Genomic DNA, 59,694 nt, shown 5'->3' on the forward strand with positions numbered 1-59,694 from the left:
GATTCTTCTTCGTTTTGCATTAGATACAACGAGTAAAGAACGTAGATTAATACTCTCCAATGGCTGGGTACCAGCAAATTACAACAACATTGTTAAAATCACATTTATGTGCAACGGTTGACACTCTATCTCGTCATGCGTACCCCGAGTTAGTTCACTTTGGACAGCTCGACACCGTTATACGGACAGCTTTCGTTTAGCTGAAGCACTCAATTTGTAGCTGGAAGTACGTAGATTAATCCACTGTTGTTGATAATAACAATAAACGACCAAAACACTGTTGAAATCGCATTTAATCGCGGAATACCACTATTCTTTCGACTGGTGGCGCCATCCGTGGCGAATCGCTGAAACTGCTAGCCATATAATTGGCTAACAGTTTCAGCGATTCGCCACGGATGGCGCCACCGAGAATGCTTGATCAAGACGTATCTTGTCTATAGAACGTGGGAAGAGCTATTTAAAGTGAACCCAAACGGGGTACGCATCGCGAGACAGACTGTCAACCGTTGCAAACAATTGAGATTTTAACAATGTTCTTGTAATTACTGGTTCCCACCCGCCAGAGAGTACTAATCTGCGTTCTTTAAACTTCGAATGTAATCCATCACAAGGAAAACTGATGCTGGTTTAGCAGTGTAAATCCGATCGAAACCTGTTGCAATCACATAACCACTAAACAGGCAACAGTTTTCTTCGTCATGCATTACATTCGAAGTTCAAAGAATGTAGATTAGTACCTTATAACGGCTGATTCGTCTTGCCAAGCACTCGACTTGTAGCTGAAAAAACGTAGAATAATCTCCTGTGAGTGGCAATAACAATAAACGACCAGAACACTGTTAAAATCACAATTTATTTGCAACGGTTGACACTGTATCTTGTCATGTGTACCCCGGTTAGTCCACTTTGGATAGCTCGTACACCGTTATACGGACAGCTTTCGTTTAGCTGAAGCACTCAATTTGTAGCTAAAAGTACGTAGATTAATCCACTGTTATTGATAATAACAATAAGCGACCAGAATACTGTTAAAATCGAATTTAATCGTGGAGTACCACTATTTTTTTTTACTGGTGGCGCCATCCGCGGTGAATCGCTGAAACTGCTAGCCATATATTGGCTAGCAGTTTCAGCGATTCGGCAGGGATGGCGCCATCGTTCAAAAAAATAGTGGTACTCCGCTATTAAATGCGATTTTAACAGTGTTCTGTTCGTTTATTGTCATTTTCAATGTCAGGAGATCAATCTACGTTCTTTCAGCTTCAAACTGAATGCTTGGACAAGACGAGAGCTGTCAGCATAACGTTGGAAGAGTAGTTCGAATTGTGCTAACCGGGGTACGCATGACGCGATAGAGCGTCAATCGTTGCAAACAAATGTGATTTTAACAAAGTTCTTTTAATTACTGGTTTCCAGCCGTTAGAGAGTATTAATCTACGTTCTTTAAACGTCGTATCTAATGCAATACGAAAAAGAATGATGCCCGTTTAGCTGTGTTAATGCGATAGACAATTGTACAATTAGGGTTGCCGCCCTATAAGGGGCTACGGTAAAACAGACGGAACTAATTTTACTAATTCAGGGGTTCTGCACTATTGGGTCCATGCATTAAGTCCTGAGGAACAATTTGAGACTAACGACATTCATTTTGAACGCTTAATTACTGAGATATTCGCATTTTTCCATCACTAGGAATTTTCACTCACCTATCGGTATGATTTGGCTAGCAGTTTCAGCGAATTGCCACTTGTGGCGCCACCGGTCAAAAAAATAGTGGTACTCCGCGATTAAAAGCGATTTTAACAATGTTCTGGTTGTTTATTATTATTATCAATGACAGGGGATTAATCTATGTTCTTTAAGCTTCAATCTGAATGCTTGATCAAGGCGGATGCTGTCAGAATAACGTTGGAAGAGTTGTCCAAAGTGAATTAAGCGGGGTACGCATGACGAAATCGTTACAAACAATTGTGTTTTTAACAATGTTCTTCTAATTACTGGTTCCCAGCCGCTAGAAAGTATTAATGTACGTTCTTTAAACTTCAAATCTAATGTGTGACGAAGGAAAATGATGACCGTTCAGCGGCGTAAATGCAATCGAAACCAGTTGCAATTTGGATTGCCGCTCCATAAGGGTCAGCGTTAATACAGGTATAAATAATTTTACCCGTTAACTAGTCAAAGAGTCTAAGGATCAGTCATCTCGAACAAGTTGAAGTGTAATATAGAATTAAAAATATTTTCCAACCAGTTATTCCATTAAAGGAAGACACTGATCAACATTTAAAGCCATAAAGCGTCTACCACTACGCCTTCGACTTGCGACATTTTTCTTGCAGAGGTGCGATATGTCAGTATTAACATACCTAAGTTTCGTTTGATGGAATTGTCTTAAATATAACCGCATAAATATTGTACAATCCTATACTAATTATAGTCGTCTGGTTCAATAGGTTACTACAGAAACTGACTACTGCCTACGTCTTTTAAACTTGGGCTGTAGTAGTATCTGCAGAAACTGCCATAGTTGCTGGGGTTACTATATAATTTGCTCACGGAAGCACGCACAAGTGTCAGTCAGATTTCGACAGTTGCACGAGCAACATTAGACCGAGCTCGAGAGTTGTACGAGCAACAGCGATAAAAGATCACGTTTCAAATGTGTACTGACGCAAGCCATTTCACTACCGTTCATTGTCCCGTAATCCACATGTAATAATAACAGATTGAATCCGGCAGAGGACTACTGCAAATTATTACACACGTCTATCGTATGCCACCGGTAATCAAAATTTCGGCGACAAACTTATGAAACCTTTATGAAGCTTTAAAGATCCTACGGAAGATTTGCAAGTTACAGAAGAGGGAATTATTTGCGGCATATAAGTTACAATATTTTATAAGCCTGAATAATATATAAGCCTACTTTTTCTGAATTTATATAAATATCATTACAAGTATATTGTAAAATCATATAGATAAGTAGGATTTAAGTAAAATAAGTATCTAAGGGTACTTTTATTGAATCTATACAAATATTATTATAAATATATTGTAAAATCATCTATGTAAGGGGTACTTAAGGCAATGGTTGTTAAATTTATAGAAATACTACACAAACGACTACAAAAACGAGTAGATTCCTACTATTATGACAGAATTGATCGCTTGGTGCAGCACTTGCCCGGGAACAAGGATTTTCCGGGTGCGAGCACTCTCATTTCCTCTCTGATAATTTAAACATACGTTATGCGTCTAGTTATTCAGGGGTTACAAGTCCTTTTCTAGGGGAAGGGTGTATTTTTGTCTCTATATTTTTGCAATGATTGACGAGCGGCAACTATTTGTTTATAGATTTACGTGTTGCAAATAAAATCATGAGAAATAAAGAATCTTTGAAAAAATAAGTGATGAGAACAGTATGCGGAATATTGCCGGTGGAAACTTTATTGATCACGGTTTACTTTGTTGATAAAAACATACACCATATAATTCGAGATTCAAACCCGTTATCATTTTTATTAGTTTTTGACGAAGTATTAGCAATGTTAATGTTCCATTCATGCGTTAAATAGTTAGTAAAACAGCGTACTTCTAATGATTTTTGTCACTCGACACGTTTCTTATGGTCGAGTCATTCAAAACTTTTGAATGTAACCAACGTGTAATTCCTAAAAGATGAAACGATTAAAGAGTGAATTAATTAATGCGACAATTGAATCATATTTGAAACGACGTCATTATCAGGCAGGCTACGTTCTTATTTTTATTTCAAGAATTTTCTTTAATATTGAAATACAATTGGTAAACATAATATAACCTCGTGTCATTTTCAAACATTGCAGACTAGCGAGGTTTTTTGTAAAACTAATCAAATACATTGTCGCACCAGTGATGAAATGACTCTGAATGCAGCTGCTGCATCTGCTACCTCTCAAGACAACTCCATCATTTTCAGTGCTATTAGCATTGATGTAGCTGCTGCAGATCAAGCGTATCAACGGTACATCCATTTTTCATTTAAGTTTCCTTTGGTGTTATTTTAATATGTAATTTCGCAAGTCAAACTGTCCAGAAAGAGATTTGCTTGTTCCTTCTTTTAATATTATATTTATATTATTCTTTTTTAGATTAAAGATGTGGGTAAACATAGCACTCGTTGATAAATTGAAAATGGAATTAAAAGGGCTTCTATACCCTGTATTTTGTCACTTGTATTTAGAGATGTTACATGCTGGTAACAGACAAGCAGCAATTCACTTTTTAAAAGCACACCAAAACGATTTTAATAGTGAAACTGAGAAAGATTTTTTGGAAGAGCTATCCAGTGTATTTTCAGTGCAGGATATCGAACTGAGACCATTAGTAAATTCGTTTAGAACTAGAAAATATAAAGTGGATATGTCTGATATTGCTCACCTGTGTCTTCAGCAATTTCTTTCAAAGCAAGGACACATTACACTAATGCAGGTAATATGATGGGAATAAAACATTAGGTAATATGTAACTTGAATAACACAGAGTGATATAATTTTAATGTTATTGTTCAGATAATAAATACACACCTGACAATAATTAAAAAAATGGATGTGCCTGAAACAGATATCGAAGGATGTGAAGAGTCAGGTTCAAGATCTGAAGTAGGAATAAATGGATATGTAGAACAGCCATCAGGTACTGGAGCTGATCGTGAAATGAGAGAATTACAAGAAGCAATAAGATTAATCCGAAATAATGCACATCAACCTTTACGAATATTCGCAGTGAATAATGCCATTGAAAAGTAATTCCATATGAATATAATTATAGATTATGTTTATGCAGGCATTAACTTTCCCTTACTACACAATTGTTAAATGACAAGAATTATATATGTATAATTTATTTTTTCAGTGCGAGTAGTGGTGTAATTCCGCCAAATATGGACAAATTAGCAGTAGGATTTAGCACTACAGAGATTAGGCTATGGGGTATAAATGAAACAGTATTAATTAAACCAAAGCACGAGGAACCCTCCTTTTCGTTCGCCTCTGATAACCCATTTTTAGACAAATTTTATGAAACTACCGACAGAACGTAAGTACCTTGAATTATTTACTTCATCGAAAGGATTTTAGTAAATCAACAGAAAGCTACAGGGTGATTCTCTCGCTGTGTAAATCAAAAAGTATGTACCACTCTAAAGAATCGTCAATCAACAGTGAAGACCGATCGACAGATTACACGTGCCGACGCAGCGGTTCTTTAGAGCGGTATTGTCTTTGATTTGTTCAGCGGGAGAATCACCCTGTATAAACTTGTGTACTTCATGTTAAGGACTGAAGGAGGGGCAGTGATACTTAGAGGACATACGGATATTGTACATGATCTAAGGTTTATTCCAGAATCAGAAATTTTACTTTCTGTATCTAGTGATAAAGACATGAGGGCATGGAGACTTAATGATTATACGTGCGCCGCAATTTATAGGTACGTACCTACGTACGTGCATGTCTACATATACAAAGTGCGGCCGAATAACATGTAAAAGCGGGTATGAGGTGCTTCCGTATGGAAAAATAAGAACAAAATATGGAATAAAATTTTGTCATGTAAGGCTTCTTTTTCGAGAAAATTGACTTCGAAAATGAATCTAAAACACGTGTATTCAGCATTAGTAAGTAGTAGCGGAATGCAATGGACAATCGCGCTATAGCCTAGTCCTATTCACTTGCCCCCGTATCTAGCAGATTTTCAAAGTCGAGTTTCTCGAAAACTAATCCTTAAATGAAAAAATTTTATTTCATATTTTGTTCTTATTTTTTTCATAAGAAGTCACCTCGTACCCGCTTGTACACGTTCTTCGGCCGCACCCTGTATATGTACTTTTAATACACAATTTATTCTATGATATTTTTAATACAGTAAGGTATTATGATTTTATATTTGTTGCAGTGGTCATAGTTACCCTATATGGTGTATGGACCTTAGTGTATTCAATTTATATGTAGCGACTGGTTCTCACGACAGAACCGCTAAATTGTGGTCGTTAGATAGAATATTTCCATTGCGCATATTCGCTGGTCACTTCTTAGATATAAATGTATGTACACCCTGAACAGAAATAAACAAACTTCTTTTTATGTGCACAAATTAAATCATATCGTGTGCTTCGTTTTTTATAGTGTGTAAAATTTCACCCAAACGCTCGATACTTAGCAACTGGGTCCGCTGATAAGACTGTAAGGTTATGGGATAAAGATGATGGAAATTTATTGAGGGTATATATTGGAGCGCAGTCAACGATTTATAGTTTAGCTTTTAGTCCAGATGGAAAGTATTTGGCAGCTGCTGGTAAAATATTTTAATATTTTATTAAGTAATGCGACTGGTATAATTTTATTACGCTATCTAATAATGATTTAATTAAAACGTTCCTTTAGGTGATGACAAGTCCATCTCCGTTTGGGACTTAGCGACTAACGCGTTGTTAACTGAACTGAAAGGTCACGAAGACACAGTTATGAATTTAGATTGGAGTTTCGATGGTCAGTACATTGCCAGTGGAAGTTTGGATGGCACTATTCGTTTGTGGCCTACTCACGATCACATTAAAACTCTCAATAGGTAACTTGTAATTTTGCGGTGAGAAAAATATATATACAGTTATCATACCGTGACATTATATTCAAACGTTTATACATTTTTTCAGTAATTCGTCAAATGTAGTACCTGAAATGGAACCACCACAAATATACTCAACATATTGCTCGAGTATACTTTCCTTGCGTTATTACAATAAAAACAATTCGCTCGTGTGTATCGGAACGGTGGACAATTTGTAATATATTAAATTAAAACAGAAAAAAAAACACCATTAAATGCGATATATTTGTACGTTAGGTCTTTTATTATTTCCCCTTGTGAGTCAATCTGTACAGTCACCGTACGTTCCTAATACTGTAACGTCGTAACAAGATGAATTAATTTCTCGATGATAGATTAATTATGATAGATTTGCTACGCTTGTATCAACAGACGAAGTTACATAATGAGCATAAAATCCAAGTAAAAAGATTAATATGTACCACAATATCGGCCGTAATGTTTGAAAATTTCTAGGTATTCGTAAGGGTTCGACTGTTCGTATACTGCAAAAAAAAAACAAAACGTAACAAACGTTAAGTACTTCGTAACCCTTGTGTAGCCAACCAAAATATTCACAGTTATTGAGCAATCGGAATACTTCTATTCTGACAGATTAGATAAACATACATAATTTTACTTTCATACTTTTCCGAAACTGTTAATTTTTCCTTCCAATAATATACCAAGTGTTGTTTTAGACAACATAAAAAATTGTGACAGGAAATTTAGATATGGGTACCTGGGTACCCGGTTGCCTACACAAGGGTTAAACGTTTCACGTTCTATATGGTATTTTTATTATAATTCAGGCGAATAATTACCATGGTAGTAATTGTTTCTCGGCGGTTCTAGGTTCTAAAAAAGATGACAACGACGATGATGACCGATCATTATCCTTTACATTATCGGCATCGTCACGATTCGCATCAATATCACTGGCTTGACCGTGCCTCGGGAGATTATTATTCTCTTCATGAGAGTCCCTCCTCCATTCAGTCTGTTCTGAAATATCGCGTAATTCACCGACGCTTTCAGAACTGCTGAAATATAAAGATCAGTGTATACAAATATTTAACAAATGTTTTACTCCTCTTTTTTTTCCTATGCAATCCAAATCATATGAGAAATTCATACGCACTCTGTTCGGTTTAGTTTTTCACTTTCCCATCTCACCTCGGTGCACAAAGATGGCCTCCTTATAGTAACTCTACCAGAAACAGAATTACGTTGCCTGGGACTTTCCTAAACACATGGAATACGACGTGTTTTGTATTCTCTTCAATAAAGAATATGATACTTTCAAAATTGTTAGAATTTCTGTTACAAATTGTTTACTATAACATACAATTAATTATTTAATATCTGATTTTACTGTTTTAGAAAACTAATACAGCTTCCTATCGATTATTGTCTCGAACCCGGGTCCGCTCCGGGACAATAATCTTATAGGGAGAAATGCTTCAGACCCTCGTAAATTTGTTTCTTGCCCGAATCCTGAACCTCGGCAACAAAAGCAGAGGGACAACAAAGTATATGCTTGACAAGTTCCACGTCCCAGTGATGGGGATAACGCCTGGACAATAATCGTGTAGAACAAGCCAGACGATAATCGAAAGGAGTCTGTATAATGGATCTTACCTTCAGTATATCTTGCGATGTCAAGGGCCGTGAGATTGTCGCTATGCTCGCTCTTCTTCTAGCCATCTATAGAGAAAATCAATCATTAATTAATCAATTGTATAAGATCAATCGTGCTGCTCAGAATACGATTCCAAAAAATTGAAAATAATTTTTCTCTAAATCGGTGTTCTTGACCAAAAGAAACATTAACATTTTCTTTAAATATACAACACTTTCAAGCATTTCATGAAAAAGATTCTCCAACACCAAAAATTATTATCTTTGTTTTCGAACGAACCAGCGTTCGATTATTCGAGGGCAATCCGTTTCTGTATCGCGACGGCTGAAGAGGTACGTCGTAAATCTCTTCTGTGCCTTCTTCGATCACTATGTTGTGCTTTAATAATATACGCCTGGAAATAAAAAATCCTACATTCTTATCAAGACAATCTTCATCGAATCTAGAAATAACGGATCGTGATTTCTTAACACATTTCGTGCTGTCTTAAATAATTCCAATTTTTCGACAGCATTATAATATCTCTTCAAAAATTGAAGTACCAAAAGTTAAATCTATGAAGCTAGCAATTTGTTCAGTTCTTCATACCTTTTAGCGATAAGTTAAAAACTGGGGTTTCACAAAAAGGTATTTCAAAAGTTCTTTTTATATGTGAGAAGGTAACAAATTCATTTGTTGTACAATAAACGCTTACTTGATTTCAGCAATGTCCCTAGACAAATTTTCACACTTGGAACGCAATTTCTGAACGTATGTGTCGGCTACGTGGACTCCTGCCACGACTCACCGTCCGTACACCACGAACAACGCGGTAGTTTCTGTTATTATAACGAAATAATGTTACCCACTTAGTGGGGGGACAAAAACGACAATACGTACGGAATTCAAAATGTCTTTCAAATATCTTTGCTTCGTAAAGATGGCGTCTCGTGCCAGAGAAGAATGGTAAATATCAAGCTAATATAATTTTCTTGAAAAAAAAATACTATTCAGAAAAATTTGGTAATTTATATAAAACGAGAATATAAAAATTTTTTTTAATTATATTTCAATTTGCTAAGTTTGGTTTACGATCTTTATTCAAAAGTTTGAAAACGTTTTTCTTATGAAATAAACGGACCTTTATCTCTTCTTCTAAATCCTCAATTTCATGTTTAAAATTTTTCTCAGCTAGATCTCGTTGTCTCAGCGACCACATCATTCGTCGCTGCAAAGTGATCCTGTCGGTACCGAGTCCTATGGAGAACGCGATATATTTACGCTGTAATGAAACGGAAGTGTGTCAAAAAAAAAAACATGGAAATTTTCATTCAACTGATACATTTATGATCGTTTTCATACCTCAAGATCGTTTTCCGGCGAAACAAAGTTTTCACTGAAACACAAATGAAATCGTTTAATCAACTTTCAATGAAGTCGTCCAAATACAAAAATTGATTTACTTTTTACAAACGCAGCTTATCTAATTAAATTCAAAATACTTGTCATTGGCAATTCTTACAGCTTCATAATTTATTTATAAATTATTAACATTCGGAAATGTTCAAACACACGTTTCAAATAGTTCAAACTACGGAATAAATGAAAATCTGTTAAATGAAACTTTGTTGATTGAATTATGTATATTTTTGTCACGAACGAAGGAAATACTACGCTGCCAATCGATCCAATAGATCCATTTCCGGAAGCAGGTGTTCAAGTTTCCAAAAGTCGATCATTTCTCGCGTACCTGTACAAATTACTCGTTTCCTCCGAATGCGACAATCCTATACTCTTTAGTCGACTGTCCGTGAAGCTTGGAAAAGCCTGAAATTGTTCTGGTTCATCCGTCGACTGCTCCTGTTTGCTGCAACCACAATGGCGTCTTGCACGGTGGTACCGTTTCGAGTCGCCATCGGACAGGGATCGCTTTGTGGCGAAGTACCTCTGCGTTCGTATAAAATTTGAAGCACGTTTTAACCCTTGTATTCCCCAATTATTTAGAAAATTACAAAAAATATTTCTTTTTGAATCTATGTCAACATTACATGAATATAAATGATTCACAAAAACATTTTAACATTTTGAAAGCGTTTAGTGCCATTATTCATTCGTTGCCATTTGACAACTGTTTTACCTTTATCACAGTTATATACAGGGTGATAATTAGACTGCGGATTTTTATGCAAAAGCACATTGTAGAAGGTTGTTCGTAAAGACAAAAACAATAGCAGGAATTTCTTTCTCCCTTTCCGTATCTTATTGGGGTCAAAAGAAAACCTGTACAAGCATTACGAAGTGATTCCTTATGAAAAAATAAGAACAAAATATACAATAAAATTTGTTCATTTAAGGCTTAGTTCTCGTGAAAATCCACTTCGAAAACTAATCTGAAGCACGTGTATTCACCATAGTAATAAGTAGAAACAGAATGCAATGGACAGACGCGCTGGCCCAGTCCTATTCAATTGCCTCCGTATCTAGTAAATTTTCAAAGTCGATGTTCTCAAAAATTAAGCCTTACATGAAAAAATGTTATTGCATATTTTGTTATTATTTTTTCATAAGGAATCAAAATAAATGATATTAATATTTTATTTCGTTTATTTAGAATACGTAGCCGTATGGCAACCGTGGGAATAAAAGGGTTAAGAACGGTCCGACTTAATTCTTAAAGTTATGCAAGTTTTCAACGATTCCGCCTATAAATATCGTATTACGCGATCGGGCTCGGAAGAGAGTTCAGTCAGCCCGTGGGTTGATTTCGAGTTTTCCGGTGATATATCCTGCACCGTATGCAGAGCAAATATTATTTTTCCTACCGAACGGAGGAATAGATCGCCGGATGCAGTGTGTCCATGTGGCACCGGTAATGATTCAGTATAATATTTAGAGTGTCTGGCGCGAAGGTCTGCGTCGCAAAATATATTGGGCTGCTGGGTATATTATTATAAATTGGCCGATTTTGTTTTTAGCAGTGGATAATATTGCGATGAATAATAAACAATTTTTGATGGAGGAAAGGAGGTTCGAATAGATTATGGATATACAATATCGGCCAAAAGTATGTGACCTGAGTTCATAATTGATGGAACAGTGGCTGATTATTCTGTTACGATATAATAAAAGTTAGACTCAATAAATATACCAATCATTTTCAATTAGTTTTAGCACATTATCAAATATTTGTAGAATAATATTTTTTTCATTGTTTTATTGTCAGACTAGGTCCTATACTTTGGACCGATTGTGTATTTTATAGTAGGCATAGACGTACTTTGTATGATTAAAACGAGTGCCTTGAGGGATTTCATGTATTTACTGTAAATGTATGAACACTTCTAGACCCTTAAAATCAAATAAAATCTTGCAAAAATTGACTAATTATAGTTCAATCTTCCAGTGTAATTAAATTTAATGATTTATACTCAGTTTAAGCTTCGAATATGATCCTTTTTGTTGGAGATTTCAATGCCTCGAAATGGAATGCAGTTTGAAATTGATTCTGGTAATATCGAATATTTAGCTCAAGAATTCTAGTATCAAGTATGATTCCTTTAAATTAAAAATGTTTTCGAGAATATTGTTATTTTTTTCAGATAACATAACACTGTTGCTCCCTTTACTATTATATATTATAGTGTAAAAATTCGGAAGGATTTTGATCTTAGAATAATTTAAAATGAAGAAAATGGTAAATGTCTCTGTATTTGTAACGCAGACCTAACCCAAGCCTGATCCTGACCTTCAACATCACCAGACATTCTAAACGTCGTATCACACTCGGACGATAAAAGTGACTCAAATAAAAATTGTTGGAGTTTCGTATTAGTGGACAGTATTAACTAAGGACGAGTCTATCTTTACAAAAATAAAGAACGTAACTTAATTGATATTACACGCTAAAGAAAAAAAAAACACATTTCACACACAAAGATATTTTTGACTTGAAAATAACAAAATACAACATTTAGTATATGTATCAGTCTCATAATTTTGAAATAAGGTTTTAATGATCTGGGCGTTAAAGTGTGAAAAAACGAGAACCGGAAGTTAATTACGACCAGACTGCAAACATGCCATGTTTGAAATTCAACACAGTAAAAAGTTAACTGTAACACGGTTTCTACTTCCCTTGAAGCTCGACAGGAGTCGGTAACAGGTGAAATAAATGTTTGTTTCGGTTCCGGTTTCCTCAAAACTCACCCATAAACTTCGATCTCTCGCGCGTAAACATCCGCGGTCTGTTCACAAACCCGCAAACACTTCCGCGGCGGCCATATTGGTTTTGTCACCGTTCGACAACGAACAAACAACAGCGTATAACGATTACCAACTTGTCGCTTCTCTGGCGTCGACTGGACACAGTCTTCCGTTTTCTCGCCGTCGATCTTCCCACTCGGATCCGGTTCTCCCGGGGCATCCCCGTTCGTGAGAGGCGACGGGGCTCGCGGTGAATCCCCCTTTTTCGTTCCTTCGATCGTTGCCTCGCCGTTTCCCGCGCGACTTCTCGCCACGATCGGTTCCTCCTCGCAGTCAGACTCGATCGAGCTGTCCTCGTGACTCGACATTTCGGCGCCGACTGCTGCTAGCCTCTCACCACCGACACTGGACGACGACGCGTTCACGAACGCTCCGCGATACGCTGGATCTTTGATCTTAACCAGATCTGCGAAACGAGAGTGAGAGAGCACGGGGCCAACCGACAAATATACAATAATCATATTTTTAGTTTTGTCGAATTCTCGAAAATTTACCGCCGTTCGACGCCACGTCTCGCCGATCCTGGCTAGATCCACGATCCACCGTTGTCCCATGATCCTCCTCTGATCTGGAAGTCAGCTCAAGCCCGTCCCGTTCGGAATGGCCGCCCTCCAAGGACGACCTTGACGTAGCGTCGTCGACGATATTTTCATCGACGCCCTGATCGAAAATAAGAATCGTTTATGGGCGTGAACATTATTTTTAACTGTCGTTCGAGACTTATTTTAGACCGTCCCTTCGCGGGCAAGATCGATTGTAGTTTTTCGGGGGATCTAGAAGTATACAGATCGCTAGATTCGAATGTTTGTATAAGATATTAATGTCCAATGTGAACGTTTTTAGTAATAAGTATCATTGTATTTGGTAAATCGTCGCCCGTATACTAAATTAAATTGTTGTACCAATAAGTAATCTACCGTTTTGTATTAATAATAATAAAGTGGTAAAAAAGATTATATTCGAAACCTTTTCTCAATCTTTCCCATTTTAAAATTGCTTGAACATGTTGGAGAACAAGGGTGGGTATTATTGCAGCAACAAAGCCTTTTAATTTTATGAAAATAAATGTATAGGTTGCAAAATATAGTGAATTATTTATTGGTACATCTAATATAACAAAATCTAGCGTAATATAAAATGCATAGTAAATGCAAATTCAACATAAATCGCGCCAAGAGTACTATTACACTTTCAGTAAAGAATAAATCTGCAATCTGCCATTATGACGGGTTTTCATAGTTTCAGTGTTAAAAGAACGATGTTTATTTGTCAATCGATAATTTATTGTTTGTGAAAAATTTACTTTACTCTCCAGCACAGCTGTTGCTCGAATGTCTGATCTAAATTTTCAACCATTACAATTTTCGATTACCGTTTCCAGTTCATCACGTCAAAGGCTATCCAAACCACAAATTAACTGTATCGAAAGGATTCTTCTAGTAGTTGTTTTTCATGTTTTTCCAGAAAACCAGGACCATTCGAAGATCGCGCAGATTTTAATAACTTGCGCACCCCCGTAAAATTTCATCGCGCTCACAGCGGTATTCCCAGTGAAAATATTATCGCAGCGAATCGACAGCGACGTTTCAAGGCTGGTGATTTGATTTACCGCCGCGAGAATTTCGTTTACCGTGAAAATAAAGTCCGAACCTAAATACTCTTCCGAGAGGACAGCAACGGTCGTTAAAGGGTATTCCGACTTGGAAGCGTCATTTCTGAGCAATTTTTAGAACAAAGAATTAATGGATCGAGAAAATTTTTCGTGTATGTTTGTCTAAAATTTTTGTGCATTTAGGTATCTCTTATATTAACAAAGTTATTAATATCAAGTGGCTATCTTGTGAAGTACTACGAAGCAGAACAAATTTCTTTTAACAAAATAGCAGCCATTAATACCCCCTTATTAAGGGGGGGAATACCCCCTTAACCCTTGTGTAGGCAACCGGGTACCCATTTCTAAATTTCCTTTCACAATTTTTTATGTTCTTGTTTAAAACAGCACTTGGTATATTATTGGAAGGGAAAGCCAATAGTTCCGGAAAACTATGAAAGTAAAATTATCTATGTTTATCTAATCTGTCAGAATAGAAGTATTCCGATTGCTCAATAACCGTGACTATTTTAGTTACCTATAGAAGGGTTAAGAGTTCATTATTTTCCACGTGGACGTTACTGGGCTTTACTGGACTTTTCTGGGGCTTACTTTGGATACGTCGATTCCGTTACTGTTCAATTTACACTGTTTCTCGATCGTGGCGCAATTGTCAACGATCTTGTCATCCCTGACCAGCGGCAGCTTCCCTGTCATCGGAGAGGAGCTTCGCGTTTGCGAACATCGAAGACCGCTCGATCTTTGGTCTTGTTGATCGGTCGTGGAGCCGCCGAGGAATTTGCCACTCTCGATCAACGATCTACAATTGTTCACGAAACCTTTTCTGCACGAACTTGTCTCACAATAGACTTCTTTGCCTCTTGTTTCCTCGTCTTGTGGTTCGTTCAAACGGACCGAGGGACTACTGGAGGTGCGCCGAAACTCGAGCGTGTCTTCTTGACTTTTCGCCTCGATCACGTCGAACGATCGATAAAACACTGACAGTTTTCGTTTGGGAACTTTCAGGAAATTGGAGTCGTTGTGATCCAAACAGTCCAGCTGCAGGTGTTCTTGGTGCTCGTTGGACAGGTGTTTCGACGATTGAAGCACTTGACGATCTGTCTTTGGGACAGCGGACTCGGCCATTTGATGACCCGCGATCGTTATCGATTACCTCTCACCACGATATTTCTTTCGATTTGTATCTAATCGAATTGAGAAAAAAAGAAACATTCATACGGATCTTGGGTCTTTGGTGAAGATAGAATAAAAATATAGGGGATGATTAGACTCGAAATTCTTACGGGTCAAGTAAGTATGTAGTCTTTCATAGTCAACGACCATTGCCGGTGACTTATTAACAATAAATATAGAATAATGCTTCCCAGTACTTATGTAGAAAACTTTTAAGTATTCAAATTGCAACATATATTAAGTTGATGCATTTGGAGTGTTCGTTCATCAATATTTACAATTTGGTTGCATTTACATGACTGATAGCTGTTATCACTAGCAAAATTATGACTAAAGATAAAGTTAAAAAATGCCACCGACATGATCGAAGAATCTACGAACTTTCTTGTGCGCAAATATTTCGGTCATCCATCGTGGAACATGTAAAATTAACGCGAATTCTATAGAAGACCCGATGTCGATTGAAAAACCGGGTCAACGGCGAATCGAGAACAGAGAGTGCAAGTTCACGAACCACCCACGAATGTTTAACGCGGTCGGTTTAGCGTTAAAGAGATTATTACGTAATAATAGAACAGTCGACGGTACCACTGGTCGCGGGAACGACACTGTTTCGCTAAACGAACCTCGGGAACCCTTTGACCCTTTCGTTCCTGAATTATTTAACAGTTACAAAAAAATATTTCCTTTTGCATTTTTCTTGAAAAGGAACTATTATATACTGACAGATATGAAAAAATAAATGATACTAATATTTCGTTTACGTAATTTAAAATATCTGGCCACATGGCTACAGTGGGGACAAAAGGGCTAATCGATCAATCGCACCGAATTTTTAACCCTGCGTTTTTTCACGGTAAACAATCCTGCATACATTACACCGGTCGATTAATTAGAGCCAACGATGTACTCGATTTAGCGCTGTGATCATATCATTGAAGCTGATAAATTGGCTTGTCCTTGTCCACGGGACCGTAAACGTTCTGCAGGGCATTAAAAGCCTGTCCGCATCTGTTCTTAAGCGTCGCGTTAATTCATTAAGACGGAAACGTGGACGGTCGTCCGCGGATCGGTATGTCTTAATTGATTATTACTTCGAATTGTGCATTCCTTCCCGCGGATTGAGAGATATTGCCACTGTGAAGCCCTGAAAAATTGTTATTATTTGGTAATTTTTTTTCAGTGAACTAAATGTCCAATATAAATGAAGTATTGTCTATTTATTAATACACTTATTGAGAGTATAAACAATGGAACTTCATTTTGTTTTACTTTATTTATTTTATGGAATTCAATTTTTTGAACATTGAATATTTTTTTGTTTATGTATATCGCATTGAAGTGAGTGCTTTTTAAAAAGTTATGTTGAAAGAAGCATCGGAATAAAAAAATTCGAACTGATTTTTAATCAATATGAGTGTCGTTATCGTTCATACCAAAATTATTTGACCGCTAAAAAATAAACAAAGTGGCGGACGTTTAAAATTCATTTCAGTGCGATATATGGACATATAAGAGAAACTATTAAAAGTTTCAAGAAAAATTTTTGATACTCCCAATAAGTGTATTAATAAATACACAACGCTTCATTTATGTTGAACATTTCGTTCACTGAAAAGAAAATTCCTAAAAAATGACAATTGTTCACACGGCATTCCCATAAGGTGTTACCCCCCACGGTTAAAGAATTGGGAAAACCCCTAAATAACACGGTATTCCCATAACAAGCTTTCACTCTACCACGGTTAAAGAATTGTGTAGAATCGTGTGGTTTTGTTAGTTTTAGCCTGTAAACTAATTCATTCCCTCGTATTAGTACGAATTTGCATAACACGGCAATTTTCTCAGAACCCAATCACCGTGTTACACAGGGGTTAACTGAAAAGTTTACCTGTGAATATTTTTTCCAGAATTTCTTTTAATAAACAAGTCGATGGCAGAGTGGCGCATAAATTTGAGATAAAACAGAACGAACCGATGAATTATGCATTCTGTACAATACACATAAAGACAAGAAGTCCGTATTTCATAACTGATATAATTACTTGTTTATAATATTTATCGGAAGTGTGACACGTGGTATCCAAGAGATATCTTTCAACAATGTTTCAGTTTTTACATCAATGGAAGCCTACTAGACTACGTGTAGCATGTCTTTTCATTAGATATAACATCACACCAATCAGAACACGTGATCCCATTGAAAAAAACGACGATGACCTTGAAATATCGGAAAATCTGACCTTGAGAAAAAAAAACTTCTGCATAACAATAAATGTCCCACTAAAGCAAACATTTATCATTAAAAACAACGGAGATATTTCAGGTGAAAATCTTAGGTGACTCACCCTGTATACTGCAAGAATTTACCTTTTCATCAAACTACACGCCAACACACACGATTCCTAACTTCGTAGTAACGTTACAAGTAATTATCAATTCCAAGCAAAAGACATCTGTATCAGATATCACATTCTTCTCTGTACTATCCAAATGATCCTCGTCACAAACTCGTCTCCGCCGTCGTGTTTACATTTTTCACGATAAATCCAGGCCACCTTCGACGGACTCGAACGACCCGAGCGAAATCGATCGCAGATGCGCGCATGCACGCACACCTCTAAGCGCGGGAAAGAAAGAAATCCAGTTAACCGAAACAATATTAAATTTTTCTAAGATTTCACGGCCCCTACGAAGTCTTCGATGAAGCTGTCAATGCACCAGTTTCTACGGCCAAGATCGTGTTCCATAACGGAGCGTCCGAAAACGGCAAAAATCGTATCGATCAACTTTCACTCGCGCTGCGCGCGGAATACCGCGGGAATTCCGCGTTTCGAACGGAATCTGACTCACGTTCGGCGGCCCCGTTGGAAGTTTCTTTCACGAGTGTCATTGAAAAATATGGATTCCCCTTACCTATCGACATCGATCATTCACGAAGGACGTCTGTCGTGTAATAATAAGAGCGAAGCACATATCGTTTACATCGGAGAATCGTTTTGTGTGTGAAGAACGCTTGTGTTTTCTTGTGTCGATCGGTTTAAAAGATCGTTCGAATAGGTTTAAATGATCATTCGAATCGGTTTCAAAGATCGTTCGAATCGGTTTAAAAGATCGTTTGAATCGGTTTCAAAGATCGTTCGAATCGGAAAAGAATACGATAAAAAGTTCAAAGGAGAGACGGAACACTACTGGCACGACCGCTACGGTCAGACTGAATGCGAACGCGTATAAAATGGCTCTCTCTCTCTCTCTGCCTCTCCCTCTCTCTGTATCTCTTCTGTATTGCTCTGTCACTGTTATATTTTTTCAACGTTTCTTTTTCTGGTTAACATCCCTCCCACCCACGCGCTACCTGTTCCTCTGCTTCTTTCGCGATTCCCGCTCGTTTGATCTGAACTGAAAATGTTTTGCGGTGTATGCAAAGTGCTACCGACAGGCGAATGTGTATACAGGGTGTTCCCAGGAAAATGGAGCAAGCCATAGCGTTAATACGATAAAAGATTAAAAAGGAAAAATTAAATAGTTTCGAGTGATGCATCGGCTGGTGCAGTGGCTTCCCTGAAGCTGAAGGAGTTTCAGAGATTTCAAGGTCACCTCTACTTTAATGGATTACCGTTTAATGGATTTTTTAATTTTCTACAGAAAAGTGTTAGGTACTTGGGCGGAGAAATAATTAATTTAAAAGATATATTAACCTCAATTTCTCAACATTGTATAATATTTTGACATAAGCTTGGACGTTTCTTCCCCGGAAGTGGAGACCTTTCAATAATCTCAGGGCTTGTTCCCCTTTTTCAAATTATTTTCTTATTTTCTCGCGAGAAATCACCTCGTGACCGCTTGTGTATGTTATTCGGTCCTATCCTGTATGTGGTGTATTTTATAATTACATACCTCGAAAATTTTACCTCTGATAATTCTGTCTTTCTTTCGCACTAAACTTATACATAATAAGAAACCTACTTTAATATTTATCAATGTGAGATACTCGAAACCACAGTAAATATAGCAACGCACAAAAGAAATATAATATTCAACTTATGTAGAGACACTCAAGCACGTCCGTTTCCCTCGAGGTTTCGTACAAAACTGAACCAAAAATTAACGCTTTCGGCAACTACCTATGTCACTAAATTCTTGTTTTCAGTTCAAAGAATACAACATGCAGTTGGCTCAAATAGACAAAGAAAGTGAAAATCGGTTAGAGGGTTGTAAATAGTGGTCATTAGTGAGCTGGTACCTGGGTACCCCAGATCATAAAACAGTGTGGAACTTTTCGGTTATGGACACTAGGGTTAATCATCAGACCTGGTCCCGTAATTTTTGGCGGATAATTTTTCTATGTGGATCCAACTGTTGTAAGAAAATAGACTGGCCGAAATTTCTATAAAGTCACCATGTTTTTTTATGAATTCTTGTAATTATTCCATGTCAATGAAAAATTTATGTTTGGTAGCATTTTGGGATTAATTAAAGAAAGCGTAGACATTGGTTTCGAAAAATAATTACAACATTGAAGAGTTATTGAAGCGCTAGATCTTTTTCTTCCTTAATTAGAATTTAAGGTCAGAAGAATATAATATTGCCAAGAGATATTATACGACAAGGGGTTAAGGTTAAGATGCTTTCCAGATGTTTTTTTAAGATGCTTTCCAGTGTATCTTGACGAACTTATTTATATTCGGGTGCATTTTGAAGAAAGTATTCAGGCCAATGTCGCGCAGGGACGAACGTCGATATTCTATTTTTATGGGGGGGGCCCTGAGACTTTAGAATTCCAACGTTACATCGTCCAAAATACTCATTGAGGATTTACTATATGTATAAAATTCCATGAAAAACAACAGTTGAGCACCGCTGACCGGTTAGAATCCATTTTTCTGTTACCACTGAAGGAGATTCAGCGGGAAGAACACGGCAGAATCAACTTCAACGGGGGACTTTTGTTACAGAAATAAATACTTATCGTTCATGGTCATCCAGCAGTGACCCGACTTGCCATTGTGCACGGTGGTTTCACAATTTTCTTTTTACTGCTAGAAATTTTTGGTACATGACGAGAGACACTCCGTCGAACTTTATCGAATCGACAGATCTGAGAGCTTGGAGAACGTGTCTTTCGATGATCGATGGAAGAGTAGTCGCGTGGGGTCCTCGAACAGGAAGTCTGGGGCCAAGTTCGTTAACGTTGGTGGTATCGAAGAATCGGAGTGATCCATTTTCAATTTACAGATAGTGATCGAACCGATAGGTACATATCGACGATATTTGAAAAATTCAAAGTGGTCAGTGGGAAGTATCGAAAGATATCGAAATTTCTGGAACTGGAATCGATCGTATTCATTGTGTACGCCAATTACTATTTATAGATTGTTTTGGTTGCTAACGCTTCAAAAAATTCAGAACATCATAATGATGTATGGGACAGATGTGGAAGGAAAGTAGAAACACTTGTCAGACAAAATGGCAGCGACGGTCCCTCAAACCGGCTAGCGGTCTTAATCCTTGAAATTTCAGACAAAGACTTGACAGTACATCAGATGATTAATTAAATAATGTCACGTTGTTATGATAAATTTGTATCTAAAATGTTTAACAGCCATGTTTCTTTCTTTTCAGTTAATTTTCCAGTTCGTTTTTCGAAGAACCTTCGCTTCTCTATTTATCGATCTTAAGACGTGAAACGACTTTGCTTAATAAACGATACAGTGATGTTTCGAACAACCGTTGCCAGAGTTTGCTTGCTTCACGCATTTAAAAGACTTCCGTTATCCGTTTTCTTGCGCAAGGTATTGCGAGGAATCGATCGATTAGAAATCCACGGAACAGTAAACATATTTCGTCCGTGGCTTGCGTCAAGATCTATTATAAGACACTCGTAATTTGTCACTAAATTAACATTGTGCAAGAACCTCATCCGAGATCAACTACTGCACGATCCAGGATTAGTGCGTCAATTATTCTAATTAATAGTACGACCACCGCCGAATTAATGTCGATTACCAGCCGCCGTGACATTTCACCTTAAGACGGCACCAATGAAAGTCGTTCGCGATCTTGGTAACAATTCAGGACGACATGATTCCTCGGATAAGTCAGTGATTCCTTTCTGAATAACAATTAGCCCCTTCTGGAATTGTAATAACGACAATAATAGCAAGAATTTAGAAAACAATACGCAGACATTTTTGGAAGAAAAGAAAATTTCATTTTACTCGTCACAATCTGCGAACTTTCAATGTTCAACGTTTCAATTGATTAAAGGTATTTTATAATTTAAGCTTATATTCACCATAATTCAACGTGATTACTGATTTTCTTGTAAAATACCGTGCTGTTAAGTATCTGTGAATTATAATGAATATTAAACACATCGTCATTCAATTAGAATTATGTACAAGGAATAAATAAGATGTCGTAGTATGTCATTGACTACCGCTTTCCAATCTGAGAATACTTAGCACGTCGTAGACGGTAATAATGTCAACACTGAAGAATTTTCTCAGTTTTTTTTCTAATTACCGAAGGTAGCAAAAACTGTGTATATTCAATGAAGAATATACGAAACTGTTCTTTTTGCTTTCAATAATAATTATTACAAAACTTAGGTTTGTAAATTGGTACTGGTTCTTCGTTAGGATTTTCATTAACTTGCAACTAGAGTAAATGATGTTATCAACTTAGTCATCTATAGTGTAATACAGTTTACAATTTAAAGTAACATAAATTACTGTTTAATGTGTATCTTTATATCATTTTTTATTATAATTACCATTCATAGTACTTGTATGCACACAATGTTAAGAAAATGGACACAAATTTGTACTCACATTAGAGGTTTATTACGTTTTCTCGAGTTCATAGAGGTACACATCGTGTACCCGACCGGACAGGGAATGAAAATTCTAAGCGGTCGTGTTTAAAATCCGGTTTCTGAGACGCGAGGACGTCCACAGGATTTTACAACGACACGTAGCATCACCTCGTACGTATCCGTACTAACGCATCCGTAGACCGTGTGAAATTCGCAGTGAAGATGTTACGAAAAATGTGTGAATCAGTAACCAAAAGCACTTCCCCATTTCCTTCCCATGATGTAAACAGATTAGAAATTTAAAGTATATATTAGCAAGAAGTAGCTTGCCTGTAATATATTATAAATTAATATACGATTCCTCCATAGAACCACCGTCTTTTAGATATCACAACTTCATTAGTGACGACCGTCTCTCCATAAATTATTTGTAAATTAACCTCTTTCGACCATCAGAAAACCCGTTTTTGTCCGATCCGTAATTCAGCAATTAAACAACCGGAACACAAACAACCTTTTAACTATCTTGTACTGTTTCGATAATTCTGTATACTTAATTCTATACTTGAGGAAGTATACTTATCTATTTAAGTCTATGCTACCACTCGTAAATACAGTAAATCCTCTATGAGTGTTCGAAGGCTTCTCGGCACTGACAATGAGTGGTCCCCAGGTATAACGCTAACTTTTTAACGAAGTTTGGAATTTTCAAGCCAATGAAATTTGTTTGAACCGCATATGGTCATTAGTGTATGAAATATTTAATGTTCAGTGCCAAGAGGCCTTCGAACACTCGATCATTTGAAAAGTTTTCAGTATGAAGCATACATGGTATCAGTAGTTCCGAAATTTATTGGTCATCGAAGATTTTCATTCGTTGTATTGTATTTGTTGAACGGTAACGTATTAAGTTAGGTTAAAAAACATGTAAAATAATTATATGAAGTTACGCTACAATCTTAAGGTGGCAGTAATTGGGACATCTGCCCATAATTTGTAATACCTATAGCAACAGTGTACTACAGAAATATGAGATTACTTTTTTCCCCAACCCAATTACAATCCCGTCACAAGTCACCCAACTGACTAGTTCACGTTAGATCGATCGATCGATCCCCAGAATTAATCCTTCGGGACGATCGAAGCTTACGGGCGTGAATCTCGTCGCAACAGTCTTTCCCTTCTGCTCTGATTCACCGCATCGCTTCGTCGACGCGTGAACTATCCCGTTTAGTCTTGGGCTGCACGCCACGCGGATTACTTTATCGAGGTCCAGTGTCTTCTCCTCCTCCTCGGGTCGCCTGTTACCGGTCGTCGAGATGACCATCGACATTCTGCTGGTCATCCTCTCCCAATTGTTCATCTGTTCGCACCTCTCGACCGGCGAGGATCTATACGGTAAATACTCGTCTCGATCATCATCTACGTCGCGAAAGTATCAACCGCTGGGTCTCTTCCTCCTTTTGTTTTTCGACGACGTTGTTTTCCTGGCTGTACGAGCCGAATCACGATCGAGTGGAATTATTCCCTTTCCTTTCTTTCTTGTTTATTTTTCAAACTTCAGTCGCGGCAACTGCCAAGTACCGCGAATTCGGTATTCAACGAACGCAAGAAGAGACGAATCCTGATCTCTACGTGAACGCTCCCGTGACGCCACTATATCGTCGAGATTTCGTGATCCTTACGAGACGATGTTGCTCGGACGAATGGAAAATTTGAAACCGAGAGATTCTGGTGTTTTGGATGATTTTGAGTTTGGATCGACGGGAATTGGACTAGATCGGATGTTGCAATAGAAAGAGAATGAAAATTTATTAATTTTTTATGTTTAAGGGGAGAGTTTGGATGGTAGTGTTGTTGATCGATTGTTGTGAGTCATTCTGGTTTTAATCCCTGTGCTGTGGACTTTTAGAAGTTAGTAATATCATTTTGTGATATGTGGATAATTGAGAGAGCGAAGATTTATGGAAGATAGCTGGAATTTGTTTGTGTGTGACTCGTTCGAAGTTTAAGATAGAAGAAATTCTTTCAGGAACTGCGCAGGAGAGTTCTTGGCTTCTTCTTCGATCCCCGTAAATCTTTATAATCGAGACTGAACAATAACATTGTGTGATGACTAGACTGCGGATTTTATGCATTTACAGCCTACAGGGCTCTGAGAAATACAACAAAAGACAAAGCTTACGAATTTTCTATTTTATTCTGAATCCAAGAAGGTACTTAAGGGAAGAAACGAATTTTGTCTTGTTTTGAAAAATTACTTTAGAAAATGCGATTTTGCAAGAAGTCCTGTCAAGATCAGTATAGGAACGTTTATCGTCCCTATCACGAACAATTTCAGTCTCGATGTGCCTGATATGGGACTTCCATCAAAACTGTGTATCATAATATTATTTTGCAAATGATTATTGGAATGGAAATTTATGCGGGATTTTTTATACGATCGGTTGACAGTTCGCGGTAAAACTGGTTCTTGCAACGGTCGTTGCAGGAACGTTTTTGATCGTTTTTCTTTGTGTTCCGTAGAAGGTAGCCCATGCCTCATGGAAAACGGCAACGAAGGGGTCTGTAAGAAGCTACCAGAATGTCCGCCGAGGCTAAAGGAGGTGAAGAATCACACGAGAGACTGGGGTTCGACGGGCAGATGCGGATTCGATAATTTCGTGGAGATCGTTTGTTGCCCTCTGAACGTCAGTGAGAAGCTATCGAAGAGACCGGCCGAGTCTGGTACGTTTCTGTGCAACGAACATTGATTAAAAACGATCAAATATTTCACTTCTTTTTATAATGCTCATGGTAAGTGTTCAAGGAAATTTATATATTTAAAAATTAACTTATAAGAATGGAAAAGTTAAATTAACAATGAAACATACCGTAAATTAATTTTATTTTTAAACTAATGAAAAAAATGGCTGGAAAACTTAAATTTATATTCTTGTAAAATTTGAAACTGTACAAAGATCCTTGGTGGAATTGTTAATGAAGAAGTGAAGTTCATTTTATTAATCAAATTGAATACTATCGATAATGGGAGTCGTTAATTTTTTAGAATTTCATTACAATCAATTTATAGGTCTACCGAGCAAACCTTAAGGTGCTAAAAAAAAATATTAGCATACGTACTCGCAACTCAGAGTATATTGATGTGGCAAACTCAGCAGGTCTACATATAAACGGAAGCTATTTTCAATCTCAGAATCGTTTTCGGCTCTGTTAGAATTTCCTAAACCGGTGTATACAGTCGGTGGATAAAATACATTTGCATATTGAACTCGTGAATTTCGTTTTTTTTTTGACCTCAGAAACCATTTTCACACCTCGGCCGAACCTCTGTACGGATAATTGATACAGGTAGATTTCGAACCTCTGATATAGTCCTCGTTTCACAGTTTCTCAACACAGAAGTAACGAACAGGTAATGAGCATTGAACTCGTGGTTGACTGTTCGAGGAAGAGGTTCGTCATCGTGTTTTAGGGGAATTTCTGTTACGTCACCAAGGCGTGAAAAAAGGCGACAGGTGGAAACGGTTTTATGCAGATCAACGAGTTACGTAGAATCGACGTGTTCGTTACGCTTCAACTAGGGCTACCATCCGTCCTGATTTCCCCGGATTTGTCCTCTGTTTTAGGGCATCCGGAGGGATTTTTTGTAGTGATCCAGGTTTCTCGATAATTTAAGTATGCGTATTTAAAAAAATTATTTTATGTCACAAATAAATTCCTGCTTTGTACAACTATATTTTATCTTTATTACTTGATTGCGGTTACAGTCTGTAATTGAAAGTTGGGATATGATACCTAATAGAAGAAATATTTGCAAGTGTTCGGGTTGTTTGGAAATTGACCGGGATTTTAATGATCTCTGCCCCGGATTAATGATTTTACGGATGGCAGCCTTAACTCCAACTTAATCAGAAACGTAATAGACCGAGCCGAATGGAATATTTAGATGATAGATATGCTATAGTTGTAAAAGCGCATAAATCGTCCTCAATGAGGCTCGTTTTGCATGCTCCATTTAAAATTTAAATGTCTGACCTTCGTCGGCGGGATTTCAGGTTATGTACGTAAAAACGAGATACGCGTACGCCTATTAATAAATTCGGATTATTTTTAGTCCTGTCTCGTCGGAAGTTTCACGAACATGTCAACGGTTTGTTTACGTATTTCGTGCAAGCTTTAAATTCATCATTCGGTCGATTTTTAGGCGTACAGTTGTAAATGTTGGGTACTGGATCATGGATCTTTATGCGAACTTAGACGTTTTAGGCTGATTTGCAAAGACATGGAATGGATAAACATTTCCTGATAGTATTAAAAGTTTTCGAGTCTTTAACAATAAATTACAAAATTTCACTGTACCTTCGTTCAAGTTTTATCATTAAAACTCTAAATCTTAATTTAGTGACTCTAGACTCTTGATTTGCAGCGATGTATGGGCGTGTGTTTGTAATAAGATTAATTGAAATTGTTTATTGTTACACTACTTCCAGCTTGCGAGCAACAACGATCAGACGAGGAGGTGTCGTTCCACATATACAATGGAGTCGAGGCGCAATCGAAGGAGTTTCCATATGTGGTCGCTCTTGGATTCAACAACACCGAGGAGGATGGTCCTTCAATTGTATACAGCTGCGGAGGTAGCTTGATAAGCACAGAGCACGTGTTGACCGCGGCGCATTGTGTGAGAAATGCGAAAAATCTGGTGCCGATTGAAGTGAGTGTAAATAACAAGAATTGATTGGTTGTACCCTCACGAGCAATGTCGGTTATTGCTTTGTCACAGGTAAGAGTAGGTGATGAAGACTTAAGCAGCACCGGGGGTAGCGTGCAACGTATTCCAATCAGCGATATAATAATCCATCCGAAATATAGGATCCGCACGGTGTACAATGACGTGGCTATTCTGAAGTTGAAAAAAAAAGTAGAGCTGTCGAATACAGTTAAGCCTATCTGCCTTCAAACCAGATCCTTAAACACCATAAACATGACATCGAACACATCTTTGGTGGTCCTTGGATGGGGTGCAACGAGTTTGGACAGCGAGGGCTCTAATAGGCTGATGAGGACGCCCAGCCTCAGGTACGGTGAACATTTAGCTATACAGGGTGCCCCAAAATATTTGTAAGTCCTTGAAAGGAATGATTCCTGGCGTGATTTGAAGTAAGTTTTTCCTTGGCGAAAAAGTATTCTGAGGCTTTGTTAACGAGATATTAACGAAAAACAGTGGCCAATCATACCAGAAATCAATACAATCTACGATCTACTCGTAAATTAATTGCCATTAGAGAATCAAAGGGGGCAAGACGTTCAAGGGTCATTTCACGGCAAATCGATGACTTTTCTCCCTCGATGTCTAGGTTTTTGTTCAAAATAGAATATTATATAGTTCACGTGGAATTAGAGGGTGCTTAAGTCATCATTTTAATTTATCATTTTTGCCCATTTTCGTGGGAATGAATTATACTTATGAATTTATATCTCAGAAACTATTCGTCGTATTCGATTGATTCTTCTTTGGTTTTAATCGAGAAGGATCAGTTTTTCTAAATAAATTTTTTTTCTTTGTTTGCAGTATCGTGGGCATAAAGGAATGCAACAAGTCCTATAGCGGATTCTCTATATCCAGATTGACCAATGGCATCGACGATAACATGATCTGCGTGATCGATTCGGACAGTAACAGATTATCGGACAGCTGTCTCGGTGACAGCGGCGGTCCGTTAGTGATGTTGGCCGAAAGCGGTGACAGTGTCATCGGGATCACAGCCTTCGGGTCGAGTTGCGGCAGTACGATTCCGTCGATTTACATGGCGGTGCATCGATATCTGGATTGGATCGAGGAGCACGTGTGGCCGAGCGTGAACAACGAACCAAAACCGAGAGAATCGGACGTATTCAAATGGTCCTTTAATCTGACGATAACATAATCCGATCCGTAAGAGTGATAGTTTCACGTTCACGTGAGTGTGATTGAATTTGAAATTGCGCGCGAAATTGTTGGTAATTGTGTGTAATTGCTGGTATGGGGCTGTGAATGATTAAGATTTGAGCGAATTTAACGAATTCATTGGAAATTTTACGTAATAATCGTATTTCCATCTCGTGTAGTCAGAGTACAGGCTCCTCACGATTATCGTCCAGAAGTCGAGCCTGCGCCGGGATAATAATCTTATAGGGAGAAATGCTTCAGACCCTCGTAAATTCGTTTTTTGCCCGATGCCTGAGTCTTGGCAACAAAGTATACGCTTGACTGGTTCCACGACCCCCCCCCCCCCCACAATAATGGGGATAACGTCTGGACAATAATCGTGTAGAACAAACCAGACGATAATCGGGAGGAGTCTGTAGTACCTATCTCAAACCTCGGATATTTGGTTAGGCGGGAAATTTAAACGATCATTCGTCTTACATCTGAATTTCCCCATTTTTTTGTAATATCGTTCAACATTAAGAATTTGTGGATTTATTTCTGATACTATTATTATAATATCTGCAATTAATTAATCACGTTTTACCATGACAGACGCCCACGAAGTAAACGCGATTCATTTTTTTTTTTTCATAACCTTGAATTTTGTTAAGTTCGACCGCGCGCTCAACGGAAATCAAGTTACGAACGGTATGTAAACATTAACAAAACCCCCTTTTATTTATTCACATTCTGTACAAATGTATGTTACATAAAGTCGATGATGCCCACCGTACTTATGTAATGGACGGCGGTCTAATAGTAAGCATCGATACGAAATACATTATCAAGCGAAGCACAATGAAATGCGTTCCTACGATAAAAAGAAAATTAAGTAGAATAAATAAAACATCGTAAAGCCAATCGTCTTTGTATCTATATATGCATGTCCGACAACTCGAGCGTGTCCTTAGGATAAGAAATTTTCGAAAGTACAGTCGAAGAGAAAAGTGTTCGTACACCAGTGACGCTTATTACTAGACTGCAGATTTTTATGCAAAATGACATTTTATAAAGTAATTTATGAAGATAAGAACCATTGTAGGAGTTTTTTTCTTCCCTGAAGCATAATGTTGAGTTAAAAATAAAATAGAAATTTATATAGGCTGTATATAAATGCATAAAATTCGCAGTCTATCCAAGTCCTATTAAAATCCAGTATTGTCAATCGATGGGCCAAGTCATCGGTTGTATGAATACTTTTTTCTGCCACTGTATATGTATACATGACATGCTCTGTATAGCATTGCAAGGGCTTTATACCTCTTAAATTGTACTTTTAAAGATACCCAAACATAAAGGAACAACCAACACCAAGACTTATAGCAATCTCAAGTAATCTAAGTTGCTTTCTGACAGGTTTCTCGTGTTTTTTCTTTTTTTTTTCTTCGCCCAAAATTACGTGGGAACAGTCGCAGCCCACCAGACCGTTCACACACGGACGCGTCACGTTTCACCTTTCGACGCGGAGCCGGTTTAATTAATTCTACACATCGAAAATCATTATTTATTCAACGGAGGATGTACAACGATTATAATACAGGATATTTGTACGTAATGCAAGGTAATAATACTGTTACGATCAGGTGCGGTTGCGGGCATCAGACGACGTAAAATCTAACGGACGAATTCCAAGGAATTTCATTATTGACGCACTCCCTTCGAGAAGCTAGTAAATTTACAATTAATCACGTTGGTAGTCTTATTATATTAGTTAAGTACATGGCTTTATTTTGGAAAAAAGTATTGATTCGATCCATATATGAATTTTGGACCTCGTTTCGAAGTTATAAATTGTTTTCTCGTGAATTAGAAATCCTGAAGGCGAATGCGTTCCGCCATTTTGACTGGACGAAATGAAATTAATCGGGAGTCGTTCCACAGTCTGCTACCGCCACAACTCAATGAACCTAAATTCCAGAAGTCTGTGCGTGTAAATTGCAAAGATAACTGTTTTCGTTGAAACAGCTGCAGTGAGTAACCTAAGTATTCGAGGTTTTACTATATAAAAATTGTACGATACATTGCGGCTTATGGAAACATATAAAAATCAAAAGAAAGTGATTCAAAAAAAGTATTTATAGAATTCAAAATCTCTTCGTATGTACCAAAATTACGATAAACGTCTTGGTGTTATTTAAAGCCTTCGAATTTTCAAACATGTCAAACAGGTAATATTAAATGGAGTTTTACTAATATATGTATAATTAATTTTAGTAATCCACAATGCGCTTTATACAATCATTTTATGGTAAATGAATGTCCGTTGGTCACTTTGCTGTTTTTATATTTATGCTTCTCACCGTACGAGTAAAGCATTCCCAACACCCATTTGAACCTTCCAACATCGTGTCCTTAAATTTTGCTTGTAGATCATTTAAGATTTATACGAACTTAAAAAAAAACGGAGCGAAAATCCTTGAAAAAATGTGTATGTTACAGTAAATCTGGTTAATTCGAAATTACACGATATTTTTTATATATACTTATCAATGTGAACTTTTGTAAATTTAACTCTTCTTTAATTAATGCAAAAAATTCAGAAACCCAAGATTTATTACCCTTTCATTAGCACACGGGAAATTATTCATAATTACCGATAAATATGCGTAATTGCAAGGGGGATCACATTTACAGTAACATATGCATCATGTCAGGTATTATTTAAAACACGAAAAGAAAATTGATCCACGAAAGTCGTAAACGCATTATAGGAAACCAGATTTGGGAACAAGTTATTCGAAACACAAAATAAGAAATGATATTTCGAACAATGAATTATCTCCAATAAATTGGTAATTATCTTTCATATTACAGTAAAATGAATTATCTGTATATAGTTTCAAATCTTAAGCAATCGTCAATAAGCTTGGAAAAAACTTACACTAAAAATCAACTGAATCGTAAAACAAAATATTATTATTAAAAAATAATTTTTATAAATTAACCCACGATTGTCAAATAAATTACTTTCAATCAATTCGACGTCAATCATAAAACAATAAATTCATTACCATTCTTATCAAATTGTCAATCATCAATTACACTGTTCAATATGTAAAAAATTTTCTAATTTTCAAGCGTTTGTTATACATATTTATGACCTGAATACGAATCTGCAAACTATTTTTTCCAGAACCTAGTTTTTGAAAAAATTAATTTTTGAAACTGTTATTCGATTGTTCTGGACACGAAATCATTATGTGGACTCTCCAGAACAAACCGATGCAAACTGTTATTATATTCTAAACATCTAAATAAATATGTTTAAATAACGATCAAAGTGAAAAAGACACTCACAATGCACGAACTTATGCTAGAAAAGAAAAACGGTTTGCAGATTCGTACTCCTTTATAAAGATCTACAAAAAATCTACAAAATCGAAAAAATAGTTAAATCATATTGGACAGTGTTATCAAAATAATCGATCATTCGAAAAACCAATTGCGTTCGAATAAAGTCCCGATCAGCCCGAAAGATCACGTTAAAAAAACGGTCCCCTATTAGAAAGACATATCTCAGGAAGGGATATTCACTTCCAAAGCCCATCGATACGAAACATTCCCCGGACCCACGACCTCAAACCCCTGCAATCTCACCCCCATTTCGTGGCTATCGTGTACAACGATCTGAGTAGTTCCAGCGCCCTGTTGTCAGACGCGGTACTCTGATCATCCTGCAGCGAATTGACAGCTTCAGACGTTACCGCCTTCTCCGATCGTCTGACAAGGTTCGCCGAGTTCTCGGTGGTCGTTCGAAATCGTCTACTTTTTCTGCTCCTGTACGTAGTGACAGGTGGTTCAGTGACCATTGGGCTGGTGGAACGACTCGCAGGTCTCGTGGTAGCTTTAGAAGACACGCTCAACTGATTGATCCCAGCAACAACGTTCCTGGACTCCTCAGAGGCGAACTCGTTCACAGGCAACCTGAGCAGAGCGTTCAACAGCTCCTCCTTCTCCCTCTGCATCGTTTTATTCACAGGATCATTACAGTGACGTACCAGCAACAGAACCAATTGCCGTACGGTCTCGTTCTTGTCCGCCTGTTTCATCACCCTCATCAGAGTACTCGTGCTCGAGGCATTTAGCTTACCGAACAGGTTCTCCGCGATCTCGTTCTCAGTGTTGTTCACACCATTAGTGCTAGTCGTTGTGTACGGCAGCAACGAGGACACCAGGGTCTCTTGAGGCAGAGAATTGGTGGACGTGATGGAGGAGGTTATCGTGGTGGTGATACTGGATTTGGTAGTGATCAGAGGTTTTGGTGTCACGGTGTTCTCGACCGTGAACGATGTTGGGAGCAGGGAGAATGTTGTAGGAGTGTCCTTGTTCCTTGATAGTCTTTGGGGCGGGGATGCTAGCTCTGACTCGTTGCTGAACGTCTCTTCTGTACTGTCCGATGAATCGTCCTTTATGGGTGGTGTGTTTTCGTACTCTAAACTCTCGTGGCTTCCTGTGACGCTGTCCGTGGACACCGTTGTGTCCGACTCCAGGCCGTGGTTGATACGCTGAGGGTCCACGAAGACGGAGGTCTCCCAGAGATGCGTCACGGCTGGGGATGAGGTCCAGTGGTCGTTGCTCAATGGTTTGGTCTCCTCTTTTTGATCCACGGAATCGAATGTGACAGTGGACTCGGTGTGAGTACAGGGTGTAGTCGCTTGGATAGTCGTAGGGGTTGTCAGCTCTGTCGTCGATCTAGGTGTCGTTGGTCTCTCCGTCGTCTCGATGTTGTTGTAAATATTCCTGAACTTCATGTAGCTGGTTCGCGACGTTGGAAAAGGACCACCAGACTTCGATTCCGTCAACGATTTTTGAAAGTGGCTCCTTTGGGAATTTTCCGTGGATGTTTCGTAGCTAGTTGGGAAACTGGATGTCGTCGCTCGAACGTTCTGAACGGATATCGGCGTGCTGGGGTAGCTTTCCGGGTTCAGAGCAACTTTTTCGTACTCTTCACGGATCGTATCTGCATAAGTTTCGTAAAACGGAGGGGTTAGTTGTTGTTCCGGCTTCTTGCTAGTGGGTCTTCTATTCCCATAATGGGTGACCATGTGCGTCAAGACAGATGGCGTTGAGGGCGTCGGTGAAACCACGAAATTATCGCTTATCGGCGTTGTGACGACCGATTTCTCCTCCCTATAAGATTCAGTGTCGATTGTAACGCTGTTATTCTGGAAACCACCGACTCGATTCTGGTTACCAGGTACATTTGTCGGTGCATAGTTATCCGTCACCTGTGGCCCACCATTGTCCCTGTTTATTTCGTTATTCTGATTATAATAAACACTGGTGTCGCTCATGTACGGTGTACTACCCTGTTCAACGGGGAAACTAGTCTCCGTTGACGGTACAGAAGTCCCGTAATAGGTGTTGGTCACTGGATTCGCCACGAAATTGGTGCTGGGCTCGTAAGTCTCCTGACTGAACGATCCAGGTGTTGTGTAGTAGGTACTCGGCAGGGTGCTAAGGGTGTCGTAAACAGTCTCCTGGCTCGTGGTAGGTGGTTCGAATGTAGTCGGATAGGTAGTAGTTAATTTTTGCCTGACGTCGTTACCCTCGTCCGAGAAATCGAGTACTTCGTCTTTCTCTCGGATCGATGATGTGTAATCTTGCTCGACGCTCGAATACTCAGTAGTAGTCCTCCATTGATCAGCATCTAACGTTGTTCTAGGTGGTTCAGTGGGTCTGATCTCGGTGAGTACTCTCCTGAAAGTGTCTGGGTCTAGAAGATACGCCGATAACGCGTGCGTGAAGACCTGGGCGAGTTCACGAAGTTGGCTGCTGTTCGACCTTCTCAGATTGTCCAGGGATCCTCCACTCTGCTGCAGCTCGAGATCTTCATTGTAATCCTCGTTGTAGCTAACGTTGTCCAAACGATCCTCGGTGGTCACGTTATTGTTCTCAACCGAATCGTTCAGTTTGAACAGTTCAGCATAGGAATCGATAGTGTGTTGCGTTAGGAGACTGTCGGGTACCTGAACGGTTCCGTTGCTCTTCTTCGAAACGATCTTCCCCAGGTCTTCCTCGGACTCGGCGCTGATCGAGGTCTCAGTAGTCTCGTTCGAGTCGAAATTCTCGGTGGCTGTGGAGAAGTAGAGGGCCAGTGAGTGAAGAGTAGATGGCGCTGGGGGCCCAGACATATTCACGGCTTTGTCGTCTGGTTTTAACGATTCGGTCAGACTCGGAACATTGTTCTCGAGGCTCTTCAGAGAGTGTAGCATACTCAGCGCGTGTTCCCTTTCTGAGAAACGGCTTGGTTTCAGTTTGCTCAATGTGGTAGGGGAGGGATACTTCAGTTTCGGTATCAAGGTCTTCGCTGACGCGTAGGTGGGCACTGTGGGTGTGTAGGGGATTGGTTTCGGCGTGGATGTGCCAGTGGTAGCATAGTTCCTCGTGAACGGTACGTACGGACCCAACGTGGACATCACTTTTCCTTGTTTGTACGTGAAGCTTCTATCGTACGGGCTCAGATCTTTCTCAGTCACGGTATTCTGTTGATAACCTGGAGTCGTTCTGAACGGTTTGTCGGTGGTCGAGCTGATGAAGTTTAGTCGATACCCTGGCGACGCTGTGGATGGGTTCTTGCCGAATGGTCTGTTGTATTGATTGTCGTACGTGTTGCGTGTTATCGGCCCGTTCGTGTTCCGTCCGAAATCGCTACCGCGAATCGAAGAAGCTTGAGAAGGTGAAAAATTGTTCGCGGTGAATTTCTGACGGTCAGAGTTCGGTGTTACAGTGTTCTGACGGTAGCTATCCGTGGCCGTATAGGACCGAATCGTTGGAGTGACATCTGTCACCCCGTTCGTCGCACCCGACACTCCCATCGTGTCCTTATTATTAACATTATGGTAATAATTCGAATCAGGGTAAGCATTTCGCGATTCCGTGTTCTTGTAATTTGCTCCGAAATCGTAGGTACTGTCAGCGAATACCAGAGATTCTGTGGTCGGTGGAACATCGGGACTCATAGCAATACTTTCCGTGGTTGCCTCGTCGTTACACGGGGGCAACACAGTGGTGGTGAAATACGGTGTGGTCGTCTCGTAGTAAGGGGTCGACGTAGAATCCGTGAACGAAAAATCTGTCCTCTGGGTGGATAGATCGTCCCTCTCGGTCGTGGCTGTCGTTGATTCGTAATCGGCGCTCCTCGTGCTGGTATCACGGTTGATGTACAATTGATAGTAATACTGATGTGAATTTCCATTGTTCTCGCTGAAACGATGTCCTCGGCTACCAACGAACGCAGCGCTCTCCGCGAGCTGTTGGGACTCTTTTATGGGACTCGTATTGCTAGCCCTGAATGTGGTGGACTCGGTGTACGACGGAGTGACTCTCTGCGAAACCGTGGAAGCGGAATTATTCCTGGTGTGATTCTTGAACTTCGATCGTTTCAATGCACCTTTCTCTTGATTGCTCGAGGTTCTGCTGGTCACGTGATAATTTTGCGCCTTTTTCGGGGTGCTATAGTAATCCTGACCAGTCGTTGGATGCCTATTAACGTTCCCCTCGTCGGTATTTCTGGTGAACTGATTGAAAGTGGACTTGGTACTGGCGGTCTGACCGTTTTGAAAGCCGTTGTTACCGAAGAACTGATTATCATCCTTTTGAATGGTCTCTTGGCTGAAATTGTTACCGTCGTCGAAGAACCTGGAGGCTTTTATTCGGTCCTGGACTGGTTCCTCCAACGGCGGTTGCTCGTACGTCTTTATTCGACCGTTTTGCTTCCCGTCGTAACTGAGATTCTGAACGTCGAAGTAGTCGTGCTGTCCTCCATTGGCCTCGATCGACTGTTGGTACTCGAATTTCGATTTCCTCGACTCTGCTCGTTTTCGTTCCTCCTCCAGTAGCTGTTCGCTACTCTGCTCGTACAGCTCCGCGGACTTGCTGCAGTCCACCTTGAACCACCAATCGCATATCAGCTGCGATTGCTGGAAGATGGTGCCGTTGGGGCAGAGAAACGATATCTTGCGGCCGTTGTCGCATATATGGAACACCTGGAAGCAATTTTATTCACGTATTTATTTATTATCAGGCTTAAGCTCGTTAGAACACAGTAATATCATAAATAATGACCTTTGAGTTTTACTTTGTTGTAGTTAATGTTTACGCATGCAGATGTTAAATTTTCTGTACTATTATTATTAATTTCTATGTTAATGGAATTAAATTCTGTAATGAGGTTTTCCAAAAATTCAACACTTTGTGACTGCATTTTCACGATTTTATGCATCTATAGCCTATAGAGCTCTATATGAAGTACAACAAAATACAAAACTTTCATCAGACCCAACGAGTTTTCTACCTCCTTCCGAACCCAATAAGATACTTAAGAAAAAAATGGAATTTCCATATTTGATCTGGTCTTCCTACTTTAGAAAATCTAATTTTGCATAAAAATCCCCCGTCTAGGTATTATTAATATAGATTTCATAATTACATTAGTAGTTCATGGATATGTTTCCTATATTTTATATCAGAATTTAATAGGATAAAGACAACGTTCTCATCTCAATTCTGTCAAATAATATTTTGTAAGTTTCATTCTACTGAGAACAGTGGCTAAATTTACGCGAACGAAATTTTCTTTACGTTCTTCAGTTTCATAAACATAAATAACCGACGATGAAGGATTCAGAGGTAATTGTTTCATTTAATACACTGGAATCTGATAATTTTGTAAATATACAAGATAATTGCGTAATAGATTGTAGTCTTTTTATAATCATGTATGACTACGAGAACAATAATGTTACGTTCGTTAGCTTTATCATGTTTTACTCTGTTTCATTGAAATTAGGTAGGAAATAAGGCTTCAAAGGAGAATAGCCTGTTTAACGCGGAAAAGTCTCGATTGTACGCGGGCGCGCGAACAAATCGCGATTGCGCAACGTTGAATCTCTCGCATTTGATTAAGGTAATTACGTTGAGAAAGATATATTAAGCTGTTCGTTACTTACTTGACAATTTGTCTCCAGATCCGCGTAGTAACCACCTTTCAGACCGCGGCAGCTGAACGAAGTGGCGGGAATCGTCGTGAGAGCTGGAAAGTCGACGCCAGGCTGTCCTGTCACGCCTATCAAATAAAACAAGAATAAATTCTCGCAGATAAATCCTCTAAAGCGTGATTCGTTTTAAACATTTTTAACAATGTTGAACAAATAAGCGTCGATAAGTGTAATTCACGTGCAAACCCAATTTACGTGCGAGTACTTGAAATCAAAGATAGCGGAATTCCTTCCGTATTGATTACGGGAATAATTAGAATACCAGAATTAGATTCGAACCTGTAGAATATAAAATGAATAAAATTAAAAACCTGATTACAGGTTATGAAGCTGTTTGGTATACAGAGTTTTGTTTAAATTTACATCTAAAAGGGAGAACCGAAGGTCAATGACGACTTAACCAAGTGTTTTTAGTGGTTACAAAATTAAAGGTGCATCGCATTTGTTAAATTTTAGAAATCTTCTTTTAGGAGAATCGTAGCTTTCCTTAGATCGTTTCATGTGTTTTTACTACTGTCTCAATGAAATCAAATCATAGGCAAAATTCAAAACATCTAAAACCGTTATAGTAACAAAAATGAATACGTTCAACAATTCATACAAAGCATTACAGTAATCAGACTTTAAATATTTACAATACAAAAACAGCCATACTTTCTTCATTAAATACTCCGTTTACTAAAAAAAATGAAACAATAATGATTGTATTAAACTATACAAAAGCTTCATCGTGCTTTTCACATTCAAACACACCGATAGATATAAATCGAAATGTCTGACTGTGACAAGTAAGAATTGTAATAATTTTCTTTTGAGACTTCTCAGGGACAAGGCACTGAGCTACGATTTTCTGTTCGTTTCCTTTTCTTTTCCGGTCGGGATGGGTATCAATTTCATTCACCGATCGGATGGATCGGTTGTCACGTCCGATCAGTTTCAAAAGAAGAAGCTAACTACTAGATGCATGCGCTTTATTCTAAAGGGGGGGAGATAGGAAGCTGGAAAGAGAAAGTCTGGCCCGATGCAGTGCTTGGTACAGTATTAATAATAATACCCGCTCCTTTGAGCCATTCCTTGAGAAGATCCGCGTTGCCGAAGAAGACTGGGAAAGAAAAGGCGAAAGAAAATACTTTAGAGGCGGAACGGAGAGGGTCCGATAGTTTTTGTTACGTTGTTAGTAAGAGAAGCAACGGAAACCTTGGTAAATTTGGTACTCGCCATTCTTCTCCGGCGCTAGTCTTTTCACGATTTTTTTCAACGACTCTCCGTTCTCCGCTGACGTATCGACGCTTAATAGATCCAGCTCCGTCAGAAGCTTCGGCAAGCTCGCCCTTCTGTTGCTATTTTCTGGCTGTAAATTCATGAAGCAATACTAATTCAGTGACGTGCGGCAACCTTTAAACTGTTAACCGGCGAAGACGAGTTCACACGTCATTTAGAAATGGACGTGACGAATTAACTCGTTGTTTCAAAATGAACAAGACTAGTGAATTTATTCTTTTTTATTTGTGAGCATCCAGCCAGGGTACACGTGTGTATTTTGTACATGTTGCCAAAAGTGTAATTTGTACATGTTGCCCCATTTATTTATAGTTCATTATGTTTCAGCTAAATCTCTAATCGTTTGTATAAATGTTCATAGTAGAAATGTAAATGAGTAGGCATATACTGTATAGTCACCTCTGTTTTGCAGTAACTGGGCATGAAACTAACCAGGGAACCTGAAACATCGAATGACATATGAGCATTGAATATTAGGATATTGTTATCTTGATATATTTCCATAGAATGTATAACAACTTGTTTATCTATGAATAAATTCTGTAGCCGACGAAATGGTTACCGAACTCGCGAAGAAATATGAAGAAATTTCGCGAGTGAATTTTATTTATGATTCTTAAAGGATTTAGTTGTGCTCCAAAAGACGAAGATAATGGATAACCGACTTCTGATTCGAAATGTTACGTACGAATCACGATTGAATGTTATACTTCCTTAAAATAAGGATAGACGCATGATGTTTAAGATACTTACACAAAAATATGAATATCTCAAAGTAAGCCATTGCTGATAGGTTCTTGTGCATGTTTCTATAATAAACAAAAAAGTATAAAAAATTAATTTGCAGGTCGAAAGAGATTGTATGATTATTGTAACCGTTCAAATCAATTTAATAGTACCATTGTTTTTATTGTTAAAATACATAGGTACGTTCGGATTTAATATCCCGCTGACAATTTTAATTTATCGTTACGTTTCGTACAATGAAAATGTGAAAATACGTTCGGGATCCATTTATAAATATATGAAAAATATTTTCCAAACGACAAAAAAAAAACTGCCGAAACCCGGACTCGAACCAGGGACAGTTAGAATCTTCAGGCTAACGCTTTCAGGCTAACGCTCTCCCAACTGAGCTACTTCGGTACCTATAAGTCATTTGCCCTTCAGATACATCACGCCCATAATTTACTTTTTCATGTATAGTAAATTTTAAGAGAGTATTTTAGGATAGACGTAGATGTGTAAACTGTTCTAGTGTAGACGAAGAAGACGTGTAGTAAGATAGAATATATGTAAATACTATCAAAACATTTTTTGGATCGGTACTTTTTGTGTAACAAAATGTTGCGTTTATGCAATTTTAGGCAATTTTTTATTGATGAACGTAAATAAAATAACTTATATATTATTTTGCCGAAATATAGAGAAATGCATTATAATAGTAGAAACTATATTATAGAAACCACACTATAATACATGAAAGGTATACCAACAAATTTCCATGATTTAAGAAAAATGGATTTATCACAGTGCCATAAATACATAAAATTCTTCAAATTTCTAAACGTCATAAATTCTAAGTGGAAGAAGAAATAGTGACGAAAAAAATATTAAGCAAATCATTGAAATCCTCTTCCACAACTGCAACATGAATAATAAAATTTAATAATGTAAATTCATTGAAAAAACATTGCAAATGAAATGTTGTGTTTACGCAACGTTGGATTCTAATAGTTTGAAGGGAAAAAAAAGAAATGCCGAAACCCGGGATCGAACCAGGGACATTTAGATCTTCAGTCTAACGCTCTCCCAACTGAGCTATTTCGGCTTCGAAGGAAACTTTTTTCCAGTATGTATATCTACTTGCAATTTACTTATCCACATATAGTAACTGTTAATAAGAAATTATAAAATGTATATTAATAAATAATATATAATCATTTTTTTTTATCAATTTCTATTTGCGCACAGTGATACACATAAATATACACATAAATACACATAAATATATTTATGCTATACTATATGTATACTTGTATTCTTCGTTAATTATAAATATTATTATTATTTTATAATTTCTTAAACGTCATAATTTTATATTTTACAATTTTACATTTTCATTGAACATTTCACAAAGATGGGAACTCAATTGAAACTTATTTTTTGCATCACAAAATTAAATTGTTAATTTTTTTTTCAACGATATTAATTATAAAATCATTCTTCAGAATTTCCTGTTGAATTTTTACAGGATTGATCATGGTTGTGAAATGGACTGTGCCAAGATTGATAGGAAGCAAGCAACAGTATGCATTTACACCGCAGTCAATGCCTATCGTAAGTAGAAAGAGTCTGTCAGTAAAAAGACATATCGATTTGTATTTCAAAGCACGCGTGTCTGTCGGCTTGTAAAACTGTATTTTCTCGAAAACAAACCCTAATTTTCATGAACATTTTATTGTAATTTTTAATAAAATAATATAAGATAGTGACAAAAAGTAAGAATAATATACTACATTAAAAATAACGAGTACAGACAACACTAAATAAAATACAGGTCGTTTTCTTTTCAATGTCCACTTTTTAGAAAATCAAGTTTAACCTAGATCAATCTACAGATTGATCACTTGTTTTTATTACTCGTACTGTTCACGTCAAAGCATTATAATATCTTTGTAAATTAATCTGTAGCAGTTCCAGCGTTAAACATGCTTGCGCAACAACGTAAAATGCAAAACTCTGAACCTTTGCACAACTATCCGAGCAAAGTCAACGTTCTTGGTGCTGACATGATGGCAAACAGAGGAACAAAAGAAATCCTTTAGTAACAGATATTAATATTTCATTTACTCACGATCCTGAAACCTGCGCGACTACATCAGCTTCTACAATAAAACATCCGAGAGACATGATTCCAACACAAAGGGGTTAAATATCTCGAAACAAGAAAACAACTCTTTTACTATTCTAACAAAATGGCTCATATAATGTAGAAAGAAAGCATATTACATTAGGTTGTTGTTTTTATTAAAACTGGGATCAATAAACTCGTAACAAGTTGGCAAAAATGTGTCGATTCTAATAGATCTTACTTCGATTAAAAATCTTCATTTTAACCCCTTAAACGTTATAGTTCATCATTGAATTTGCTGCCTACAGTGGCGCGAATTTTTCACTGCTGGCGTATATGCACGTCATAGCCGTTACTTGAAAAGAATTTTGCCAATCACATTAAATGCATTAACGCAAAATTGGTCCTTAATGGGTTAATTATAGTATTTATTATGGAAATTTGTAAATTAATTTAACACCTATAGCTTACATATATTATCTTCCAGCGGTAGGGAAATATATTTCCTTAAGTCGATTTTAATTCAGGCCCAATTTAATTCAAGGAATAATAAGGCAAAAGCTCAAAGTATTTTTCGGAAAACCCACAAAGCCGATATATCGGTTCTAAGGTACTAAAAGTATTAAGCAATACAGGCCAAAAATCGGGCGTCAACGTGTTAAGAGGGTAAGTGGAGTAACAATCAGTAAAACTTTGTATGTAATCCAAAACCGACATTTCTTATGGGACAGTTCACTGGTAAAGTGTTAAAGGAGAAAGTTCAGCGAATAAATGGAGGCATTATTAAACATAATTCGATTCCATGTGCATCCACGATTTCTCAGAACCTTTATGCTCGTGTCCAAACGGTACCCGTCGAATTCTAGGAACAGTTAACAAGGGTAACCGACGGTAGAAAACACCCGGCGCAATCCGCGATAATGCGCTCGCTGTATCTGTCCCGCGGTACCCTATGATTACACCACGAAATCGATTATCCTAATCAAATTCCTGACCGTGGCGAACGTGGCTCTCTATTACCGTCTCCTCTACCGTCATTCTCCGTACATTACATCGTCCGAGGTAGTACAAGCCATCTAACGTGACCATCTCAATGACCCGTAAATCATTGGCTGTATGCAAAAATATTTTATACAAACGTTGCATGGCAACAATATGTTTCTTTTTACTGTATTACATTTTTATTAAGATATAATGGTCATCTTCAGTTTTTTAAATGAAATACCCGATATTTCGTCCTGAACTTTGTATTTTTTTATTTATTTCTTTATTTGCGGGTTAAAATGTAAACATGTTTATATAAAATATAAATCGGACGAATATTAGAATTAAATGAAATATATAACTGGAGAATACACAAAAAAAAATAGTAATTACAAAGAGAAAAGTAAATTGTTAATTACAAGACACTAGGAACTTGGTTTTTGAGACTGGATAGAGCCAATAAAAAAATCAAGATCTTCACCAAAAGTATTTGCTATTTCACAAATGCGATAAATAGGAGACAGAAAAGTTCGAGTTGTATCTTTCGAACATATAAAGCCTCCAGGTCTCAACAGCCTTGTAGGTACATACAAGCTGATTAGACCAACAAGCTGGCGACATGTTCCCCTTGATACCATGCAACTTAAAATATTTTTTCATACAGCCATTAATTAACGAACAGGTAATCAAAATGGTCTTGCTGGTGAACCACCCTGTATACATATATACCCACTGTGAAACAGAGAGACGTCAGCGTCACGAAACCGTGTGTATTATATCTGCGCCCTCCCACAGTGTCCGTGGCTCAGTGACATTCAATCGGACACCCGCCGGCTCGTTGTCGGAAGAACAAAATAGGCATCCCGTTGTCGGTCTGGTGGGGAATGTGAGGCAACTCAGTGTACACGGAGGTGTATATATATATGTGTGTATAACGATTTACCGGACTTTCAAAATGATTACGGTAGTCATTAGCTTCGCCAGTTGGCATTTGATGCGACGCGCAATTTATGGTTAATCCTTTCGGGGCGAACCGCGATGAGTAGTATTATAATGACGTACTTTCACTTGTACCGGCTACGGTAGAACGTCACTCGATATGATTCGACGATCGTTGTCGTTGATCTCGAATATTTACTTTCAAGGATTGCACCCCCTCTTCCCCACCCCCTCACTAGCCAGAGTAGAGAAGATTGATTCCTAACTATTAACAATCGTTGAGGGTCTGTGATCACGATGAACCGACAAAAATGCCACGGGAATTTTTGCGCTGACTTACGGGGTTACGTACCTTTGAACTCTTAAATAAGAGGGCAAATTGAACAATTTTTTGTGTACGCACAATTATTGTTTATTAAAAATTCAATATACGATATAAGGATAGAGCTGTTTGGGTGTTAAAAACGTAGCGAATTTGAAATTTTATTATGAAAAAATAGATCTTAAGTATGAAGTTACTATGAATAGATTGTGGATGATTAGGGAAATTTCTTTTATGGAAGCAGTAATTACACAGAAATTTAGATTTTTTATCAAAGATTTTGAATGGTTTATATACGATAAACATTGTATTCAATCTACATCAGTGTTTCCGTTTTGTTGCGTTTAACGAACTTTTATGAACCATAAATGTAAAGAATCCGTAGTTTAACAATAAATGAAGAAGAAGTAACTAATAGAATGTGGACGTTTAAATTGTTATTATCATAAACTACTTCACGAGAGGCAAAAAGTTTGTTAATCCCGTACGAAACTTTCGGTTCACTATGTTTTACACAGTTGCATGCATCATAAATGTATAAAATCCGCAATCTAACGATTAATCTGTTAATCAGTTTAGAAAGCATTCATTTCCTTACTTATCTGATGTTGCTTGCATTTAACTGCATTATACACATTTGTACGAACCGCTTTTTATTATCTTCGCGTTCCCTGTCCATCGTTGAAACGGGGTTCCACTGTAATACGAAATGTCACTTATTTTCCCGATCGACCGTAACGATGCGGCATTTCCATGGGCATCGGTAGGAGGGCAGGGGGAAGCACTCGCCCTCCTCCTAGAAGAAAAAAGTGGCCATTGCCCTACTCTGAATGGTAAGAAATTGGATTTTATTCCTCTCCCTGCCAGAAGAGAAAAATAATATTATGATATTTACCTTAAGATAAATCCCCTCCCCCCCCTCCCTCCACCGACTGATAACCTGGCTACGCTATGGGATCGCATTTCGGATTTCCAGTAATCGGAGGGCCCGAAGACACCGCTTGGGGACGTGCGCGGGAGAAGAGGGGCCGGGAGGGGAGGGGGGAAGTGCTTGCCGCACCGGGCCCTGGCGGATAGCGATGTTGAAACAATAGCCGGCAGATAGCGAAACAAAACTTGGCGTCTTAACGAGCGCGTATACTCGCATACAGTATACCGCCTTCCTCTTTTGTAATGCTAATTCAAAGGAGGTAATTATTTCAGGAGTAACCGGTAACCTTCTGGTTTCTCGAACGCGACACCCCGGGTCTCTTCGTCGTCGTCGTCGTCGGCGTCCTTAGAAAACCGAAGGATAGAACGCGAAAGTCGGCCTCAACGCAAAATTCTCGGCCGACCGACCCGGGATGATAGCCGAGAAAATTTAACGAACGTGGACGGGTGGTGGTGGAGAGGCGGGGAAGGACGGAAAGAAACGCTCCAGAAGCCGCCGGTTACGACAGCCTAATTATACGCGGATGGTATTCGTCTTCTCTTCAGCGATGGGACCAAGCACGTTGCGAGAAGCATTGAGACCCGATGGATTCGCTGCTGACTTTTATGCGGAGTCACGATCTATGGACTAATTTCGAAGAACGGGAAGTGAAACGTTACTATTATTATTGCAACTTTTGTATGTAATAAAGACTAAGAAGAGAACTATGGTATATGGTACATTCCAATTGTCTTGAAATCTTGCAAGTTTGTAGGCGACCCCAATAGAAGTATCAGGTTATTTTTTTGCTACTGCTTTTGGTTCTTCAAAATGAAAATACGCCTCAACACGTTGACTGCTACAGTGAAAAAGGCCGTACGTAGTCAGACACATATAGGGGCGCTTTTATAGGGGTGGGTTGGAACCTAATCTTTGAATTTTCGAAATTCGAATCCGAAACTTTGTAATATTTTGAATGTCTTGAAATTTTCGAAACTGGTCTTGACAACAATTTTTTAATAAATCTTTATTGACCGTAGTTATACGAAACACGAACAAAAACATAAGAATATACTGACTTATCCTTTTTTAACACTAACACTCGATAGTTTAGCAGTCCCTACTTTTTACTACCACTAAATAATATTATAATACGTGAATTGAGAAATAAAATATGAAAATGCAAAGTTTCGAATTCCAAAAATTCGAAATAATCGGAACATTCCAGTTTCCGAAGTTAACTTGTAAGACGACTTTGAGTACAAAAAATGGATTGAGGATATACACTGTTCAAAATAGTTAAGAGATATATGGGTCCTGAGAGGGGGTCCTGTTACGTCAATCAAGCGAAAGAAAGGAGTCAAATGCTGTAGGTTTGTTTAATTAACATATTTTCCATGAGATACTAACACCTAGTTCAATTCGTATGAAAAAATTTCTGGAAATTATTCAACTAACGAATAGACTAAAAACAATCAAATTCTATCGGCTAAAAACAACCGATTTGAATCGTCTAGCAAGCGCAACGGTTGTGACTTCGACTCGTTAGAAGTCCAATAAATCGAAACCGCGTCGCGGGAGGATAACAATTCAATGAGCAAATGAATCGACTCAGCTGATATTATCGTGGCCGTGTTGCGTGTTGGGAGAAACAGATTACTTTTCCCAATGAGACTGAATCGGGAAAGTAGAAACGACAAGATCGGTTGGAAAGATGAAACCCGCCGGTTAAATAGCAGCTCTCGTTCGTGGTATTCTGTTCACGACGGCGACGGAGTAACCCAGTCATTTTTACGAATGAAACAGCCATGGATTTCTTTCATTTTATATTGTAGCTTCAATCCGCCACCGCTACGTAGGATTTGCCCTATGATCATTATTCTCGGCTACAAAAATTACATTAGCCTAACAGTCCCGGCCACGACTGAGGGTAGACTGCAGTCGATTATCTTATCAAGATGGTGAAATCATTTAATGACTGTGTTGCAGCGAACTTGCACGAGCGTTTACCGACTAATATTTAGAGGTAACTTTTCGATTGCTTGTATAATGATTAGATTAGGACATAAAACGGTTGTGATACTCCGTCGAATATTGTTATTTGCATTTTGAAACGTTCAGGGACTTCATTACGCTTTGGTCACGTTTCTGAACAAAACTTTTATCCAGGTGCGAGTGGAATGAACAATAGTGTATAGGGCGGAGAAGGGAATAATTTTTACCTGGATAAAGAATAGAAAGTGACAAAATCTTGTTTTCTGTTATTTAAGATGTATTATGGATTTTTTAAATAGAGGATGGTTTAAATAATTATTGAGAGGAACTGACGTTGCCAGTACATGTTAAACACCATCTTTAATCAGCTATCCAGTCCAGTTATTTTAACAATTATCTACTCAATCTTTATACGTTCACATAAAATTGATGTCTTATTCTGTAATTTAAATTCTATATTTAATTTATAAAATGATGAAAAGAAATTTTTTTAACTTCTGTTCGCTATTCGAAAAATATCATACCCTAAAAATTTTGTCTACATTTGAAAGTCAACGATATATTATTTGTAATCATTTATGGCTCCGATTATACTATTAATATTATATATAACTACATTTGTAATCATTCATAAGAAATACAATAGAAATTTTATTCGAGTTCAGAGGAACAAGCAACATCTTTCCTTTCTATCGTTCGTTCAGCTCCATCGAGGCGAGCTAAGACGAAGTTAATTACGTGAATCAACCATGACATTTTTCCAACCATTTTGCTGGTACATATTTGAAACAAGAAATTTCCCTCGTCGTTTAAAAGCACGGAAGGTAAATGTGACCATTAACTTTACCCCGTTTCCCATTACTTTTTACTTTCCGACGCAGTAACTTCCACTACATTAGCTACATTGACCGTCAGTTTGTAGAGTTCATTGTCCGTAAAACGATTTACAGCTTTTAACGTTGAGATAATATTAATTAATATGCGAGTGTTTAGATCGCCACGTTTAAGCCGATTGTAATTTAAGAATGAAATCAATTACAAACATTTTCCAATTTCAAATACGGAGTTTAGTCACAAATACTACTGAAAGAATACTAACTACAGAATTAGTAGTAAAAGAAATTCTCAAGTTTGCCGATAACTATTTAATAATAATACCGAATAAGATAAAACATATTGAATGCCTTAATCAAAAAAATCTATTTCTATCCAATTCCTACATCTTTAAATTGATAAGAAATTCAAAATATAATAACAAAGAATATGCGTCATCGAATAAACGTTTATTGTAGATTGTTTTCGACGGAAACAGACATAAGAAAAAGAAATGGAAGTCATTTATTACTCAACTCAACATTTTTCTTCGTATTCTAAGAATGTTTATTCCGCCATTCTATTTTCATATTACGGGATCCACGTTATTACGAACTTTGTCGAAGAAGCGCCGTGTTTTTTGAACTTTTTCCCATGTGTGAGTGCCATCTTACGTAAAGCATTGTATTCATTATGAGAGAGTTCTTGTAGCTTGGTCGTCGTTCCTTTCGTGACTGAGTTTCGGTGCCATAATCCTTTCATACTGAATTATTTGGGTACATGTTTTTTTTTCGTCCCTATCTAGATGGAACGTGTCACTTCCGGCGATGTGGGACTTTATGCATGTCAGCAGAAGAAATCTATAATGGATACCGCAAATGGGACTACACAGTAGTATCCTTTATTCGTGTCCTATTTACTAATATCTTAGGACAAACAGTAATTTTACTAATTTTTCATAAATATAAAAAATATTTCACCATCATCTCTTATGATATAAAATTCAGTAATTTAAATACACACGTAAGATAAAATAAAGTGAAAATGGTGCGATTTAAGACTGGGTGTGGTGTAACGCTGTTTCTAAATCTAACCGCAACGTTATTAAACCATCCGAGACTTTATTAAATCACAGTACCATCAGTCACACTGATTAACCAACGTTCACATTTCGAACGAAATAAATTTCTCTCTAATTCCGTTTTCTGTAAAACTGTCCACAAAAGAAAAATACAATGTAGTATAAAAATACAATAAAGTGTATACCTCAATCATCCATCCTCTGTTCCCAATAGTGCCATATATTGTACAATATTTCCTTACTTCTTTCTTATCCCAAACAAAAGTAATCCACAAACAAAAATTTATTTCTCAAAAGAAACAAAGTAACCTCCCAAAGAATTCCATCTACGAAACTCCACGAGCCCGAAAAAATCGCCTGTGAAAGTGTAAATTTTCCCAAAGGTCCGTTTCCACTGGTTACCGAGTGTGAAACTTCCACGAGAGAAAGAAAAAAAAAATTTCCAATTTCGTCCTGAGAATATTTTCGGTAACAGGAAACGCTCTGTCGTCGCATGGATCGTTATGGAGCGGTCGTCTTATGAAACATCCGGTTCACAAATATGCGCCTGAACACGTACATACGTACGTACATGCACGGGGCTTTCGTTGCCACAGTCACGGCGACGGGGACGAAGAAGACAAGCCGAACGGCGAAGAAGAAGCGGAAGTGGCGGGGGGGGCGGGGAGTGTCCGTGTTGACCCTAGAATCCGCCCGCGTTCGCGATCTCGCCGGCACAGGCAGAAGAAAGGTCATTTGGGGCCACTCACCGACGCCTTTACCGGGCGAGCGAAGATCGTCGAAGATATCCTCAGAACGAATCTGATTACCGTCTCTCCCCCACGGCAGAAGATCTTAGAAAGCGGCGAACCGACACCGGGCGAACCGATATTGAGTCATGCAGAGAGAGACGACGGAGTCTTGAATACCCCGGACAAACTTGACGCTACGGCACCGACCAATAAAACGCTCCTTAACGTCGCCGATCGCGTCCCAATACATATGTATTAGCTTGGTACCGTGTGGAACGAGGGTTTCTATCGATTGGTATACTTGATTTAATAACACTTGGCATGTATGGACAAATATAATGAAGCTATATTTGTTTTGATATTGACGCATTATCTACCGACTGCTATGTAATAGGTTTGGTAGATTCAACGATCAACAGTTAAGGAACTATTACAGTAAAGAGAATATCCAGTTTGAACGTGGCTTTAAATGCAATTGACTAATAATGATTCATTGTTTTTATACTTCAAATTGCACTGGTCTTTCTGTACAGCAGTCTAAAGAGATTCCGCCTTCATAGTTACCAGGGGAGTGACGAACCGGAAATGAGCAGTACTTTCATCCGAAATAAAAACTTCGATTAATGTGTTTAAAAGCTATTCTAATCTTAGAAAGCGGTGAACCAAGAACTGCAAGTGATAGTAAGTCATGTAGACAGATGAGTCGTGAATCTTCCGGCATCGAAGCGTGATTGCAAACAATAAAACGCTCCTCGACGTCGCAGATTTGTTCCTTAAATGCAACGTTTCCAACCGAAGAATCGTGTCGGCGGTCGTCGCCCGGCAATATCTGCCCGAGCGAATACTTCTGGCGTGTAATTTTGGGGGACGAAAATTGTCGTTCCCGCTGAAGGAATGTTGAAACAGTAACGCTGTGATTACCGTTCACAATCAAAGAAAAAGGCGGTTCCCCGCAACGCCTCTCATTTTCGCTGATAATAAATAGCTAGAAACGGTCCGCGATTTGGTAGTGCGCGGATATTTGTCGCGACGCAATCCGCAGAAACTTAAACGACCGCTTTCGCAAAGGATGCTAATGGAAACGGATTTATTAACGCTTGGGCAACTGATCAGCTAAATTCAATCCCACCTTTGAATCCTTCGAAAAAAATATATTACTGGTGTTAGAGAAATTTTAATAAAATAACGTAACTTCAAGTTGTTCTCAAATTTCATTTTAAAAATACTTTCACGGACCGTATACAGGATGTCTCAGGTCAGGCAGTACAGCCAACCAGGAAGCGATTTTATAAGAAAAAATAAGTCGAAGCAAGAAAAACAAAATTTTTTGTGTGATGCTTCATTCTCGAGATAATTGAATTTGAAAATTTGTTGGATACGCGGTCAGTAGAATAGGACTTTGCGAATGAGTCTGTTCATTGCAGGCCGTTTCTACTTACTTCCAGCACAAATACGCATGATTTAAATGAATTTTCAAACACAATTTGAACCGAAATGAAAAAATAAGTCGAAAAAAAAGAATAAAATTTTTTGGGTAATGCTTCGTTTTAAAGATAACCGAATTTGAACATTTGTTGGATACATATTGGGGCAGTAGAATAGGACGTGGCTAACGCGTCTGTTCATTGCGAACCGTTTCTACTTATTTCCAGCAGAAATACGCATGATTTAGATGAATTTTCAAACCCAGTTATCTCTAAAACAAAACGTTAAATTAAAAAAATTTATTCTTCTTTTTCGACTTATTTATCCTTATAGAATCACATACTGCCCGTCAACAAATACTCCATCATGTTTTATTAATAAAGATGCCCTTTCCTTCCACAAAAGTGTCCAATGAAAATATATTCTCGCTGGAAATAAAAATTTCACCGAATATCATGCACGAAAGGTAACAAAAGTATACACAGACTCCGTCCGATTTCTTAACACGCTCGCGCCTCGCTTATTACGAGAGACAGGACGCCAATTAATTTTTCTCCTTACATCGCGAAATTAAGTGTCCCTCTTAATTATCTCCCGCGGGGATTTGCTCGTTCCGAGGTAGGAAATCGGAGCGCGCGCGCCTCCCCCCCTCCTACCCCTCCCTCCCAATTGTACCCTCGAATCAATTCGAACGCGTTTAATTACCGTGTATTGCGCATCATTACGCGAGAGACGGAAGTAACGGCGGAGCGACCGGCTCCGTACGATTTATCGAGCAGGCGTTGATCCGGAAGACGAGCCCACTTTCGCCGCGGCACGGTGAGCACAATCTCTAAGACCTGTGCCACACGTCAGGAGTCTACCTTACGACCCCACGGGACACTGCATGCATGCCTCGTTTCACACATATGCGATTGTGACTCCTTCACGACCTCTCTTTTTCAGACCGGAGAAACGCTGATTGTCCTCTCCGTATCGCCGTTCTCTCTCGCGCCTCCCCCCCCCCCCCCTCTTTCCGTTCCGTCTGATGAGAGAGACAACGCGTCACGAGAAGACGCAGAGAAAGAAAGAGGAGAGAAGAAGACCGACTGCGAGCACAGGTGGCGGAGAGGCTGTGACATAAGTGAAATTAACAAGCACACGTGCTACCGGTATACACATGCCGGGGACTTTCTGAAAGGATTCTTTTCGCGATGGTATCGTGCTCCCCCGTCGCGATTATCCGTTACAGGTCTGGAGGGGAGAGGTTTAATCATATAGTAATGAGGATAATTTGGCCGGGGTGCTTGTGAAATGTTTATGTTAACCGAAACAAAAAAGACAACCGACCTGCAGAAGCGAGGACGCGGAGTACATACGCTTGTATCTGACGGGCTGATGTCAATTCCCTTTGGTACACTGTAATTACGACATTGTTCGACAACGACATGCAGGCCCGAGCATGAGAAGATCAGTCGTCCGAGATGTTATCCGATAATTCAATATTTTGCGCAAGTTTGCTCGTTGAATATGCGCGGACAGACGGAAGGAGGAGTCTTTCTTTTTTGTGCCAAGTATGTAATTGTTACGAGGAACAGTTTCTAGATCGTTGTCGTTGACGCTACTGGGTAACGAGAAATTAGACGTTCGCGGTAAATGGGTGAGAACGTGATATGAAAAGAAAGATTTTTTAGGGGGGGTTTTTCGGTTTAGTCGAAATGTCGGGGACAATTAACCTGGTGACCGAGATAGACGAGGTAATTCGCCGTTTGTAGTCGTCGAGACTGTGTTCCCCTAATTTTCTTTATTTGGATTGTAGGCTGTATATTAAAAAGATATGTTTCTTCTGGATTCCGGTCTATTTACGGTGCACGATGATTAACCTGAGGACCTGGTCGGACGAGTTAACTCGTCGTTTCTAGTCGTCTATGTATTTCTCTAGTATATTTTATTTCGAAAATTCACATTTGTATAAATCAACGTGACCAGAAATTAGATAGAAATTCGTGTACCGGATGAAGGATTTTATTAAAGCAAATGATAACGATCGAAAAATGACCCGGTTAATCAGGTACTAATTAAATATACCCATTTGGGATAATAGAACACATGACACACGCGAAATGTTGTGTAAAAGATAGTGAAATTATTGAATGCCTAATTGACGAGGCAGGTCTGGGTTAGGTTAGATCCATTTCCTTGAAAACAGTTAAAAAGTGATGCTGCACCTATTACAAATCTCAGAATGAAAAAAAAACTGGTGATTGTATCCTACCAATTTTGAAGACTCCCCTTTAAGTATAATATCCTCTTCAGTAAAGCCCCACTGTCCTCGTTAGCATTTTATTCTTCCTTTCCGCTTCCACCTCCTACAATCGACTCACGATTATACGTTACGAAGTTACCTAGCTCGAAGTTGAAAACGAGCTTTTGAAAGGCATTAAAAATTCAATAAACATTTCGATGGTGCCCCAACCGATACATCGTCCCGAACATGCAATAACAAACGCTCACCTTTAATTAGGCGTAATTAAAAAAAAAATTACCTGAGCACGCATTCAAGGCGGTTTACATTCCAGTTCAACGATCCCTCGTTTTCTCAAAGAACGGTATGACGCTTCACGTAATCCGTGGCTATACGATTCCGTTCATTTCTCAGGAACGTAAAAGCGTTACGTCTTCGAACGTCTGATTCGACCTATGGTATCCCGCCGCGTGGTAAGTACACACATACAGTTGTAACGCATCTCTTACTCTTACGTTATTAATCTGTAACCGCCTGCTTTCACCGCGTCGCGGCGCGAATAATGCGAGCACAGGAAAAAGGAAAGGAGAGAAAATGGGTAGCAACGAGCTCGAGAGAGAGAAAGAAAGAATGAAAAATGAATTTAGTTTTACCGGCGTGGAAACCGGAACTCGGAAGAGAGTGTGCATCGCGCGCGAATTTATAGCTTAGATGTGCGTACTGCCGTCGCGAACCGTGTTTCTAGCGTCGCCTCGTGAGATGCAACGCAATGTCGACCATGGGAACCCCTCGTTTCTTTTATGTTTAATTAATCACCGTCATAATTATATTGTTCGGTGGAGTCATATTGTTTTAGCGCTTAAACTGCTGTTTACGACACCACTCCGCATGGCGTCGTCGTCGGGAGAAATGGGTCAGCGACTTTTCGAGTTCATGAAAGACAACAAGGGTTTCACGATTACGATATGCAGTTGCTGTCGCGAAATTTTCGGTTGTATACCGGTTATAAATGACGGTTGTATTCTCCTCGTTCCAGTTATATAATAATAAAGGGATAACAATGGTTTCTTTTGCAGAAGGTGTACACGCGCGCGTGAACAATAGCTGGAGCACCAGTCAGTTGGAGCCAGTAGCAACCGGGGCACCGAAAACATGGATTGTTTCTAATCGCCATTGCCTTTCACGTGATAATTATAGAAGCTTTGAAATTTGAGTGGAAAAAAAAGGAAATATTAACGGGAAAAAAGTTCTCGTGAAAGAAGTAAATAGAAATTGCATTTCTTAAAGGTCTTACTAGATCGAGGACGTTTCCGCGAACTTCCATTTTGTACACCAATTTACAAGGAATAAATGATGTTGGAATAAGTCGGAAGTACTTATCTTCTTACCGCGGTAATATGGCAGAAATTTACTCGACAATAATTAGAAAATAATAATAATGGTCATTTTGATATGTAAGTTCGTTAAACTTCACGAAAATGGAGACTGCACGTTAGATGAATGACACTACGCTATAGCAGTAGTATATGTATGCGACATAACTAAACTGAAAAAAACAAACGGAAGATTCTCATATCTCAACGCAATAATTACTAGATTGGAAATAAAAAAATATTATAAACTAATACTATATATTGACACATTTTTTAAAAAGTAATTAAAAATATTTAATGTCATATTATCTCTAAAAGAAAATGAAGATCTTTATATTTCTACAAAGACAAAATTAATTGCTGTATTAATTTGTTACCTGAGAGAGCATTCTAGATCGGAGTACAAAGAAATTTACATACGAATGCGTCCTGCATAATCAAAGGGGACCGTAACAAATGCATCGAATCGAATAATCCTGTGATTATGGATCGATAGTGGCGAAGGACTTCGAAACTTCCCAGGAAACTTTGTTCCGATCTTTTCTTACGAGACAACAAAAAGTTCTCGATCCCTGTCGTGCCCGATTAGAAAATTAACAAAGGAAGAAGGAAATTCTCGGCTGACATCGCCAGAAAAAAACGACGAAAAGGGAAACGAGGGTATTGTAACAGGGAATAAATTCGAATTCGTTTTTCAGTCTGCATCGTTTTTTTATATTATTAATACCATATATTCTCATAATTCGGTGGTACATTTGTTTGAAACTTTCGACACGGTTAAAGGTCACGACGTCAATCCATTTAAAATTCCAAAAAACTAGAGGTTCTTGTGCGCTTCGAAGAACATCGAACGTAAACGAGGAACATGCCGCATTGTTTACTACTACATACTACATACGTTATCGAACGTTTATACCATATATATAACACTCTTACGATATATATATATATTTTTTATATATATATACATAACATATTTCTTATGCTTAACCGTAAATTATAGTTTGTTGAGATCTATCTGATTAAAAAAAAATACAACAAGTGGGACATAATATATTCTACCGAAAGACTATATTAGAAACGTACAATTAAACAGAAGAGTACGGCTATAATCGTTCAAACTCAACAAAAGATCCTCTGTACACAAATTGCTGAGTAATCTATTCGTATCAGGTATGATAATTCGTTACGATTGTACTCCATCACTTAAGTATCACCGTCTGAAACTATATCACTGGGAACCGTGGAAACAATGCGCGAAAGTGCAACGAACCATCACACTGTCAAGTTAAAGGAAAGAACGAATCCTCCGTGACCAATAAAATATTGCTTTTGCACGATTGCTTATTACTAGACTGCGGATATTACGCGAAACTCTGCAAAATGAAACCTCTATAACCGCAACGATTAACATGATCAAGGAAACAGTCTCTCCTCCCCTGATTCCAGTGTGCACAACAGAATGAATAAAATGTAACAAGTAGACTACAGATTCTATGCACTTATAGTTGTTATATAACAACTACAATAAAAACAGAGATACTTCAACAACATATCGCTCAATTATTGCGATAACGATATAATTAAAAAATCACGATTTTAGGGATAATGAATATTTTCATATAAATCATATTAAAGTGACTGTCCTGACGTGGTAAATTTTAGAAACTCACTTACAGGATTTAACCGATAAAAACTACAGACAACAGCCGTTTTCTTTCTATACTAATAACTAAAAACAACTACAAAATTTGAGTTATGTCACTGTTGCAACAAATAATCGATATAATAAACTTATTCTTTACGAAAGAATCGAAAATCCTTCATAACGTGAATCAATTTATCGCCAATCTCTTATTTTCTGCACAAACATCCGCAGTCCAATACCAAATCCATTATATCTCACTTCTCAGCCAACAAACTCCCCGTGGTCTCAATCCCTCATCGTTCCCACGAACGATCCGCAAGTCTACGTACACACAACAAGCGTGGTACATACTCCGGTTTCGCGAGATCGAACACCAATAAAATATTTAACTGGAACGAATTTAACACCAGAACTACCAAAGCAGTCGAAATGACTGGACAGTACACTTCTATAATGACGATTAAAACGTTACAACAATACAGATCATTTGCAATTTTTATTGTAATATGAAAATGAAAGAATTAGTTGACTTATAAATTTGTGTATTTCCAAAAGGTTGCCACGTTTAACCCTTTTAGTCCCAAATGACGTAGCAGTTACAAAAAAAGTACTTTTTTCTAACGGTCATTCACTGGTATGCAGTCAATTACTGGTTCCTTTACCCTAGAACAATTAACAACTAGCCCGACGTATGGCTACAATAAGACCGAAAAGGTCACAAACCAAAACAGAACAGATACATATTAATCCCCGGTAGTTCTACAGTTAAAATCCGTTCTCGGCCCCCCCACCGCGTGCTCACCACGTCCAAACAACAAACAACGAACATCAATCGACCGGAAATCGATCAGGAAAATCGATCGAGAAACAATCGTTGATACGTACGTGCGTGCGGCCAAGAAATCCGCTCTCGGTCAACTGCTGTCCACTCGCGGAGACTTCCTCCCTTGTTCCTTTACGCCCGTGATTATTTACTTAAAAAATACGACCAAAGAAAGCACACATCGCCCGAGTGTGTAGACCCCCGGTGACGCTCTTTCGGGGGATGTCGGTTGGCTGGTTACACCGTGTGTGTGTCACTGATCCGCCCGTAAAACGTGTGTGTCTCTGCAGGTGGCGAGAGTGGGAAACACGGTTACCGGTGGCACCGGCGCATCAGAGAGACGCGGCGAAACTATAGAGGAGCAAAAGTCCACGTGAAGGGCCCCGTGCCGTGTCGCGTGCGAAACATAGGACGATACTGAGGTGCCGTTCGCCAGGCATGGATACCTCATACCCGCGGCGCAAGGATCTCTCCCCCGTATCCCTCTCTGTCGCGTCGGTCGGTCGGTCGTCTGTCCACGGGGGCCTAGGCTCTGTCTCTCCTATTCCTCTCCCATTCACACGCCACCGGAACAAATCATCCCGTCTCGCTTCTGGCACAACGAGCGCTCACTTCCTCGTTACCCAGACCCGCCGATCCTCCCTCTGATGGCTTTTAACCCGCCCGCACTCCTCTCTTCCACCCCCCCCCTCCAGTAACCCCTTTCGCGCAATACAGCCTAGTGAACCCTAGGTGTATCGGGCGAACCTAGCCCAGCCGAGAGCGCACGCGCTTTACGCGCTGCTTACCTCTTACCATCTTCACACCAACACACTCTCTCACCTTCTGTACCCCACCCCCTCGAAACGTCACTCATGCTTGTTCACTATCTTTCTCTCTTACACGTCTTTTCCTCTTGTCGTTTCAGTCGCAATTTTTCCGCGTAACTCCCTTCTGGTCATCTTCCTTCCACGCGACCCGATGCTATCTCCGACGATGCTTTCTCTTTCTCTTGGTTCACCGTGATACGTTTCCGAGGGAACATCGTACACAAAACGTTCTCCACTTCGATCGTAACACCCGCGATGGATCATCGAGTCGCGCCGAGTACTCCTCCTCCTCTCGCCACCTTTACTCGCGTCTTTTCAACGGTCTCCGCTTTTTTTTTTTCGTTACTTCCGCGCGCTCTTTCCCGCGAGGCGACGTACAGCGGTTCGAAACCGAAATTCAGTAGGTTTTATGCTTATTTAGTATGCTTCTCTTTTTTTGTATGCTTTCTCGCACGCGCACGCTTAGTTAGACTCCTCCGATTGGCCCATCGCCTGAGTTTCCCGCGAATATGAATCCCGTGGCTGCTGTAGTGAATTTCGAAATGTTTCTCCATGAAACTTCGGATTTGATTATTCTTATTAAACGGAGCTTGGAAGAAAGTAAACGGGATACAGCCGTTGCGCAAGACGGAAGCTTCACGAGTGACATGCAAAAGAGGGAAAGGAATTGGGAGGGAATGCGGCAGGAAATTGCCTGGTGGAGAACAGAGTTGGGTATTATTTCAATCATTACTGTTTAATACGTCGTATTGTTTAAATAACAATTATCAAATAATTAAATAATTATTATTTAAGTAATAAAAAGTATTGTGTAGAAGATCGAGAAACATATTTAACACTACCACCGTTTGCTTTGGGAACTGTCTGCACGAGTGCACTGTCGCAACAAATGTTTATTTCTAATTAAACGTTTGTTTAATAAACAACAAATGTTTTTGACGGAGAATATCTTTTTCGTGGAATACTAAAGGAATGATAAAATCAGGTTTCATTAGTTCGTTACGATCTGAAAAAAAACAATACAATTTTTATTTGGATATAAAGTCTACCCAGCTCTGTTCGAAGTCACTCGTACTGTACGAAAGTATGCAAATTGTTAGATTCCAAAAAAAAATAAGTAATAATGACCAAATTCTGTTCGTAATCAAGAAATTAATATATCTTAACATGTTCTTGATCAAAGTTCAAACATGATGCAAGGTACTTATCAGAATGATAATTTTACAGAACTCAATTTGATTTACCGAAACAACATACCGTAGAAAGGCATCACTATGAAAATAAATACTCAAACAGTTAAGATAATAGGACAAAAACAACTGTACTTTCAGAAAGAAAACGAAAGAACATTTCCTTGTTACCATTTTTAATCTGTAACATCAAGGAAACGTCCAAAGTATAGATCAGTAAACACATGATAATAATTATTAATCATTATCAGTAATAATTTAATTACATTAAAATTAATATTCATGCAAAAAAAATTGACAAATCTTGAATAAAAAAACTGCATCGAGCCTAACAAGTTGCACACCCTCGTAACTATCCGCGCTCATTCTAAGTTTAATAGGAACGAACTTACGCAATAATTTTTATCTTTAATATCTTCGTAATAATCTCAAAGTATTCGCGTCGTTCATAAGTTTAAAATAACAATCAATTCGCTCGGATCACGTTAAAACGATAATGTGTACATCTCGCTCCGTTAATGTCCCGTTTTTGTGGTCACTCGGATCCTCCATCTTGGATCGCGCCTGGAGCAATCCCGTGGCGCGAAGAGATCAAGGAGGATTGCGGCGTCTCTTTTTTTTCACACGTCTCGTCTCCACCGTTTGAAATCACGGTCGCGCGTCGGAAACACGAGACAGGAGTAGATGAGATACATGCTTAAATAACTCGATACAATTTTCGTGTACATAAATCCACAGTTTATGAGAACGTAATTCCATCCATTTATAATTTATACAAGAGAAACCGTGTGTGATTCGTATTGTGTTTGTGTATGTAAGTGTGTAATGTCTGACGTGTGTGTGTGTGTGTGTATGTGTGTGTACAAACAAATAATCTTATTCGTGTCCTTGTTACAAACACTACGCTGTGGGAACGAAATTTGCGTACAGGGATTTCGAAAGGTGCGCTGTACCACGGCGAACAAGAGGATTTCTAAGGCCGAAAATTATTCTTTTATCGTACGCGCGCGATCATTGTTCGTGAACATTTTTTTTTTCTGTTGGTAACACGATCCACGGTGATGTAACCACACCTGCGCATTCCGAGTTAATATAAACAGGTCTATGAATTAATAATTAGACGGGGAAAATCTCGCGGTACGGGAAAATAGGGTATCAACGGTTCCTCATCTCCGATCTAGAAATCGCACACGATTCTCCTTGATA

The 59,694-nt window shown here is 38.6% G+C and overlaps 4 protein-coding genes and 1 non-coding gene across 5 annotated transcripts; 2 read left to right on the forward strand and 3 right to left on the reverse strand.

The window, feature by feature from the left end:
* Positions 1-3,497: 3,497 nt before the first annotated feature.
* LOC107192160 (TAF5-like RNA polymerase II p300/CBP-associated factor-associated factor 65 kDa subunit 5L) lies at positions 3,498-6,827 on the forward strand. Its single transcript, XM_015581361.1, has 10 exons — positions 3,498-3,750; positions 3,849-4,006; positions 4,134-4,473; positions 4,554-4,786; positions 4,897-5,079; positions 5,320-5,472; positions 5,938-6,085; positions 6,168-6,336; positions 6,426-6,609; positions 6,695-6,827. The coding sequence occupies exons 1-10, from the start codon at positions 3,682-3,684 to the stop codon at positions 6,825-6,827; spliced, it is 1,770 nt and encodes a 589-aa protein (XP_015436847.1). The 5' UTR covers positions 3,498-3,681.
* A 153-nt stretch (positions 6,828-6,980) lies between these two features.
* LOC107192146 lies at positions 6,981-15,351 on the reverse strand. Its single transcript, XM_015581345.1, is given in 13 exon segments — positions 6,981-7,133; positions 7,452-7,670; positions 7,769-7,872; positions 8,269-8,334; positions 8,549-8,663; positions 8,964-9,046; positions 9,049-9,087; positions 9,390-9,530; positions 9,611-9,644; positions 9,999-10,195; positions 12,586-12,917; positions 13,006-13,171; positions 14,715-15,351. Coding segments are annotated over 13 exon segments (2,175 nt in total). The 5' UTR covers positions 15,249-15,351; the 3' UTR covers positions 6,981-6,988.
* An 8,081-nt stretch (positions 15,352-23,432) lies between these two features.
* LOC107192147 (venom protease-like) lies at positions 23,433-28,139 on the forward strand. Its single transcript, XM_015581346.1, has 5 exons — positions 23,433-23,511; positions 24,640-24,840; positions 26,607-26,830; positions 26,900-27,195; positions 27,689-28,139. The coding sequence occupies exons 1-5, from the start codon at positions 23,433-23,435 to the stop codon at positions 28,041-28,043; spliced, it is 1,155 nt and encodes a 384-aa protein (XP_015436832.1). The 3' UTR covers positions 28,044-28,139.
* A 3,541-nt stretch (positions 28,140-31,680) lies between these two features.
* Positions 31,681-39,172, reverse strand: LOC107192163 (mucin-22-like). The gene is made up of 6 exons (XM_015581365.1): positions 39,121-39,172; positions 38,767-38,807; positions 38,284-38,437; positions 38,141-38,188; positions 37,039-37,154; positions 31,681-36,075 (listed from the first exon to the last, which is right to left on the reverse strand). Exons 1-6 carry the CDS (start codon positions 39,170-39,172, stop codon positions 31,681-31,683), a joined length of 4,806 nt encoding a protein of 1,601 aa, XP_015436851.1.
* A 953-nt stretch (positions 39,173-40,125) lies between these two features.
* Positions 40,126-40,198, reverse strand: Trnaf-gaa. Its single transcript has one exon. It is a non-coding gene; the product is annotated as a tRNA-Phe (tRNA).
* Between the last annotated feature and the right edge of the window lie 19,496 nt (positions 40,199-59,694).

Source organism: Dufourea novaeangliae, unplaced genomic scaffold, assembly GCF_001272555.1.
Source record: "Dufourea novaeangliae isolate 0120121106 unplaced genomic scaffold, ASM127255v1 scaffold322, whole genome shotgun sequence".
Taxonomy (NCBI): domain Eukaryota; kingdom Metazoa; phylum Arthropoda; class Insecta; order Hymenoptera; family Halictidae; genus Dufourea; species Dufourea novaeangliae.

Excerpts from the sequence above, each read along its gene's own strand:
- LOC107192147 (XM_015581346.1), top strand. The coding sequence starts at position 23,433 with ATGACCATCGACATTCTGCTGGTCATCCTCTCCCAATTGTTCATCTGT. Across the intron at positions 26,831-26,899 it reads AAAATCTGGTGCCGATTGAA|GTAAGAGTAGGTGATGAAGA; the intron begins GTGAGTGTAAAT and ends GCTTTGTCACAG. Across the intron at positions 27,196-27,688 it reads ATGAGGACGCCCAGCCTCAG|TATCGTGGGCATAAAGGAAT; the intron begins GTACGGTGAACA and ends CTTTGTTTGCAG.
- LOC107192163 (XM_015581365.1), bottom strand. The coding sequence starts at position 39,172 with ATGCACAAGAACCTATCAGCAATGGCTTACTTTGAGATATTCATATTT. Across the intron at positions 38,438-38,766 it reads CCAGTTACTGCAAAACAGAG|CCAGAAAATAGCAACAGAAG; the intron begins GTGACTATACAG and ends ATGAATTTACAG. Across the intron at positions 36,076-37,038 it reads ATCTGGAGACAAATTGTCAA|GTGTTCCATATATGCGACAA; the intron begins GTAAGTAACGAA and ends AATTGCTTCCAG.
- LOC107192160 (XM_015581361.1), top strand. The coding sequence starts at position 3,682 with ATGAAACGATTAAAGAGTGAATTAATTAATGCGACAATTGAATCATAT. Across the intron at positions 4,787-4,896 it reads GTGAATAATGCCATTGAAAA|TGCGAGTAGTGGTGTAATTC; the intron begins GTAATTCCATAT and ends TTATTTTTTCAG. Across the intron at positions 6,610-6,694 it reads CACATTAAAACTCTCAATAG|TAATTCGTCAAATGTAGTAC; the intron begins GTAACTTGTAAT and ends ACATTTTTTCAG.